We start from the raw sequence: 61,689 nt of genomic DNA, 5'->3' as shown, positions 1-61,689 counted from the left end.
GGGCTCACGGATGCATCTTCCATGGGAGGAAAATGCGCGGAGTCGCCACCAACGTTTATTCGAGGAAAACGTCGGAAAATCCGGAAAGGTATGGTCTACGAACTTTAAGTGTGAAAGGTTCAGGAGTTGTATTTACGCACGGGGAAGGTATTAGCACCCCACGCGTCCGTCACAAGGGACGACAACCTTTAATCAAGTGTGCAAACATGAATTTAATTTGTTTTATTTTCCCTTTTACATTTTTATGTCTTTTTATGCCTTTTTGTATTTTTTTTATCTTTTTGTGGTCGACAAGGGTGTTTCCCTTGCTCCTACGTATTCCTCAATTGTGATAAGGAAATCAGACCTACGTAGTTCTTTGAGAACTGAACGTTGGTTAAGTTGTTTTTATCTTTTTTGCAAGATATATTTTGACCAAACAAAAGTCGTTTAAGGTGTTGGACCATTTAAACAATCTTTTGATTCTTTTGAAAGGAGAGAATCGTTAAGGTGTTGGACCATTAACGATCTCTTTGTTTTTGAAAGGAGAGAAACGTTAAGGTGTTGGACCATTAACGATCTCTTTGTTTTTGAAAGGAGAGAAACGTTAAGGCGTTGGACCATTAACGATCTCTTGAGGAGGTCAACAAAAGCGGGGCTTTTGCTCCTACGTATCCTCAATTGCGATGAGGAAATTAGACCTACGTAGTTCTTGCAAAAGCGGTAAAGTTACATGTTGATTTTATGCTTTTGAACGGTCCATGTTAACCGATAAAAGAAAAAGGGACCGTTTAAGGCGTTGGACCTTAAAACGGTTTTTAGTGATTTTTGCGAACAAAGCTTGATTTGTGAGTTGATTTTAGCCTTAGTTTCACTTTGGTTATTAGTCAATTGATCCAAGAAAACTTCCAAAGAAAAACGTCCGATTGATTTTTTTGATTATTTTATTCAAAGATATTTTGATTATTTTATTATTATTTTTCAAAATATTTTGATTATTTTATTATTATTTTGCTTTTTTTGGTTTAACCGAGGTTACAGTGTGAACGATCGGTTAGATTTTATTTTAACAGTGATTAAACGAGATTACAACACAAATGATCGGTTGAAATTCATTTTATCATTTATTAGGCGAGAAAACGGCTTAAACGATCGGTTAAAGCTCGTTAAAAACGGAAGAAAAGAAAACTGAAAGTGAACAAAATAAAGATGAAAGCTAAAAAATAAGAAAATAATTGAAAGTCTCGGATTCGAAAACTTACCCGTTGAAGAACGAAGAACGAACGAAGAACGGTGAAGAACGACGGAATACCTTCACGGATTTGGTCACGGGAACATCTCGGAAGCGTTATGGAAGCACCTCAGCTTGGATTTTCTTCACAGAAACAATTTTTTTCACTAAAAACAGCTGAAATGCATAGCTAGGGGGATGAAGGTTGTTTAGAATAGCCCCCTTTCGCCTATTTATAGGAAATAGAGGGAGGAGCTTGCCGCCCAACTCGCCCAGGCGAGCTAGGTTGCTTCCTCCAGAAGCAACCCTGCCTCGAAAATACTCTGGAAGGCCCAAATTCAAAATTCCAAAATTGCTATTTGCACCCCCTCTATTTCGATAAATTCACCCCCTTCATTTGTAATTTACGGAAAAGTTACGGAAGCCTTACGGAAGCATATAGGACTTGATTTTCTTCTTTTTTCCTCTTCTCTCTCACCCATATTAAGTGAAATAGGCTTATTTAGGGTTATGGGAATTTTACGGAAGCATTACGAGAGTCAAGGAAGCCCCGGAAGCCATTTTTTAACAAAACGGGGGAGGTGGTTGCCGCCCAGCTCGCCTAAGCGAGCTAGGTTGCTTCCACCTTAAGCAAGGAAATGCCCAGAATCCTCTAGAAGGGCCCAGATTTGAAAATTGCTATTTGCACCCCACATTTTACTAAATACAACCCCTTTTGCTTTTTTTTATGATTCTTTTTCCGTAACGATACGGAACTTTACGAATTACGTAACGATACTTATTTTCTTTCCGTAATGTCATGAAACCTTACGGATTATGCAATCGTTCCCTCTTTGGCTTCTGGAATGTTACTGAACTTTACGGATTGCGCATTGACGCTTCCTTACGACTCCCGACATGTCGCGGAACTTCACGGATTGCCTAACAATGGATGTCAAGTACCTCGAAGTGGTCAAGCGAAGGTCACATCCCACCAAATAGATGGTCCCCGAACGAAATTAGGGTGTGACAGTTGCCCCTCTTTACTTGTCTTTTATTGGAGATAAAAGGGAAGTAAAGATAAGACACTAATTTAGTTCGAGCGGAACATCATTAGGCCGGTCAATATCCCTGCCAGCGGAACCTGTCATTTAGTAAGAAAAGAAAAGGCATAAAAAGCGTCAATAAACTTCAGTGTTTTGAAAACGACAAATTTGGACAACCACGACACTTCCCTTTGCCATTCCACCCAATCGTCTCTGCCCAGCAGAGAAGAATTCCGCACGTCTCTGGACTTGAATGTTTTTGGACGATGAGAGTGAAAAAACCTGCAAAATTTTTGAAAATGATCATCACCGAACGACCAACATCATCCTGATACTGCCGAATTCGTTCCTCTCGGTCGACGAAAGGCGCAAATGACCATAAGGTATCTCCGCCCACCACTCGACTCGCTGCCCCTGGAAGACAAAAGGTGCAGAAGACGACGTTAGTCTCTGCGCATTATCAGGCATCGAGTCCTACAGATAGCAAAAGCGTGCGGATGACCATAATTAGTCTCTGCGTGCCATCGGACTCGATCGTCTCCGGATGGCGAAAAGGTGCGGAATGACCATAATTTGTCTTCGCCTGTCATCAGGCTCGCCGCCTCTAGATGACAAAAGGCGCAGAATGACCATAATTTGTCTCTGCGTGCCATCGGACTCGATCATCTCCGGATGGCAAAAAGGTGTGGAATGACCATAATTTGTCTCCGCATGTCATCGGGCTCGCCGCCTCTGGATGACAAAAGGCGTAGAATGACCATAATTTATCTCTGCGTGCCATCGGACTCGATCGTCTCCGAATGGCGAAAAGGTGCGGAATGACTATAATTTGTCTCCGCATGTCATTGGGCTCGCCGCCTCTGGATGACAAAAGGTGCAGAATGACCATAATTTGTCTCTGCGTGCCATCGGACTCGATCGTCTCCGGATGGAAAAAAGGTGCGGAATGACCAATTTGTCTCCGCATGTCATCGGGCTTGCCACCTTTGGATGACAAAAGGCGCAGAATGACCATAATTTGTCTCTGCGTGCCATCGGACTCGATCGTCTCCGGATGGCAAAAATGTGCGGAATGACCATAATTTGTCTCCGCATGTCATTGGGCTCGCCGCCTCTGGAAGACAAAAGGCGTAGAATGACCATAATTTGTCTCTGCGTGCCATCGGACTCGATCGTCTCCAAATGGCGAAAAGGTGCGGAATGAGCATAATTTGTCTCCGCATGTCACATGACTCAGGGTCAGTATGACAGAGATTGTGGGGCGGCCGACAAAAGCGAGGCTCTTGCTCCTACGTATCCTCAATGAGGAACTCAGACCTATGTAGTTTTGGATAACTGGGAGACTAAAATAGTCTCAGTGTTTTCTTCACTAAAATGCGAACATGCTTTAGTAAAGAGACAAAACTTCCAACTGATCAGAGCAACATATGTTTTTTGGATGAAAAACAATGTGTCTATCGGGGAAGGAGAGTATGCTGATGAAATTTTCTCATAACCATAAATGAGATTTTGGATGTTAGCATTTCGTTTCTAAACGACCATTTAGAGGAAACACTGGGTCCAACAAAAATAGAAGAAAATCACTCAAAGTGTATCAACCTCACACAGGTAAGTGTTTTATCCTAATTTCGAACCATAGATATGTCATGACTTGATTTTGCAAATCATTTCCTATCAAATCAAAGATTACATGCATGATCATGGATCAATAGGACCTTTTCTTGGGAACGGTTTGTTTCTTTGTGGGGAATTTGACTCTGAGTGTTCTTGGCCTTTTCCTTTTCTGTTTTTGTTTAGTGTGAGGTGAACAAGCCACCGACGCACAGGATTTTGGTTGGCAATCAAAGGGAGAGGACCACTTTAGGTCGTGATTTCGTTTCCTTTTTTGTTTACTTGGTGACAATTCTGTGTTGTTCAGATATTGTCTGGTCCAAAGACCTTTCAGCATATTTTTTCTGTTTTCTTCCGATCTTTGATCGGGAATTTTCTTTCTTTCTTCTTTTCTTTTTTGCTTTCTCTCAATCTTTGATTGGGAATTTTCTCTTTTTGCTTTCTTCCGATTCTTTGATTGGGAATTTTTTTTTTCTTCCGAGGGCAAGGTTTATGGTAAGTTGGGATTTTGGCTCAAGGCTTGTAAAACGGCTGGACATGATATATGTCAGGGTGTTGGTTTGGCCAATGGTTCAGCGATAAAGGGGATGTCCCACATTATTTCCATGACACACATGCAACAATGATGATTAGGAAATTTTATGCAAAACTGGTAATGCATGCACCTATGTGGACACTCAAGCATCAAATTTTTATGGTCATGTGATACTAGGGCTCGAGATTCATTTTCTCTATTTTAGTCAACCCAGTGTTTCCAAAATATGTTCTTTTATCAATTCATGCATTCATCCGAGTCTATTTTGGGCGTTCGGGAAAGTTTTCACAACATTCACTCTTTAGGTGTATACACATTTTTTTCAAAAACTGGTTATGATCAGTGAATTTTTTCAAAGAAAAGCTAGAAGTTATCCCTTTTAAAAAGCATGTTGGTTTTTTAGCTAGACAACTTATTATTATTTTTTTTCTTTTTTCTCTCTCTTTTTTTTCCATGAGGTATTTTGCTACCTAAACATATGTATATTTTTGTGAGGTATTTTGCTATATACATGCGTGTCCAAGGTATCTTGCTACCTAAACATACATTATATGTTTTGTGAGATATTTTTGCTATATACATGCATATCCAAGGTATCTCGCTACCTATACATACATATATATATTTTGTGAGGTATGTTTTCTATATACATGCATATCCAAGGTATCTTGCTACCTAAACATACATACATATATATATATATATATATATATATATATATATATATATATATATATATATATTGTGAGGTATCTTTTTGCTACATACATGCATATCCAAGGTATCTTGCTACCTAAACACACATACATATATTTTGTGAGGTATGACTACCTTCCGAGCTTGTGCTTGTTTTATTTAAATTCCTAGGATCATGAGCAACTAGGTGTGTCCTACTATGACTTGAGAAACAAAGGTGATCAAATAACAAGCAGAAATTTAAAAGATACTAGGTTGCCTCCTAGTAGCGCTTCTTTAACGTCTTGAGCTGGACGCGTGATGACTTGCTGGTCACGGACCTAGTACTTTGCTTACCTTTGGCTTTGGACTTGGTCGCCTATTGGTCGGCCATGTGTCGTAGGCAACGCTCTAACCTTTTGGTGGATGAGCTGAGGTGCTCTGGAGGTGGCAGCATGGCGGCGGTGCGTCTGTTGCCCGCTGCCGGCCATCTTCAGGCTGTTGTGGTGTATCGCCCTGCGCCTGCCTAGGGCCGCAGTACTTCTCAATGAAAGCTCGTTTAGTAGGGGGCCTGATGACCTTGCTGGGGGAGGCAGGCACTCCGTAGAACTGACCGAGGCCCGTAATCAAAGCTGGAAACCCCAGGACCCTGTTGGACTTCTCCGGGTCCACTGGGTTTCTTGCGGGCGCGATCCCTGCAAACAATAAATGACATCAGAAATCAGTTGAGAGAAGTGCATACTTACCTATGTCACGATGGCATGACCTTGTTGGGGGGGACGGACACCCTGTAGGACTGACAGAGGCCCGTAACCAGAGCTGGAAACCCCAGGGCCCTGTTGGGCTCCTCCGGGTCCACTGGGTGTCTTGTGGGCGCGACCCCTGCAAATAATAGATGACATCAGTAATCAGTTGAGCGATGTGCATACATACCTATGTCGGGATGGCACAGACCAACCGATACTTTCGCAGGGGGAGATCGGCATTGCGGTCGCTGGGCAGAATGTTGCTATGTAGCAACGTCATCTATATATGTGTAAGAGTGGTCATGTTGGTGCGCATGATCCGCACTCGTCTCTTTGCAGCGGCACGGGTGGAATCTTACCCCGGTATGCATAGTAGCTACGTGATAGCCTCCCTCTCTGGTTGTGCTCGCACAGTTGGTCGCCCTCCATTATAAGGGAGTGGCCCAGGAACTGATAAAAGGAAACTACTGGTCCCTTAACCGGGAGTGCAAGTCTCAGTTAAGCATTTAAGGGTAGAGGACCTTAAATTCTCTTAAGGTACGGATGTGGAGCCCATTGAAGGTGAGAGCGTGTAGCCCTCTGAAGGCGGGAAGGTGTAGTCCTCTGAAGTGGAGGACGTGTAGTCCTCGGAAGGCGAGGACGTGCAGCCCTCTGAAGACGAGGACGAGTAGTCCTCTGAAGGCAAGGACGTGTAGCCCTCTGAAGGCGAGGATGTGTAGTCCTCTGAAGGTGAGGGCGTGTAGCCCTCTAAAGGTGAGGACGTGTAGTCCTCTAAAGATGAGTACGTGTAGTCCTCTGAAGATAAGGATGTTTGGTCCTCTGAAGGTGAGGACGTGCAGTCCTATGAAGGTGAGGGCGTGTAACCCTCTGAAGGTGAGGACGTGTATTCCTCTGAAGATGAGGATGTTTGGTCCTCTAAAGGTGAGGACGTGCAGTCCTCTGAAGGTGAGGGCGTGCAACCCTCTAATGGCGAGGACGTGTAGTCCTCTAAAGGCGAGGACGTGTAGTCCTCTAAAGGCGAGGACGTGTAGTCCTCTGAAGGTGAGGGCGTGCAGCCCTACGAAGGCGAGGATGTGCAGTCCTCTGATGGCGAGGGCGTGTAGCCCTCTGAAGGTGAAGACGTGCAGTCCTCTGAAGGTGAGGGCGTGCAGCCCTCTGATGGCAAGGACGTGTAGTCCTATGAAGGTGAGGACGTGAAGTCCTCTGAAGGTGAGGACATGTAGTCCTTTGTAGGCGAGGGCTTGTACTCCTCTTAAGGTGAGGACGTGTAGTCCTCTGATGGTGAGGGCGTGCAGCCCTCTAAAGGCGAGGACGTGTAGTCCTCTAACGGTGAGGGCGTGTAGCCCTATGATGGCGAGGGCGTGCAACCCTCTGAAGGCGAGGACGTCTAGTCCTCTGAAGGCGAGGACGTCTAGTCCTCTGAAGGCGAGGAAGTCTAGTCCTCTAAAGGTGAGGGCATATAGCCCTATGAAGGTGAGGATGTGTAGTCCTCTGAAGGCGAGGACGTGCAGCCCTTTGAAGGTGAGGGCGTGTAGTCCTACAAAGGCGACAGCGTGTAGCCCTCTGAAGGTGAGGGCGTGCAGCCCTCTAAAGGTGAGGACGTGAAGTCCTCTGAAGGCGAGGACGTGTAGTCCTCTGATGGTGAGGACATGTAGTTCTCTAAAGGCGAGGACATGTAGCCCTCTAAAGGTAAGGACGTGAAGTCCTCTGAAAGCGAGGACGTGTAGTCCTCTGATGGCGAGGGCGTGCAGCCCTCTGATGGCGAGGACGTGTAGTCCTCTAAAGGCGAGGACGTGTAGTCCTTTGATGGCGAGGATGTGTAGTCCTCTGAAGGTGAGGGCGTGAAGCCCTCTGATGGCGAGGACGTGTAGTCCTCTGATGGTGAGGGCGTGCAACCCTCTGATGGCGAGGACGTGTAGTCCTCTAAAGGCAATAGGTTCTAGTACCCAAGGGTCCACCCTTATGAGAAAGCATGAGATTGACTCATTGAGAGGGTTGGTCATCCCAAACTTAAAATTTCTGACATTAGAAGTTGGAAATCTATGCAGTTAACATGATTTTTAGGGATGCAAATGCATGCAACCTTTGTCGCGAAATTTGGTAAATGCGGACTTCATATGAAACAATGCAATGCAATGGAAAGTTGTACAATGTTCGTGACATTCTTTCCCTATTTTGTGATTTTGATTTAATTTTTTTTTGGAAAACACAGATTGATTGTCCTTTTGAAAAAGGTGATAATTCATGCAACCTCATCCTATCTTTTGCAAATCTCTCTAGGAACTCCCTTAGAGTGTTTGTTCTGTTTGATTTAGTCACTTGACCATTTTGGAGTGACGGCAATGGAGTCTTTTGATGTTTAATCAATCCATTGAAATTCTAGGGTTTGTCCCCCCCTTTTTTTGTTTAAAAAACATAGATGGATGAGAACTTTTGATCTGCCCCCTAGTTCGCTTGAGGCTCATGCATGGTGCCCCTCATTGCCCCAGTGTAAGGCTTTGAGGTACCAATCATTGTCTTTCGTCATGACCTTGTAGCAGGGAACCTACTGGGTGAGAACTTCTAATCTACCCCTAGGTTCGCTAGAGGCTTATGCATGGTGCCTTTCATTGCCCCAGTGTGGGGCTCTGAGGTATCCATCGTTGTTTTGTTTTCATAACCTTGTAGCAAGGAAGAATGAAAGAGGTGCTTTGATTCTCGCAAAAAGAATTTTTGAGGACGAGAAATAGTTGAAGTATTTTTTTTTAGTTGACGAGTTAAGTCAAATGACTCCTGTTCTTGATAATTTACTTCTCTCTAAAAAGGACAAACTTTCCAGAATGATAAAATGAGGTCACATGAACGTCTATATTTTACTTGAAAACACAGTCAATCAAATACTTTTTTCTTTTTGAACTTTTTTTTGCTTTACTCGTTGTTTTAGGCACCCCACCAACATGCAGGATGAGTAATCTCTGATTGCACGGTCTTGGAAGCCAACACTCAAGAGCGCAGGTCGCTTGAGCAAACAAACCAATGGCTTACACTCACATTCCGGTGAAAGTTGAATAAGCAAAGAAGTGTTCGTGAGAGGATGAGAGAGAGAAGGATGTCAAATTTATTATTTAGCATTGTAATTGTGGTTTACAATAATGGCATAAACTTAAAAATCCTAATTTGTCATTAGAGGTGATCGAGGCCGTACCCGAATCAAATAAACATGAAAATGCAGTAACTAGGAAGTGATCCTAGGTCGTTTCCCAACAAGCAGTGACAAACCAAATGTTCATAATATACTTGCAGTAACAGTAACAATTGGGGGGGGGGGGCGGGTTTGTTTGTTTTGTGATTAAAGAGCAGAACAAGTAAACTGGAATACGAAATTACTAATATTAAAAACGGGTTGTTTCCTTTGATTCAGAAGCCATTCTCTTATCCTGGGTTATGAAGAATTCGTCCCTAACAGTCAACCACTTAATCCAACCCTATTTCAATTTACTAAGCGAAAATCAAATTAGGGTTGTCAATACGTGATTAGGCACCACATACACCAGTTAGCCCTTCGTCCATTAAGCATGAACGCAAGTTAGGCTCAGAGGCAATTAATCGAACACGAAGCGTGCACTGATTAATATTCACGAATTTGGGATAACTGGTGAAGGGAAAACTGCCAGGGAACCACATTACAAGCGAAACCTCAAAGAGAGTTGGGCTTCGTCCTCAAAAGGAAACAACACCAGAAAATCTAGTCTTCCATGGATTCAAACAGAAAACGCAAATGAAACATGAAGCAGAAATGTAAATGAACAAAAACGTAAATGAACAGAAACGTAGATGAAACAGAAACGTAAATGAGAGTAGAAGAAGAAGCAAGAACGAAATTATAATTAGAAACAGAAAACGTAAAATTGCATTACGTGAACAATAGCATTAAGCAGAAAAACAAAAACCCTAAAACAAAAGCTCTGAATAATGAATAGCATAACAGAATGCCTTGCACGAATCCCAAGGCTGCTATTTAAAAAGAGTCACTCAAAGTCACTGGGCCCTATTACAATACTCTGGCCCAAAACGAAATAAACACTGAACAACATAAAATAAAATTGCGAAATTTCCTAATTAGAAATTAACTAAGGTAAGCGCTGCTTTATTTGCCCTCTTCAAGTCCATAACCAAAATCCAGAGTAAGCCCAATGTTTCATTAATTCCTGAAATTAGATTAAAAACATCAAATTAGCTAAATGAGCCCAAATAATAAAACTGCCTGATTAATTGACAATTAAGACCAATCAGTAATTAAAATGGTGCAAAAAGGGTTTAGAAAATAGAAGAAAATGATGGCACATCAAAACCCCCCATACTTAGCCTTTTGCACTCCTGGGCAAAATGAAACAAAGAACAAAATCCAAGGATATAAAAGAGAGACAGACAAAAACATTCACATATTTCTCAATGAACATCAAGGAATGAGTAACATCTAACATAAGGAGATCCAAAAAGTCAAGACATTCATGAAAATCATCCAAGCAACCCAATCATGGCAAAATAGTTAATCAGCTCAAGAATGAAAAGTGATAAAGTCTCACAAGATATACACTCTATCTCTCAAGTGTCTAGGCTACTATTTACCCTCAAAGCACCCATGAAAGCAAACACCACATAAACTTGGCAACATTTTAAAATTGACAATCAACCCACAAACACAAGCACATGAGGATCAAAAGGTCTTTTGAGGTTGTAATGGGGCCAAGGACAAGGTATGGAGAAATATGGAATAAGTGGCTAAATCCCAAAGGAATAGAGGAGCAATATGGAATAAGTGCATATTAAAAAAAAATAAGAAAATAAAAAGAAGTAAAGATAAAATTTAAACATGAAGAGTAGAACCAAGAGTTTCATCATTCTTGTGCCATTTAAGATCTTATTCACTCAACTTTATTGCTTTTCTTTTTCTTTTTTTCGAAATTTTTTTTCTCTCTTTTTTTTTGACTCTATAGCCTTTGAGAAACAACATTTCATTCAGCATGTCCAACATTTAACCAATATACAATGTACATCAAGTATGGCCCAAAATACATCATGAAGCATAGCCAACAAAACAAGTTGTCCAATGAAACAAAAACCCCCTACACTTATTCCCAAAACAATTCCAAAGCTCCAAAATTCCTTAAGGATATGGTGATATCATGGTTTTTCACTTAAGGCTTGTAGTGAGCTTCAAAACAAGGAAAGGGAAACAAGGCTCAAAAGGGCTATCAAAGGAATTAATTTAAGGTAAGTCCATTTGGCTAGAAGCTTATAAGAACAAAATTGCCTCAATCATTTCCAAATATGCATGTGAATTAGGACGCATCAAAAAGAATCAAGCCAAGGCTATTGTGCAAGCAATCAATGGGGCAAAACACACCAAATGATTATGATGATGGATGGCTCAAATTCTCACAAAGGTAAACTCATCACTTTCAAATTGAGCTTTCAAAACTGTCATGACATGTAGAGAAGAATCGAGGATTTCAAGTCACAAAATGTCAAGAACTTTTATTTTCAAAACAATTACCCATTTATTGAACATATCCTATAATTCAAAGAAAAACATGCAAATTCGTACGTGCACACAAAATTGACCCAAAATATTAAACTGAAAATCTGACGAAACTAACAACATTAACAAATTAACACAACTAACAAATTAACAAAACCAACAAAACTAGCAAAACCAAAGAACACCCCCCCATACTTAAACAACACATTGTCCTCAATGTAGCACAATTAAAAGATTAAAAACAATTAAATCATCAAAGAGAATCGGACAAGTGTAATAAAAGCAAAGAAGGAGATAGGAAAAGAAAAACTCCCTAAGTCATGGTGGAGGAAGAGTAGGGTGGAGTAAGGAAGTCTCTTCCACCACTACGTCCACTAAAGAAGGGTTCGTGAGGAATGGCTTAAGTCGATGTCCGTTGACCTTGAAGCTCTTGTTTGTGGAGTCGCTTTTGATCTCAACTGTACCATAAGGAAAAACATTAGTAACAACAAAAGGACCAATCCACTTAGACCTCAACTTACCACTCATGAGTCCAAGCCTAGAATTATACAATAACACTTTTTGCCCAACCACGAAGTCTTTTTTAACTATCATACTATCATGGAACTTCTTGGTCTTTTCTTTGTAGAACTTGGCATTCTCGTAGGCTTCTAGGCGGATTTCATCTAACTCACTCAGTTGCAACTTCCTTTCCTCGCCAGCTTGATCCATAGAGAAGTTGCAAGTCTTCACTGCCCAGTATGCTTTGTGCTCAATTTCCACTGGAAGATGACTTGGCATTCTCGTAGGCTTCTAGGCGGATTTCATCTAACTCACTCAGTTGCAACTTCCTTTCCTCGCCAGCTTGATCCATAGAGAAGTTGCAAGTCTTCACTGCCCAGTATGCTTTGTGCTCAATTTCCACTGGAAGATGACATGCCTTTCCAAAGACAACCCGATAAGGAGACATTCCTATGGTGTGGATACCCTGTGTACCACCCCGTACTTTTTAAGCAGGGCATGCATTGTCCTGTTGCAAAAATGGGTTCCTTGATCACTAACAATTGCTTTAGGTACTCCAAACCTGCAAAACAGATTAGACCTGACAAAGTATGCGACAACTTTAACATCATTAGTTCTAGTGGGCTTGGCTTCCACCCATTTTGAATCATAGTCAACTGCAAGGAGAATGTTAACATAACCAAAAGAGACAGGAAAAGGACCCATGAAATCTATACCCCAGACATCAAACACCTCACAGAATAGCATAGGTTGCTGAGGCATTTGTTGTCGCCATGTAAGTGTATTTCCTGCTCTTTGACACTGCTCACAAGTGCTGCAGATCTTCCACGCATCTTTAAAGATGGTGGGCCAATAAAAACCACAATCAAGCACTTTGCGAGCTGTCCATTGAACACCCAGATGACCTCCCGGTGCGGAAGAATGACAGAACTGCAGGATTGAGTCAGTCTCATGATCTGGAATGCACCGTCTAATGACCTGATCACTGCACAATTTCCACAAGTAGGGGTCATCCCAAATAAAATGCTTAGCATCACTTTTAATTTTATCTTTTTGGGCTTTAGATGCTAAGGGAGGAAAAATAGAAGCAACTAAATAATTGACAATATTAGCAAACCAGGGAGTAAAAAGAGAGTCAGAAATACTATACAGTATATACAAATGATCATCTGGGAAATCATCCCGAATAGGTGAATCTGCATCAGATACACGTTCGATCCGACTCAAATGATCAGAAACTAGATTTTGTGCTCCGCTCCTATCACGAATCTCCAAGTCAAACTCTTGGAGCCAGAGCATCCACCGGATCAACCTAGGCTTAGAATCAGCCTTCTTCAACAAGTACTTTAGAGCTGCATGGTCAGTGTAAACAATAATGCGGGTACCAAGCAAATAAGATCGAAATTTTTCAAGAGCAAAAACTATGGCTAGAAGCTCTTTCTCAGTAGTTGTATAATTCGCTTGCGCAACATCTAAAGTCCTAGAAGCATAATATATCACCCTGGGCAATTTATCAATTTTCTGAGCAAGGAAAGCCCCCAATGCATAATTTGATGCATCACACATAAGCTCAAAAGGGGCTGTCCAGTCGGGTGCCTGGATGATGGGGGTGGTAGTCAGCGCTCTTTTGAGGCAATCAAAAGCCTCTTTGCATCTGTCATTAAAGTCAAACTCCACCTCCTTTTGCAACAAGTTGGACAATGGAAGGGCTACTTTGCTAAAATCCCTTATAAAGCGCCTGTAGAATCCTGCATGACCAAGAAAAGATCGCACCTCTCGCACACAAGAGGGGTAAGGCAATTGTGAAATAACAGAAATTTTTGCAGGATCTACTTCAATACCCTTATTGGAAATAATGTGGCCTAAAACTATACCTTGCTCAACCATAAAATGACATTTTTCAAAATTTAGAACAAGGTTAGTTTCAATGCATCTATTCAAAACTTTTTCCAAACTATTCAAACAACCATCAAAAGAGGATCCATATACAGTGAAATCATCCATGAACACCTCTATGCAATTTTCTAAAAAATCACTGAAAATACTAATCATGCACCGCTGGAAGGTACCAGGGGCATTGCACAGGCCGAAAGGCATCCTCCTATAGGCAAAAGTGCCGAAGGGGCAGGTGAATGTGGTCTTTTCCTGATCCTCAGGAGCAATAGTAATTTGCATATAACCAGAAAAACCATCAAGGAAATAGTAGTGGGATTTACCTGCCAGGCGTTCAAGCATCTGGTCAATGAATGGCAGGGGAAAATGGTCCTTTTTGGTAACCTGGTTCAGCCTCCTATAGTCAATGCAGACTCTCCAACTGTTCTGCACCCGAGTAGGAATTAGCTCCTCCTTCTCGTTTTTTATCACTGTGAGGCCGATCTTCTTCGGGACTACCTGGACGGGACTCACCCATTGGCTGTCGGAGATAGGATAAATGATTCCAGCTTGCAAAAGCTTGGTTATCTCCTTCCTCACTACATCAAGAATCACCGGATTGAGTCTTCTCTGTGGTTATCTTACTGGTTTAGCTCCATCCTCTAAATTTATTCGATGCATACATGTGGATGGGCTAATACCAGGAATGTCCGCCAGGGTCCAGCCTATAGCCTTCTTATGCTTCTTGAGAACTGACAACTTCTCCTCTTGCTCATCAGCAAGGGAGGCAGATATAATCACTGGAAAACTCTTGCTATCATCCAAGTAAGCGTATTTTAAATTTGATGGCAGAGGCTTCAATTCTGGTGTGGTCGGCTGGACAATGGTAGAAGGGGATGGTTTCTCAGCCTTTACCTCATAAAGAAAGTCAGAGGTATGTGTACTTCCTGAAACATGGTTAGTCCTATCTGACTCTATAAAATCAATCTCAAGAGGTAAAACACCACCACCAGGCATGCAATCAATATCACTCTCAGATTCACTCTCAGCATCAAATTCAGACATATGATCAAGTACAATTTCAGACTCAATGCATGAAGAGTGAGAGGCATGCAGATTAGAATAAAGATCAGTCATGTATTCATCAACAACATGGTCAATTATTTTAGCACGAAATACAGAAAGATCTTCAGATGGGTATTTCATAGCATCCAGAATATTAAAATGAACAGTTATATCACCAAACTCCATGGACAGTGTGCCTGCATAAACATCTATCTTAGTTTTAGCAGTTTTCATAAAGGGTCTGCCTAGAATGATGGGAACTGATCCTTGAGAAAATCCATCTTCCATATTCAAAATATAAAAATCAACAGGGAAAATCAGTTCACCAACTCTAACTAAGACATCTTTTATGAAACCAACAGGGTAGGCAACACTTCTATTAGCTAAATGAATTACCACATCAGTTGACTGCAAGGGGCCTAGAGATAGAGAATTAAAAATAGACAGAGGCATAACACTAACAGAAGCTCCTAAATCTAGCATGGCATTGTCAAACTTACTATTCCCTATGATACAAGGTATGCTGAATGTACCTGGATCTTTGCATTTTTCAGGAATTTGAGGAACAGATTTACCAATCAATGCGGAGACATTTCTGCCCATGCTAATCCGTTCACTTCCTTTAAGCTTCCGCTTATTAGTGCACAGCTCCTTCAAGAATTTGGCATATCTTGGAATTTGCTTTATTGCATCCAACAGAGGTATGTTTACCTCTACTTTTCTAAACGTTTCCAAGATCTCTTTCTCTGCCTCTTCCATTTTTTTGTTGGAAACTGCTCTTGGAGGGAATGGAAGAGGGGGAATGTGCTGCTTTTGCAAATCAGAATTACCTGTGGAAGAAGATTCACCTGCATAGAAATTGTTAGGTAAATTTTTGTCATCACCTTTTTCTGGAGTAGAGTGAAGTTTGGCAGGTTCATTTGCAGATGAAGAAGGTGCTACGGGTTGAGGTCCTTGACACTGCTTTCCCGACCTCAATGAAATGGCACTGACATTTTTGGGATTTTGGACAGCTTGAGAAGGCAGCTTGTCAGAATTCTGGGACTGTTGTTGATTCAATTGGGTAGCCAATTGTCCCATCTGATTGGTTAAGCTCTGAATGGAGGCTCTGGTCTCTTGCTGAAACTGCATGTTCTGCATAGTCATTTGCCTCACAAGTTCTTCGAGGGAAGGTTGTGGAGGGGCCTCAACTGTTGGCTGTTTCTGGGGTTGTTGTTGTTGTTGGATTGGTGGAGGAATGTATGGTCTGCTTGGGCCAGCAGCATTTTGGAAGGAAGGAGCAGGCTGCTGTTGTTGTTGCTGAGGGCTGGACCATCTGAGGTTAGGGTGATTCCTCCATCCAGGGTTGTATCTGTTGCTGGAGAGGTCATAATTGTTTTGCTGTGGTTGATTTTGCTGCTGAGGTTGAGGAGGTCTATTGTAAATATTTGCAGCATAAGCTTCAGGCTGCTCAATTGCTCCAGGTTGCTGCATGGAAGGGCAAAGGTCTGTATGGTGGTCAACAGAGGAGCACAAACCACAAACCCTTGCAACAGGTACAGATTTCTGATTCAAAGCCAGCTGGGTTACCAAGTTAACCAATGCATCCAGTTTGCCTTCAAGCTTCTTAGTTTCAGATGATGCAGATGGGTTTGTAGCTACCTCATGCACTCCTCTAATGACTATGGCATCATTTCTGGCGCTAAACTGCTGGGAGTTGGAAGCCATCTTCTCAATTATATTTCTGGCTTCAGCAGGAGTCATGTCTCCAAGGGCTCCACCACTGGCAGCATCTATCATACTTCTCTCCATATTACTGAGTCCTTCATAAAAATATTGGAGAAGAAGCTGTTCTGAAATCTGATGGTGGGGGCAACTGGCACATAGTTTCTTAAATATCTCCCAATACTCATACAGGCTCTCTCCACTGAGTTGTCTAATACCTGAGATATCCTTCCTGATGGCTGTGGTCCTGGAAGCAGGGAAAAATTTCTCTAAGAATACTCTCTTAAGGTCATCCCAGCTCGTGATGGACCTTGGAGCAAGGTAATACAGCCAGTCCTTTGCCACTCCCTCTAATGAATGAGGAAAAGCCTTCAGAAATATGTGATCCTCTTGGACATCTGGGGGTTTCATGGTGGAGCAGACAATGTGAAATTCTTTCAAATGTTTGTGCGGGTCTTCACCTGCAAGGCCATGAAACTTTGGAAGCAAATGAATCAGTCCAGTTTTAAGAACATATGGGACATCCTCATCAGGGTATTGGATGCACAAGCTTTCGTAGGTGAAATCAGGTGCAGCCATTTCCCTTAGAGTCCTCTCACGGGGTGGAGGTTGTGCCATGTTCTCAGAATGTGCAAAATCAGAATGCTCAGAATCAGAATGCTCAAAATTATAATGCTCAAGATCAGGATGTTCAAAATCACCAATAACAGAATGCACAGATTCACCAGTAATGGAATGCTCAGAATGATCAAAAGGTATAAAATGATGCCTAACTAATCTATGAAATGTCCTATCTATCTCAGGATCAAAGGGTTGTAAGTCAGATGGATTGCCTCTAGTCATACACTACATTCAGCATGCACACAACTAGTTGCCTTATCATGTAAATAAAGGTGTAGGTTTGAACTACAGATACCCTCAAATGATATCCAAATGACTTGAAATTTTGTGAGCAACCTTATAAAATGATGAGAAGATAGCACAAAAAATTTCAGACAAAAATTCAAAGTCTAACTATGAAAGCTAAAAATGGTAAGTTAAGAAAAATAAGTGAATAAAACTTGAAAAATAAAAAACTTTTGACAGAATCGCATTTTTTGGACGATGGAGACCTCAGCCGGCCGGCTGTCACGGCGTAGGAAATTTTTTTCTACCCCAAATGCATATATAATAATTGCGATTCTGATAACCGGAGCAAAAGTTATGGCCGTTTGAAGTTTTGACAAACACAAAATTTGCTAGTTTTTTGGAACTTTCAAATCTGACCAAACTAAAGGCTCTAGCTATTTTTCCCACAAAATATGGATTAAAAGAAGTTACCACAAAAAAATTCAGCCAAAAATAACAACCCTAGCTACTAAAACAAAAAATCTCAAATAATTCAGCATGGGTGGTCGCTAAAATCCGTCTCTAATTGATTTCTACTACTACTCTGTTTTGCCGCAAGCACAATCTTCACAGCAAAACACCCAAGACTGAAACAGGGGAAACGATTAATGGGAAAACTGAAACAGAACACACATTAAACAAAATACCAGGACACTAAACAACACTAACACATATACTAACACAATACTAACAATTAATCATAAAACACGAAAGGATTAAACACACACACTAGCTAACTATTATGAACCTTTGGACACTGCTCCCCGGCAACGGCGCCAAATTTGATCGAGGCCGTACCCGAATCAAATAAACATGAAAATGCAGTAACTAGGAAGTGATCCTAGGTCGTTTCCCAACGAGCAGTGACAAACCAAATGTTCATAATATACTTGCAGTAACAGTAACGATTGGGGGGGGGGTTTGTTTGTTTTGTGACTAAAGAGCAGAACAAGTAAACTGGAATACGAAATTACTAATATTAAAAACGGGTTGTTTCCTTTGATTCAGAAGCCATTCTCTTATCCTGGGTTATGGAGAATTCGTCCCTAACAGTCAACCACTTAATCCAACCCTATTTCAATTTACTAAGCGAAAATCAACTTAGGGTTGTCAATACGTGATTAGGCACCACATACACCAGTTAGCCCTTCGTCCATTAAGCATGAACGCAAGTTAGGCTCAGAGGCAATTAATCGAACACGAAGCGTACACTGATTAATATTCACGAATTTGGGATAACTGGTGAAGGGAAAACTGCCAGGGAACCACATTACAAGCGAAACCTCAAAGAGAGTTGGGCTTCGTCCTCAAAAGGAAACAACACCAGAAAATCTAGCCTTCCATGGATTCAAACAGAAAACGCAAATGAAACATGAAGCAGAAATGTAAATGAACAAAAACGTAGATGAAACAAAAACGTAAATGAGAGTAGAAGAAGAAGTAAGAACGAAATTGTAATTAGAAACAGAAAGCGTAAAATTGCATTACGTGAACAGTAGCATTAAGCAGAAAAACGAAAACCCTAAAACAAAAGCTCTGAATAATGAATAGCATAACAGAATGCCTTGCACGAATCCCAAGGCTGCTATTTAAAAAGAGTCACTCAAAGTCACTGGGCCCTATTACAATACTCTGGCCCAAAACGAAATAAACACTGAACAACATAAAATAAAATTGCGAAATTTCCTAATTAGAAATTAACTAAGGTAAGCGCTGCTTTATTTGCCCTCTTCAAGTCCATAACCAAAATCCGGATTAAGCCCAATGTTTCATTAATTCCTGAAATTAGATTAAAAACATCAAATTAGCTAAATGAGCCCAAATAATAAAACTGCTTGATTAATTGACAATTAAGACCAATCAGTAATTAAAATGGTGCAAAAAGGGTTTAGAAAATAGAAGAAAATGATGGCACATCAGAGGCATCTCACAACAGCTTCCAAAATTGCCCCATGTGTGGTGTCGTTTGTCAATGTTAGGATTCACAAGCGATTCTCTTCAAATTTTAGCCAACCCGCATCAATTAGACTTCACACCTTACGCTTCGAGGTCATACAATGCTCAATGGAATGTCCCGGAACTCCTCCATGATATGCACATGTTGCGTTCGAGTCGTATCCTCGGAAAAATGGAGGTTGAGGAAACCTAGCAGGGGTTATGGCTACCATTGCATTATCAAGTAGATAAGGGAGCAAGTTAGTATAGGACACCATAATTGGGGTGAATTCTACAGGCTTTTTGTTGCATAATTCCTTCCTTGGTTGGTGTTTTTGTTGCATAATGCCATGAAGAGATGCTTATGTGATGCATGATATGAATGCATTTACGGACACGAGGGCCCGAAAAATTATCTCTTCTTACTTGCGCATTTGGGGGTGCAGTGCCCCATGTGTGCAGTTTAAGAAGGTGATATGGATCTTCTGGCTTCCCATGACAAAAGACGAGACCAACATACAACGCGTGCGTGACGACATGATGTAGACGCTCAAAAGCATAACACGGGGATGCACATAATACGACAATATCCACAAATAATTACAAGCAAAGGCGTACATGACATTTAGGACTACATGCATGGCAGTGTTTAAAACGGCACGCAGCGTGTTTGCTCCGTGCCCCTAATTTAGGGACCTACACGGGAGGAACCAAAAGGCCTTTTAATGATAATTCCCAAGGTGGTCATATCTCTCTTGATGGTCTCTAGAGGTATCATCCCCTTCGAAGAACATATTGCGGCAGTAAGGACTACTAGCAACAATATGTTATCAAAGAGAAAAACTCTAGATGAGGGTTCACTGTAATCAAGCAAGTCGGAGACCTAGCATGACCACAAATTCACCTCCACTCCTTATGTTCCCATGGACCCGGGTATAGGACCCCTTTTCAACTCACCGTGTGTGCAAATAGTGTTGGCGTTTGTGTGCATCAAATGAATAAATATTTACCTCATGCATACATTTTAAAACACACTAAAAGCATCAAAAGAGTTTATATATACAAGAACATAAGAAAAAAAGACAAAGAAAAAGAACAAAAGGGAAGTCATAGTAAGGAAAGCACACTGATTGATTGGCCTAACTCTCTAACAATAGTTCCCAGTGGAGTCGCCAACTGTCGCAACCTACCCTTCGGTGGGAGGGCGATGCGGGGCTCACGGGTGCGTCTTCCATGGGAGGAAAATGCGCGGAGTCGCCACCAACGTTTATTCGAGGAAAACGTCGAAAAAACTGGAAAGGTGTGGTCTACGAACTTTAAGTGTGAAAGGTTCGGGAGTTGTATTTACGCACGGGGAAGATATTAGCACCCCACGCGTCCATCACAAGGGACGACAGCCTTTAATCAAGTGTGCAAACATGACTTCAATTTGTTTTATTTTCCCTTTTACGTTTTTATGTCTTTTTATGCCTTTTTGTATTTTTTTTTATCTTTTTGTGGTCGACAAGGGTGTTTCCCTTGCTCCTACGTATTCCTCAATTGTGATAAGGAAATCAGACCTACGTAGTTCTTTGAGAACTGAATGTTGGTTAAGTTGTTTTTATCTTTTTTGCATGATATATTTTGACCAAACAAAAGTCATTTAAGGTGTTGGACCATTTAAACGATCTTTTCATTCTTTTGAAAGGAGAGAAACGTTAAGGTGTTGGACCATTAACGATCTCTTTGTTTTTGAAAGGAGAGAAACGTTAAGGTGTTGGACCATTAATGATCTCTTTGTTTTTGAAAGGAGAGAAACGTTAAGGCGTTGGACCATTAACGATCTCTTGAGGTGGTCGACAAAAGTGGGGCTTTTGCTCCTACGTATCCTCAATTGCAATGAGGAAATCAGACCTACGTAGTTCTTGCAAAAGTGGTAAAGTTACATGTTGATTTTATGCTTTTGAACGGTCCATGTTAACCGATAAAAGCAAAAGGGACCCTTTAAAGTGTTGGACCTTAAAACGGTTTTTAGTGATTTTTGCGGACAAAGCTTGATTTGAGTTAATTTTAGCCTTAGTTTCACTTTGGTTATTAGTCAATTGATCCAAGAAAACTTCCAAAGAAAAGCGTCCGATTGATTTTTTAGATTATTTTATTCAAAGATATTTTGATTATTTTATTATTATTTTTCAAGATATTTTGATTATTTTATTATTATTTTCCTTTTTTTTGTTTAACCGAGGTTATAGTGTGAACGATCGGTTAGATTTTATTTTAACAGTGATTAAACGAGATTACAACACAAATGATCGGTTAAAATTCATTTTATCATTTATTAGGTGAGAAAACGGCTTAAAGGATCGGTTAAAGCTCGTTAAAAACGGAAGAAAAGAAAACCGAAAGTGAACGAAATAAAGATGAAAGCTAAAAAACAAGAAAATAATTGAAAGTCTCAGATTTGAAGACTTACCCGTTGAAGAATGAAGAACGACGGAAAACCTTCACGGATTTGCTCATGGAAACATCTCGGAAGCGTTACGGAAGTACCTCAGCTTGGATTTTCTTCATGGAAACAATTTTTTCACCCAAAACAGCTGAAATGCATAGCCAGGAGGATGAGGGATGTTTAGAACAACCCCTCCAGAAGAAACCATGCTTCGAAAATACTCTGGAAAGCCCAAATTAAAAATTTCAAAAATTTCTATTTGCACCCCCTATTTTGATAAATTCACCACTTCTTTCGTAAATTACGGAAAAGTTACGGAAGCCTTACGGAAGCATATAGGACTTGATTTTCTTCTTTTTTCTTCTTCCCTATCACCCATATTAAGTGAAATATGCTTATTTAGGGTTATGGGAATTTTACGGAAGCATTACGGGAGTCCCGAAAGCCATTTTTTAACAAAACGGGAGAGGTGGTTGCCGCCCAACTCGCCCAGGCGAGCTAGGTTGCTTCCACCTTAAGCAAGGAAATGCCCAGAATCCTCTAGGAGGGCCAGATTAGAAAATTGCTATTTGCACCCCCCATTTTACTAAATACACCCCCTTTTGCTTTTTTGTTGATTCTTTTTCCATAATGTTACGGAACCTTACGGATTATGCAATCGTTCCTTTCGACTCCCGACATGTCGCGGAACTTCACGGATTGCCTAACAATGGATGTCAAGTACCTCGAAGTGGTCAAGCAAAGGTCGCATCCCACCAAATAGATGGTCCCCAAACGAAATTAGGGTATGACAGGTGAGGCCTCCGCAGCTCAGGAGCCTCAGCTAGATCCAGAGACTACACCTGCTGCTCAAGAGGATGATTTAAAGGTCACTCCCCTAGAGTCATTTGTACCAGAAACTGATCCAGTGATTGCGGAGGCCAGTCCACAGGCATCACCAGTATCTATACTCGTGCTGGAGCTGAGCACCCCGCAAGGATCACCAGCAGGCATGCCTATACTGCACTTGACCGATGATGAGGCCATAGATAAGGACCCACCGCAGAACTAGTGACAGGATTTCTACTTTCTTGTCTTTTGAGCACTTTTATTATTATTTTGTTTTTAGTACACTTTTAATTTGGTTTTATATTTATGTTTCAGTTTTTAAAATTCAATTTATAGTTTTACTTTATTTTTTGGATTGCATGGTAGCTTGCTTTAAGCTAGTTTGAATAGTATATTTCATTTTATCTAGTGGTTTGATGTTTGATTTTGAAAAATTCAGTGTTTGTTGGTTTGAATTGATCGATTACATGATTTGAGTGAATTGGAATGTGTAAATCATATGTTTTGAATAAGCATGCAATGATTAGAAGAGAAAGAACATGGACTAGGATCATGAATGAAAATGTTAGTTAGTTTAACAGTTTGATTGTGAAGGTACTCATTAACCACAACCCGGTGAGTGTGTGATCTTGAATTGTGAGAGAACGACCAACATTAAGTAATGATTTTTGCATGAATCTCTGATTATGGAATGAATGCATGAGTTTGAAGATGATGAAGGCCATGTTTTGTGTGAATTAACCGCTTAGCCAAAAAGCTTACCTTGTGAATGAATGACATATCCTTTGCACCCATGATTGAGCTAAAAATATGATTGTTTGATTGAACGTTGAACCTATGGATTACATCTCCATCTACCTTGTCTTAGGTTGTAGGAGAGCATTATGGTTCAAAGCAAATTTGTCCCAAATTCAGGGGAGTTTATTGGGTGATAGCTTCTAATGGTAAGAAAATATCAGCACACACAGTAAGTCAATAAGCAGCAAGTAAAGAGTTGTTGTATCGAAAAAAAAACTATAAGTTTTCAAAATAAAAGTGTGTGTGCTGTTATCTAAGAAGAAGTGAAGCTAAGTGCTTTAAGGAAAGTAATTGAAGCTGGAAATAAAAAGATAAAAAAAGTTTATCTAAGGACGGATGCTCTCCTAGAACTTTAACCTTTGCATCCTAGAAAAACCATGATTTATTTGCAGCCCAGCCTCATTACAAGCCTATTAAAGTCCTTCGGATTCAGTTTGTGTGTTTTTGACTATATGGCATGAGATGAAGTGCAAAGATTGAGACTTATGTTGGTTGTTGATTGATGGAAAGCCTAAACACTTGTGCTTGAGTGAAACAATGACCGTGAGACTTTGGTTGATGATCCTTCCTTGATACCTGTCATTCTTGCTAGCTTATTTCAGCTGTGATGCTTGATAATCATGTTCATATCTTTGAAAAGTTGCATGTCTTGTGAAAAGCTGTTGATTGAAACATTATATGCCATTCATGTCATGTGATTGAATTCCTTGGAACAAACACCTTGTGAATAACCATTGTGAGTTTGCCACTTGAGGACAAGTGAACTGTTCTTTCTTTGCTTGAGGACAAGCAAAAATGTAAATTTGGGGGAGTTTGTTAGTCATCTTTTACGACTAACATTTGTATAGAAAAGTTTTCAAAAATGTATATATTTCTCCCAATTTATGGTTCTTTTTGGTAGGATTGTAAATATTTCTTGTTTAGTTTTTATATTTTCTTAGTAGAAGCTTTCCATATGAATTTAATGTAAATTTCACTTCAATTTCAGGTAAAAAGGAGAAAAATTTGAAGGTGCAAAAGCTATTGTCTCGCTAAGCCTGGACCGTGCGCTTAGCAAGACTCAACCGCTAAGTGAGACATCAACCGCTTAGCGAGTGAGATGAATATTGAAGAGAATTTTCCATGTCATCACGCGCTCAATGCGTCAGTAGCTCGTTCAGCGAGAAGATTGTCTCTTCAGCGCTTAGCGCGAGAAAGGCGCCAAGCCAAATCTCACTTACTCGCGCTAAGCCCGAAGTTGGCGCTAAGTGCGTCTTCACGGAAAAAAAGCCCTTTTTAAGCCTGAAAATCAGAGAATGAAAAGGAGAGGTCTGAATAGACTGCGTGAGCCTAGTGCTGAATAAGGAACAGAGGAAAAGCTGAGCAAGGAAGAAAAAGGCCCTAACTTTTAGGTAGATTTTAGGTTTAGGAGTGATTCCTAGGTTCCTAGAGGGGGAGGAGACATCCCCATTACTTTGTAATCTGGTATTCTCTCTGAAACCCTTCTCCTATTTGTGAAAGGTACTCCCTTGTAATGGAGGGCTAAAATCCTTTGTTGGGAAACTCTGCAGAGTACTTGATGTAAATATTATTACTATATATTTGAAGTTGTTTTTATGTGTTCAATGTTTCTATCTGTGCTTATGTTATACATGCTTGTGGCTTGATCACCCATTTGTGTGTAAGGTTAGGAGCTTTAGCATTGGAAAATGTACTGCATCCTTAGAATTGGATAGGACAGGGCTAGTGTCGGACACGGAGTGCAGTAATTTAGTTTTTATCATGTTGTAATTGTAATGTTGTTCGGTTAGGCTAAGTTCAACAAGAGACATCTGCGAACGAAGTTTAATTTGAATTAAGTCAAACTCGCGAGATATCGGTGTTTGGTATTTGTGCCTTCAACATAGAACACATAAATAATTTCAAGTAGAGAAAAACCCTAATTGCATCAAGTATCTCAATAGAAGGACCCAACGCTTTTACATATCTGTTTTTACACTCACTTGCTCGCAATTACTGCTTTTACTTAGAATAGAATTACTTATGTTCTAACTTCATGATAATCAATTCTTTATGCAAATTCCTATTTACTGAATGATGCTTTGCCAAGTAAAACATGTTCCCTGAGTTCAATACTCGGTTCACACCGTTTTAATTATTTACTTGATGACCCGGTGCACTTGCCGGTTAGATTTCACATCCACAAAAATAAGTAGTACCAGGATGCGAACACAGGTCAACCAAAGCAATGTTTTATTTTTACATCCTTGGCCCTTCAAAGAAAAATTGCCCCTATCGTGTAGGCTTAAGCCAAAAAAGTTAAATTTATGTCATATTCTTTGTATTTTAAAAATTTTGTTGTATTGTTTCAAATTTAAATATTTTGGTCTATTGTTGGTAGTTTAAAAATATTTTGTAATTTAAATATTTTAGTTCAATTCAACTTGTTGCCATATTTTTTTATCTTCTTTTGCTCATTTAGTTTTCCAACTAAAACAAAATAAAATTAATATTTCAATATAAAATAAAATATATTTTATCATTGTTGTAGATTCAAATGTTATCCTAAATCTACTAAGAAAGTTAAAGCAAAGAGAAAAATATAAATATGATAAGTGATATCATTTGCTAGGAACAAATATGTAATGAACATTCACAATGTTATTATTAGATATCTAGGGATAGAGAAAAAAAATAATTATAAAAATATAAGTTTGATAGGATTTATGATATGATAAGAAAAGAAACACATACAAAAATTAAATATGTTAATTAATGTAAAAAATGTTTGGATTGAGTTTGGTCTATTATCTATTATCTGTTATAAATTTTATTTTTAGGTTTGATTTAATCTATTTAAAAGTTGAATTTGGTCCATTAATCTATTTAAAGATTTTTTTTATATTAAAGTTTTTATATAATTCTAATTTTTTTTATATTGGAAGATAGACTCATAAATCATTGAGAAAAATCTATGTAAAATAAACTATAATCTATAAAAATCAAAATTATGTACTAGAAGTATCATCTTAAAATTGTTGTTTAACAACACTTTCTTTTAAATCAACTTTATTTCATTTTAGTAAATTATTTTAAAATAAATCTATTTAATAATTGGAATATGAAAAAAATAAAAACACACATTATGAAATCGGTTCCCCAGAAACTCATTTCATAATGTGAGTGTTTTAAAAAAAAGTTTAGTTTAAAAATCAGTTCTTAGGAAACTGATTTCTTGACGTGAATAGTAAAATGTAACATGAACGTAAATAATTATTTTGTTGTATTTTTTGCATAAATAATTATTCTTTTTGTATTATTTATGTGAAAAAATCCCATTGAGGACTTCATATTTTCTCTCTATGCATATATAAGTTAACATACCGTTAATATATGTTTAAAACATATGCTTTTTGCTAATAAGTGATAACAAAAGATATAAATAGAATAAAAAAATCAGTAATGACTTAAAATAAAATGAATGGCAACATTCAAAATTCTATTGTAAAAAATTTTCTTGTTTACTATGAAAGCCAAAAATTTGAAATAATAAAGTCAGTATATAAAAGATATTGTTTATGATACATTAAAATAAAAAAGGAAAAATAGTTAAAGTGATAAATTTTGGTTAGCACTCAATGAGGAGACAAATCAAGTTAATTAGGACAAATAATGTGATAGTCAATAATTATAATTCTTAGTTGTTGATTGTATTTCAACCATTGATATTGAAAATTTCTATGTAAGTCATATAATAAAAATTTTAAATGAAACAATTTCGGATAAGAAATAGTGTTATTTTGGATAAGTGATAAAATAGTTGAAACAGTCAAAAAATTAAATTATAGTGGATGAACATGGATGAAGTATGATTTGGATGTTAATTTAGATTTTATAGTATAAATACCTGTTTTAGAAATGTGTGTAAGGAATCCTTAACAAAAAAAACAACCAATTAATGCTGAATTTATTGCTTTCTTTCGAATTCAAGTTTTTATCTCAGTTTTTTATTCATATTCCCATTAGATTCACTTCCAACCAAGTGTTTTCTTTAGTAACTTGAGAACCCACATAAGGTCAAGAGACAGATTTCCCTTCTTGGCAATCAAATTGTTTGATTCAAAACATTCAAATTTTGGAGTAGTCGTAGCCAAATTCTATTCAACTAATTGTTAATTACTCTCACTACAACAAAATTGGAATGCCTAGTGAGACCAGTGTAGGTGAATTGATCAAATAGTTTGAATCACGAACAGAGTTTTATCAGCTTATGCATTTGCATTCTGGTAAGACTACTACACGTGAATTGGATCAGCAAATCAAAAAAGAAGAACGGGTCAAAATAAGGGAAGAGTTAATTGGGAATGCCTGTTTCATTAATGATGAGTCTCGTAGAACCCATCTTGCTTATTCATTCGATTGGCACTACATCAACTGTGGTGCCTATTGTTGCTAGCACACCTAAAGAAACGCCTACTATGATGACTACTTCATCAATTCGAGAACAAATAGATCTGAGGATACATGATATAATGCATCAACTGTCTGGATAGCTAGTTGAAATAGTCAAACCTATGGTTCTAAACAAAATGCAACAATCCAAGGAATTCAAGGCAAGAATTCTACTTCGTCAATGCCTAAAAAACAAGAAGTATTGAATCACGTATTTAATCTTGATTCTCCATATTTGACTAGGCCAACTCGGGTAGGATCAATACCATTGGTCCAACAAAATATTGCTTTAATGTCTACATGGCGAGCAACTCAACCAAATACAACATTAACATGAATGTTTAATGTAGTCCAACCGATTGGCGGCCAAATGGGGTCTATCCCTAGACTCTTGATAGCCAATATGAGTTATATGCCCATAAATGTTAGTAATTTGTTTGCCTCTACCCTTGGGGGGCAAGTAGGTGCAAATGATTATACTAATTGAGTTTTTCTAGCACATGTGGCTTTGGCTAGAAGACCTCCAAATGTTGGCCAAATCAGATTGTCGAATGTAACTCCTTTTATGCTTCCTCCTAGGGGAATCAATTAGGTTTTGAACGAAGGTGTTACTAGTGGAGATTCTTCATATGTCAATCATGATGTTGGTTTGGGGCCAACTGTTGTTAGTCAGATTGGTTATCAACCATGAAGGACTACCATAGGGCTTTTGATTGACTCAAAATTGTTAGCCGAAACCATGAGGAAGTATTTTGGCATTCAGTTGAAACCAATGGAGACACCTATGTACAAGAAACCATATCAAGAATGGGTGGATCATATGATGATGCCTTTGCCGAAGGGGTATAAAACACTAGATTTTTCCACTTTTTCAGGTGAGGACAACAAATCGACTATGGAATGTATTAGACAATTTACTACTTAGAGTGGTGGAGCTAGTCATAATGAGTTTCATAAGTTACAACTCTTTCCTCTTTTCTTTAACAGGAGTAGTCTTTACCTAATAGTCAAATATACCACTTAATTCAATATAGAATTAGGCAAACATGAAGAGATGCTTTCATGATAGATTCTACAAGGCCCAACTTTAAGTAACTATAGTCGATTTGATGAACATGAGGAAAATGGTTGACAAATTGACAATAGACTTCATAGAAAGGTTTAGAAAGGCCAAAAGTCGTTGTTTAGTGCAATTACTAGAAGTGGAGTGTGCGGCTATGGCAGCCATGGCTATCAAAATCTCAAGTTATCTTGCTAACTCTTACGAGTTTACGAGTCCACTTATCCTCTGCGAGTTGACTCTTGAGTAAACTCTTTTTTTAGTAGACTCTGGGTAAACTCTATAAAATCTAAGTAAAGTCGGTAAACTCTCGAGTTTACTACCGAGTCAACGAGTTAGCAAGTTTAAAAAATTAGACCAAAATGTAAGTCATTTTTTATTGTTTTTTGTTTAGCATTCAACATACCTTCATTTAGCGTGTTATTATCAAATACAAAATTCTTACCTTTAATAATATCAAACCCTTGTTCTATAATAATATCAAACCCTCGATGAGAATGATCTACCACTACTATAACCTCTACAAGTTATTGTCTAATAGTGATGTATTATTACTAGACTTGATTATTTAAATATTTTGAACTTTATGATTTACTCTTTTGCTTTATTATATTGTTGAAATATTTAAATAGTATGTTATTTATAGATATTTTTTATATTTTTTTTATATGAAGTAGACTCTTACGAGTCTACGAGTCAAGTCTATAAAACTCTCACAAGTTTGCGTAAACTCTCGAGTTTGATAACCTTGATGGCAGCTGATAATATGCATCCTCAGTTGAAAGAAAAACTAGTGGCTCAAGAGTATGGTTACCTTAGTTAGCTAGCCTTTAAGGCTAACCGAATAGAGTAGTTTATACATGAGAAAGGAATTGAGGAGGGCTAACAAAGGATGAGGATCCCATTTAATCTCATTAGTTAATGTTGATGAGGAGAATGTGGAGGCCTTTGAAGAGGAAGCCAAAATCATAGTTGCTGAGATATTATGGGGGAAGCCTTATTCATGTCCAATTTTTAAGCCAGGGAAAAACTAAGGTGTTATTGGAGATGGAAAATTAGATTATGATTTTGATATATCAAAAGCATACCAAATTTTTTATCATTTAATAGAGGATTGACAAATTTGGCTAAAGGATGAACACAAGATACCATCCCCTGACGAGTTAAAAGGAAGGAAATACTACAAGTGCCATGATTCATAGAAGGCTTTGAAAGAAGGCCACTTTAAGCTAGTTGGTAAAGGCGCAACCGAAATGGTAGTAGATACAGGTCCTTCCCCAAAGTTAGATATTAATATGGTTTTCTATAAACAACCTCCTAATAAAAGGAAGAAGATGAAGTAAGTCTGACAACCAAAAACAAAAGGGAAGCAGGAAACCAAAGGATCCATCACAAGGACTTCCGTATTTGAAAGGTTGTAGTCCCCAAAACCAACAAGAGGTATATGAATGCCTCACCAGATTTGCCAAAGTGTATTTGATAGATTGGAGCCCCATGTAGAAGGAACATCTAGTGGGTCAACATATCGAATTATTGGTCCCAAGCTAGTTGGTATGTGACAAACCATGAGAAGGAAGGAAGAATCCATGTAGTTTAAGAAATCAAGATAACAAATCCATGGCGATATGGAAGTAGTTTAGGTGCCAGAGATTGATGATAATCCAATCCCACATAGTAAAAGAAAGGTGGTTGAGTTCAATGTCAAGAATGGAATAAAAACCTTACGAAACACTATTAACAATGAGGGAAACAACCCATCTAGAATGATTAAGCCATCTACAAAAATAGAGGTAGGGAAATGGTGCTTAAACAAAAAGATGGTCCAAGGCAAAATAGATATGGAACCTGGAGGATTAACACATACTTAGAATAGAAGGCTATAAAGGAACAAGGTTGTGAATAAAATGAAGTAGACCTTAGCTAAGATTGCAGATATGAAAGCTAGTGTCAAGTAGAATCCTCAGTAAGTCAAGTAGCTCTTGCACTAGATCATGCTTTTGACAAGGATACATCAATTACAACAGAGAAATCAATCATTTTGGCAGATTCAACTGAACATACTCCAACCAAATTAATGGAAACAAAGAAAGGTGAAAAGGGATTTGAGAAAGCTGACATGGTTTTAGAAGATAAAGGAGAGAAAAGTATTGCCCAAGAAGAACCAACAGATAGAAGATTCATTGTTGGAGGCTTGGTTGGATGATGATGAGTTACTAGGTTCTGAAATTAATGTCATAAGTCTTACCCCTAGTGATTTCTGGGCGAGTTCTAGTCAGAATGAGAGATTAGATGGAGATGTTTTTTATGAGGAAATTGAAGGGGCCACCATTGGAGATTCAGAGGCCAATAAAAGAATTGTCATTACTTTCAATCAACCTACACTAGAGATGACCAAGCTCTTGAAACCTTTGTATGTTAAAGCCTACATAAATGTTGTCTAGAGTATTTATAAATGGTGATGCCATTCTTAACATCATGCCTCTAACCACATTAAAGAAACTAAGTAAAAGACAAGATGATCTAATTCCCACAAACATGAAAATGACTAATTTTAGTAGAGGATTTACTCCAACATTAGGAGTTTTGGTAGCCAAAATTACCAATGGACCAAAAACCATGTATTAAGTGTTCTTTATAGTGGATGCCAAACTAGCTTACTTGGTCTTCTTGGAAAGAGATTGGATTCATTCAAGCCAATGTGTACCTTCTATGTTGCATCAACAATTGATGTTCTACGAAAGGGACCAAGTAAGTAGCATTTCAGCTTATGAGTGTCAATTTTCGGCTAATGTAAGAATAGCAGAAGCTTTATTTTATTCTCCTTACTTATCCCCCATACAAGTTTTTGGAAATTAGGAGGAATGGACTTGGGAATCTTGTAGTTTGACAAAGAAATGGCTCATTATAAATTGGCAAGTTGAAGCATGGGTCTCAATAAAATTTATAGATGGATACATAAAATAAAGTCTTAAAGGATTTGCTTGATTGACTAGCATCATTTGTCACTGAAGGTAGGATAGCTAGATCAGCTATGGTGGATGCACAAGATGAATTAAAACATGAAGAAAGGGTGTTACCTATCAAGAAGAAATCCCTTAGTTTTGAAGCACAAGATTCCTTGAAAGAGATCAACCTAGGAACCAACGATAGGCCGAGAACGACCAAAGCGAGTGGGTTGTTAGTCGAGAAAGATAAAAATCACATTGTCAAGATAATTACGAAGTATAATGATTTTTTTGCTTGGGATTACCATGAAATGCTAGGATTATCAAGAGATTTGGTAGAGCATGAATTTTCAATTAGAGAAGGATTTAAGCCACATCGATAGCCTCCAAAATGATGTAATCCATAACTTTTGCCTCAAATCAAAGGAGAAATTGAGAGAGTGCTAGGAGCTGGTTTTATTAGAAAAACAAAATACACTAAGTTGTTGTCAAATATTGTCCCAGTTATAAAGAAAAATGGGTAAGTATGGGTGTGCACTGATATAGGGATTTAAATCTAGGGACCCCTAAAGATGAGTATGTTATGCCCATAGCCGATATGTTGGTTGATGTAGTAGCCAAACATGGTGTCCTTACCATCATGGATGGCCATCTTGGCTATAACTAGATTTTTATGGTTGTTGAGGACGTGCATAAGATGACATTTGATGTCTTGGAGCTCTTGAGATATACCAATAGTTAGTAATGTTGTTTGGATTGAAGAATGTTGGTGTTACCTATCAAAGGGCCAGGAACCTCATTTTCCATTATACCATTGGTAAAAGCATGAAAGTATATATTGATAATGTAGTAGTCAATTAAGCTAATATAAACCAACACTTGGTTGATTTGGAGCAAATAAGGTTTCATGGGCTGAAGATGAACCTAGCTTAGTGCATATTCAGAGTATCGATAGGTAATTTCTTGGGATTCTTGGTGCATTAGAAGGGAATTGAAATTGATAAAAATAAGGCAAAGCAATTTTTGGAGATCAGACCACTTCGAAGTAAGAAAGAGCTACAGAGTCTCATTGGTAAGATTAATTTCTTACAAAGATTTATAGCTAATTCAACTGCTAAAGTGAAGGACTTCCTGCCTATGCTAAGGGTGAAAGATCAAAAGGAATTTGGCTGCTTATTTGTTTTGTGCAAATTTGACATTGTTAAACATTTGTTAACTTGGCCAGTTTTGCAAGGATGTTTGATGAAATGGGCGATTAAGTTAAATTCTTACGCTTTGACCTATATAGCATGTTCTAGTTGACTTTGTTATCTAACATCCATGCATACTAGTGGATGATGTATCTGAATTGGCTGACAATTATGTTAGCCTACAACCTTTGATTTTGAGTTTCAATGGCTCACGAACACATGATGGTGTAGGAATCAACGTAGCCATCATTATCCCAATAGGAAGGGTGTAGAGGTACTCTAGGCCAATTGATCCAGAGTATTCTAATAATCAGGCATAATACAAAGCATTGATATGGGGTTTATGAATACTGTTGCAGAAAGAAGTAGAATGTGCAAGTAGAATTCTGCAATTCAGCTAAACAATTACTTAACTATTTTGAGGATGTAATAATAGAACATCTATACAAAGGAGAGAATTATGAAGCTAATCAATTAGCTCAACATGCTTATGGGTACAAAAATTTAAAAGAGGAGGCCTTGGGTCTTGTTGAAATGTGTAAACCAAGTTGAATCAATGCGGCTTATAGAAGAAAGACTTGAAGGATTGTGTGGTGCTCACAGGACTGGACTGACAATGAAATGGTTGATAATTAGGCATGAATACTATTGGCCAATGATTACATCTGCTTGCTATCGTTATGCTAAAAGATGTGAAGAATGTCAAAGATTTGGACCTTTACAAAACACTCCAGTCGAAGAAATGCATGTAGTGGTCAAGCCTTGGCCATTTAGGGGGTAGGCTATGGATGTTATCGACAAGATTTATCTAGCTTCATCTAAAAGATATAGTTTCATCTAAAATGGGTGGAGGCTGAACCATTGATTGTTGTGACTCAAGAAGCTATAATCAAATTCATTAAACATAGTATTATTTACAGATTCGGCATACCTGAGTCAATTATTACTAATCAAGGAACTATGTTACTGAAGATAAAATGGGCTCATTCATATGAGAATTCAACATTAAGCTTGTACATTCAACATCATCCTATGCACAAGTAAATGGATAGGTAGAAGCTACTAACAAGATCTTGATTGATATAATCAAGAATTTAGAGTAAATAGGTGGGACAAGACATTGCAAGAAGCATTATGGGATTGCCGAAATACACCAACCAAAGCAATTGGTTATACCCCACTTCGGCTGACTATGGACAGGATGCAATTTTTCCTTTAGAGATGAATGCACAATCTTAAAGAGTAGCAAAGCATAATATGTTAAGTTTGGATAAATATCAACAATCCATGCTAGATGAGTTAAATGGGGATCGATTCATCGCACTCATCAAATTCTACTTAACAAAAAGAAGGTAGAAAGAGCATACAATAAACATGTTAAGCATAAACATTTTAGTGAAGGGGATATTGTTTGGAAGTCAATTTTGCCTTTGGGGGCAAAAGATTTGGAGCTTGACAAGTGGTCTCCGAAATGGGAAGGACCATTTATATTTAGTCATATTTTACTCAATGGTGCATATTGGCTAGTTAATTAGGATGGAAAAAAACTTGATAGAAGCATAAATGCCAAATATTTTAAAAGTTTCCATCCTTCTATATGGAAAGAAGGAGAGAAGCAAAAAAATAAATTTTAGCAGTGACCACAAGTTGGTCACATGGCTAATCCCAAAGTGATCCAAAATCAAACTTATTCAAAGAAAATGCATAAGTTTAGAAGGATTTTTCAAGGATTGGCCGCCAAATCAATTACCATGCCAGTCAACTCAGTAGAAGAAGTACCAACATTTCCTAGATCCCCTTTAGGTGGTTCGATAGGTCCAACATCAACACTTGGGGAAACAATAGAAGTATTCTAAGCAAGCGTGACAACATTAGCACTAGAGACTTTGGCAAAAATTTCTACGATACAATCCATGATTCCTATTGGTGGAATAATTGCAGATGGAGCAATCAAAGTAGGGGGAACAAAAGGAGGTGCGAACATGGCTTGCATGGCATGATCAAACTTTTGCTACAAGTCATCTCCTTCTTTCCTATCTTCAGTGATACTTGTTTCACTTGCATTAAGATCTTTCCACAACCCTTTTTGTTGATGAAGTATATGGTTGTTGTTGAGATCAAGAGAGTTTACCAAAGCATAAAGTTGAACAAGTTGATGTAAACTGCCCTTGAGTTTGGAGTTTAGAAGGGTAATCTTGGGATTCAACTCGGCTAGTTCTTTCTTGATACGCCCAAGTTCAGTTATCAGATCTACAACTCTTTTGTTGAGATGTTCATGTTCAACTAAGTCAGCTAGTTGTTCCACTTCAACAACATGAAAGTTGGTGGTAAATTTGGATTTTTGAGTTTGCAATTGCCTTAGCAATGCCAAGTTGGTCGAGAAGAACAATATCAATGTTGGTGCATAATATGATTGAAAATCAATTTTCCAATTTCCATACTGATATGATTCAAGAGTTGGCGGCTAGTGTCAAAAACAGTGGGGTCTCTGGCTAATTTGGCCAAAGATAGCCAAACTGACATCAACATAGCAGGGTCAAAAGGAATGTCTCCTAACATGAATTGTTCCATGTGTAAAAAATGGTTGTCAATAAGATATATGTTTGAAACCTCTGGAGTAGAGAAAGAAGGAGATTGGAAGTATTCGGCTAAAGCATCCTCAGTAACATTCGACAAGATGGGGGAAAGACAAAAGATTTGAATGGGACATTAGAAGGTTTTTCAATAGAAGTAGTGTCTTGAGAGTGAAAACAAAAGTGAGTCAATAAGATCATATTAAGAAGAAGTAGAAATTCCATGACGATTAAGAGGCTTACATGAAGAGGTGAAGAAACATATCCAATTTTCAGTCTCTTGCGGCTTTGACTAGAAGCAACAAATGATTTTTGTAGAAAAGCTTTGAGTTAGAAATTTGACAATGAAGAGGTAAGGAGAAATGGTAAATTAGATATTGGTACCTGAACTGAAGGATGATTAGGAATACAAGGCTTCTTAGTAGCAATAGATCTGGTAGTTCTTCTAAAAGTCAAAGGAACTAGCTTTGGAGAAGTGTTTTCTTCTTTGTTCTCTGAGTCGATTGTCTTAATTTGATGTTTGAATGGAAAGGAAAAAGATATGCTATTCAAATAAAAATGGGTGAAAGAGAAAATGAAAAGGTAAAGTTATGAGGAAAATATTTTTTACAAGATATTTAAGGATTAATGGTAATCCCAACTAATAAGCTTTTCTTTTTCTTAGTCAAAGTTGAAGTTGGATAAGGAGAAGGTTGGGTTTAACTTGGAATCTTAGTGACAAGTTTTGTTTGAGTTTGGCCATTGGCTTGCATGAGGTAAAAAGTAAGACCTTTTTTAAAAATGGCATCTTTTACATTAGACCACCAAATGAGGAAACTAGTGGTTATCTTAGGATCAGGCAAAAATAGGTGGAATTTAAAAAGGTTAAGCATTGAATCAGGTTGGTAATTCTCTTTACCTTTTCGGTAGACAATGAAGGATGAGAAGTAGGAGAAATCATAGTCAAGAATGTCATTGCAAGATGTTGAGTAAGACCAGAGTGCCGAGAGTGGTGGTTATAGGGTTCCACAAAAATCTTGTTATGTCTGAATGCAGGTTTGACCCTACCAAGCAAATTCCTAGCCAATAAGATGTTATCCTAATTTGCTGATTGCACTTCTTTTGTTTCCAAATCAACAAGAGGATCCATTTTCATCCAATTAGGAATTGCATGATCGACAATTGGGGGATTCCAAAGAGCAACTACATAATCCAATATGCCAAAAATAACTTCTATGAAGAAGTGAGAAAAGCCTGGGGTGGAGGATTTGGTCCGAAGAGATTCACCCAGAGTAGGATCTTTGGCATGAAAATCTAGTGCTTTAGTCGATTTTGGTTTTTTGGTAGCAAACATGGGAAAATACATGGCAATCCAAAGTTGCAGAAACCAAAGAGGAGCAAAAGCACTGGATATGTTCTGCTTAGTCCTTATTCTTGTTAGAAATAATGGTGCATGAAAACACAAGCCAAGATGGGGGAGAATTAGTTTCAAATTGATTTTAAACCCTATTGATTTTTTTTTGCAATTTGCTTCCTTTTAATCTATTTGAAACAAGAGATTTAGGTGAGTTGCAAATGCTCTTTGATTTCTTAAATACAATTAAACACTTACCCAATGATACAAAACAATTATCAATGCACAAATGTTAATAAACTTAAGCAAGAAGCTATATAAGAGTTTAAAGGTTAGATGAAATGATGCACACACAATTTATACTGGTTCAATTTCTTCAATTTCTAGGATCTTTCCACTATAATCTTTGAGTTATAACCAAACTCACAGGCAAATGCACACCACAAATGCAGTAACTCTTCAAAACCTATCAAGAATAAAAACCTACATGCAGAAAACCCACTACATGAACACCATTGAGAAATCTACTCAATGAAAATGAAAATCAAATCACAGATTAAGGAAAGATTTCTCTTTATATGTGAAAGATGCGAAAGTTTGAAAACAATACATATGTAGTATCAATTTCTCATCAGTTACATAATCTTCATATGCTCTTCATGTTTACAATTCTCTCCAAGAGTAGAAAAATTGATTTGTAAAGAGAAGATAGAAGTAGTATTCCTACGACTTTAGGACTAGCTGATTTAAGCAAAGCAACATGGGAGGCATACTAAAAAACAATAGCCTTTGAAGAAGAGAAAATGAAGTACTTTCAAAACCAGAATAAAAGAAAGGTGTTGTGTTATGCATCAAAGACAATAATTGTTGTCTTCATATAAGCTGTGATGAAATGGGGATAGCCATTTGTAGATTGATAAAAAGAAAACCCTAGGTCTTCATGTGGTTTGTCGAACAAAGAAAGGATCTCATTGCCAATGTTAGGGAGACCTGAGAATGGTCATGAAGCCGAAAGCGAATACGAAAGTATACGTAGCAGTTGAACAAAATCTCAAGAAGCAGATCAGAGGGAAATAAATCATTTTTAGTTTATTAATTTCCTATTCTTCTTAGCTTATTTTACCTTTCTTTGACTCTTATTTTCTCACCTTAATTCAGTTTTGGTCTTAGGCAAATAATTGGGCTTGATGGACAATTGTTGCTTATTTTCGGACTTTGTGCTTAATTGACCTATCTTCCTTGTGCAGAACCTATAGGATGCTACAAAATGCAAAATGGAGCATATGAGTAGTCCCTGGAAAGCTAAGGAAAAGAGCTACAAATTTTTTACATATGGGATTGGGCCAATTCTACTATTTTGAGGGTCATTTTATTGTTGTCACCATAAGTCACATGTCCACTATTCTTGGGAGAAATATGAGTAAACTTTGATGCGTCTCCCGTCATGTGTTTAGAGCATCCGCTATCAATGTACCAACTCTTCTTCAAAGAATCATCTTCATTGCTTTCATAATTTTTGGCCATAAGACTTAGATTCACGACTTCATTTTCTGAGTCTTCGGATGAATCCATATCGTTATCTTCCGAAGTGATGTAAGCTTTCTTTGCTTTCTTATCATTAAAGGTTTTCCTTTCAGATCTTTCCATTCTTTTCTTGAAACTCTGGCAATCAACTCTTAGATGTCCTGGTTGATTACATTAAAAAAAAATTGAATAGAAGATGAATCTTCTCCTTTTTTCTTTGGTTTGAAGTTTGATCTTCTTTGATTTCCTTTATTTCTTAGGAATTTGTTGAATCTCTTTACGAAGAAACTGAAATCATCATGTTCTTCTATATCATTCAAGTCTTCTTTATCACTTCCTTCTTGAATTGAAGATGAAGCTTTCAGTGTGATTCCTTTCTTTTTGTTGTCATTTTCTTCATGTTGATTTAGTCTCATAAGTTCCATTTCGTGTTCCTGAAGCTTTCCAAACAGAGTTGCAAGAGACATGTTAGTAAGATCTCTTGATTCTGTAATTGATGTTACCTTTGGTTGTCATTTCCTGCTTAAACATCTTAGAACTTTGTTAATAAGATCTTCATTGGGAAATATCTTTCCTAATGATGCAAGATGATTTACTATATGTGTGAATTCTCTTTTGCATATCCTGTATAGTTTCATTTTGATTCATTCTAAACAATTCATATTCATGGGTTAGGGTATTTATTCTAGATCTTTTTACATCAGTTGTTGCTTCATGGGTTACTTGTAAGGTATCCCACATTTCTTTTGCATTCTTGCTGTTTGATACTCTAAAATATTCATCCATGCCTAATGCACATGTAATTATATTTTTGGCTTTTAAGTTATATTGTACCATTTTCCTTTCTTCTTCATCCCATTGTTCCCTGGGTTTATCTATAGTTGCATTTATTGCTACCATAGTAGGGATGTAAGGACCAATTTCAATGGCTTCCCAAATGTTTAAATCTATAGTCTCTATGGAGATTTGCATACGGGTTTTCCAGTAATGATATCCCACACCATCGAATATAGGAGACCTATTAATAGAGTTCCCTTCGGGAAATAGAAAGTTTGATGAGGCCATAACTATTCTTGAAGTTTCTAAACCTTATACAAGAATTAAGCTCTGTTAAACAAGTGGCCTTAATAACTTAAAAGGGAAGGGGTGAATTAAGTTTCAAAATTTTCCCCTAACAAATTTTAACTCTCTCTTTAAAACATATATGCAAACTTAATATGCAGCAAAAGAAGCAATAAACAATTTATTTGATGTTCTTTAAATTTGCAAAATAAAATTAAACTGTAATAATGTAAATGAGATTAGGGAAGAGAGAATTGCAAACTTAATTTATACTGGTTCGACAACTTCCTGTGCCTACGTCCAGTCCTCAAGCAATCCACTTGAGATTTCTACTATCCTTGTAAATTCCTTTACAACTTCTGAACCACCCAGGGATACCTTTCCCTTGTGTTCAGAAAAACTTACAAATCAAGAGACTCACTGCCTCTTGATTAACAATAGTTTGCTTTTGAAGTACAGAAGATTTTTTCTCTCTTTAAGAGAAGAATAATACAACTTGAAGAACTTATAAGAATCCTTAATTGGTTTGCAAGTGTTTGGCCAAAGGTGTTTTTTGAGAGAGTAAGACAATGAAGTTCTGAAAAACTCTGAAGATTTTCGAACACAAGTCACATATTTATAGGCCTTTGGTGGCTTTTCAAAAACTTATGAAGGGTTGTGACTTTTCAGAGTTATTTTTGAAATTTCCTCACTGGTAATCGATTACAGATATTTGGTAATCAATTACATAGTTAATTTTTGAGGAGTCATGTCTTTTGAGTTTGAATTTCAAAACATTCCATTATTGGTAATCGATTACACAAAGGTGGTAATCGATTACAGCCTTTAAAAATTTAAATTCAAACTTTCTGAAAGCTTTGCAAAATCATTTTTGCTTCTGGTAATCGATTACAACTTTTGGTAATTGATTACCAGAGAGAAATATATATTTTTCAAAGATGTAAAAACCACATAAAAAATTTATAAGAGATTTTGAAAATTTAAGCTTTTAAGGCCAAACCTTTGCTATCTTTTAAGAGATTCTTTTAACAAATAATGGACTATTGTGAATCGTTTCTCTTGATCTCTTGATCTTGACTTGAATCTTGTAGTAAACTTTGAATTGCTTCAATCTTTTGGCATCATCAAAATCTTCATACAGAATATGCACTCACAAAGCTAAGATCATGTAGTGGTCGATAAGATCAGTTGCATATGTGAGCATGGAAGAACCCCATGATCGAGGAGCAATTCTTAAAAAAATGGAACGTGGGATATGTGTTGCACTTCTGCCAAACCGAAATACGAGTAAAATAATCAAAACAATTGAAAAATGAATTTGTAGTGGATGAATATGGATGAACCATAATTTGGATAGGTTATTTTAGATTTTGCAATATAAATATTTATTTCAGAAATGTTTGTAAGGACCTTCAGTGAAAACCAACAAATTAATGCAATTATTTTCCAATTATTCTTATCAAATTTATTGTTGTTTAGTCAAAAGACATTTGTGTCTTAAGATGAATCAGGAATCCTATTTATTTTGATAAGATGTAAATAAATACAAACATTAAAAGCTGCATCTTATGGGATATCAGAACATGTTTCCCGAGTCTAATTTTGAAGCATCAAAGGATAACAAGCTAAAACCATGATCTGATACAACTTTTAAGATTTCATTTAATACTTTGGGTTTGAGATTTGTCTTGCAGAAACATTCTCCTAGAATTTGATGAATCCCATGAAGAATTACTGAAGCCCAAAATCTGAAAGTTGCGAAGCTCCATCAAAAGGCATGCTCTATTGTGCAGGCCTACTCTGACCAACGAGAAATGGTTTTCTACTAAAGTGTTTTACACAAAAACAATTAAGAGTGGTTTCCTTGCATGAGAAAGGACATACATTTAATGCAAGCATTAAATGCTCCAATGACTAAAATCATAGGATGATGCTTAAGTGAAGAAATTAATTTGTCGTGAGACAACAAACACTTGAAGATGAAGGCCTATAAATACTAGAAGCTTTGAAGAAATGAAACATGAACCCGATGCACATTCATTCAAATTCTTTCTGTAAAAAAGATATCTATAAATTATTGTAAAGTTTAGAAAAGCTCTCTCAAAACACTTTGATTATCTTGAGAAAATAAACTTAGTGCTGAGATTCCATATTTGTCTGTAAGATGCTCAAACAGTTAGTCATTGTGTAGACACAAACAACAAATCTTTCTTACTTGTATAGAGCCACTAGTGGCTTGGTAGAACAAAGAATACTAGGTTGATTTAAGCTTGGTGTCAGACCCTAATTTAGTTTGGGAACTATCATTTGCTAACATTTTGATTCTCGCTAGCCGAATTGAGCTGTTCGACACCAGTTTCCGTGCAAGACGAAAGATTATTCGACATTTCAGTAAAGAATGTGGAAAATACCCAAGAGGGAGAAAAAGGGTCATTTTAAGTTTTTTTGACCCCTAACACGCCCAGGCTAGCCTCTAGCTCGCCTGGGCCCCCAAATAGCTTAGGGGTGAAGTAACTAGCTCGCCTGAGCGAGCAAGGTTACTTTAGGTTGAAGCAACAGCTCGCCTGGGCGAGCTCTAGATCCACCAAATCCCCTCATTTCCTATAAATAGGCATGAGGGGAGGGGAGGGGGGTCTGAAGAAAGGGTTCAGCTTTCAAACATTGAAAGGTTTCGGTGAAATTTGAAGAGAAGAAGAAGAAAGAAGAGAAAAATGAGGCCGAGGCGCTACCGAATTGTGATCGTAATCGACTTCTACATCGTTCTTCGTTCGGTGTTCTTCGTTCGTCATCCGGTTAGTATTTATTTTAAGGATTTGGATACAATCTATGCACCCTTAGGGGTCCTCTTTGTTGCTTTGCACATCTTCATCTCATTCTTCTACCATCAGTAATCTCTTTTCTTCTTGTGAAGTGAGTTTTGACCAATCATTTACATCACAAATCCTCTTTCTTTGAGATTGAAAGTAAATAACTGAAACCAAGATAAAATAAACATGAATTGAGTTTTTATCCAAAAAATTCGCTTGAATCCGTTCAAGGTCCAACGCCTTAACGGTCTCTTTTATTTTTGTTGGTTAAAATGAACCTTTCAAAAGTTTAAAATCAACTCGACACACAACTTTTTTTCGCTTGTAAATGACTACATAGATCTGAGTTCCTCATCACACTTGAGGATATGTAGGAGCAAGGGAAACGCTCTTGTTGACCCCAAAAAAGTAAAAACATGAAAAAGAGAAAAATAAATAAATATTGAGGTCATGATTTTGCACACTCGATTAAAGGTTTCCGTCCCTTGTGACGGACGCGTGGGGTGCTAATACCTTCCCCGCGTGTAAACAACTCATGAACCCTTATTCTTAAAATTCGCAGACCCCTTTTTGGTTTTTCTAACGTTTTCCTCAAATAAACATTGGTGGCGACTCCCACGCGTCTTTCTTTTTTGGAAGACGCACCCTCGAATCTCACCTCGCCCTCCCACCAAAGGGTAGGTTGCGACAGTTGGCGACTCCACTGGGGACGCTCATTAGAGAGTTAAGCCATTTAATCTGTGCGTAATATTTATCGTGACCTTTTTTCCATTTTTTGTTTCCCTTTCTTTCTTTTATGTTCTTATGTTCATATAACTCTTTTTCTGTGCTTTGGTATTTGGTGTGGCTGTTTTCCTTTTACATGTATATTTAGAAATGTTTGTTTGTCCTATACACACATGGCACCTACACCTTCGCACACACCGTGAGTTATTGGGCCCTATACCCGGGTCTGTGGAGATGTAAGAAGTGGAGGTTGATCTGTGGTCATGCTGGGTCTCCGACTCGCTTGATGACAACAAAGCCTCATCTAGAGTTTTTCTCTTTGATGGTACGTTGTCACTAGTAGTCCCTACTGGCACAATGTTTGATATCAAAGAGGATGATATCTCTAGAAACCTTTGAAAGTTATGTGCGACCACCTTTGGGAGTTGTCACTAAATAGCAAACCTTTAGCTCTTTCCATTAGGTTCCTATTTTAGGGACACAGAACAAACACATTGTGTTGTTTCCTTGATCTGTCCATGCATATTTTTTATGACATCGTGATTGTGTGCGTCATTCCTGTGTTTGCCATGTTGTTATGTCATTTTGGCATTAATTTATTGTGTTATCATGCTTGTTCATCTAGTATGTTTGTCTTTGTGCTACCAACCACATGCTCTCATGCATGCATACTCATACTGTGTCATCACTCATGCATCGCATTAGTCTCGTTATCTTTGTCACGGGAAGCCGAAAGGTCCGCATCACCTTCTTTATTGCATGCATTGGGCACCATGGTAATGTCTGCGAACGAACCATGATACCCAATGCATTGTGGGTAATAAGGGATGGTCTTTCGGACTCTTATGTCCGTAGGTAAACACGTTTTGTCATGCATAGCATAAACATTCCCTGATGCATTCATCATACATCCTTTATGATAAGGTGTTCAAATATTGCTCGTCAAAATTTTCATTCTAGCAAATATGGGGTCGAACCAAGCGCCCTCTTTTAAAAAAAGGTTCTATTGTGTCAAAGTCAAGAACCTAGAACTAGCCAGCTTGTGAAAGCTAGGGCAGCAGATGGATCAAGTTCAACATCAAGCCTTCCGCAAGGCATATGGGAAAATATGGGATTTGGCCTTGATAGAAGTGTCTGTTGAAGCCATCGCATCCCTCACTCAATATTACGACCAGTCGCTAAGATGCTTCACATTTGGGAACTTTTAGTTGGTACCAACCATAGAAGAGTTTGAAGGGATCTTGGGATGCCCACTAGGAAGAATAAAGCTGTATCTATTTTTTGGATGCCACCCTTCCATGGCAAGAGTAGCAAAAGTGATCAAGATCTGAGCACAAGAGTTAGACCGAGTGAAGCAAAACAGGAATGGGGTGGTAGGGATACCAAGGCAGTGCTTGGAGGAAAGTGTCGAAGCTTTGGCAGATCAAGGAAAGTGGACTTCATTCATTGATATATTAGCATTGTTGGTGTTTGGGATTGTACTCTTTCCAAATGTAGACGGGCTAGTGGATTTAGCAGCGATCAATGCTTTTCTTGCTTATCACCACAGCAGGGAAAGCCCGATCATTGCTGTTTTGGCCGATGCATATGACACATTCGACCTGAGATGCAAAAAGAGCAGTGCATAAATTGTCTGTTGTACACCCGCTCTTTATGTATGGTTGGTCTGCCACGTCTTTCGTCGTGAAGGAAGACCTGTATGTCCCCTACAAGGTCATCGCATGTGTGTCGAAAAGGGAAAAGCAAATTGGGAGGAACTCTTGGCAGGTATGGTAGGAGCGTCTGTTAGTTGGTTCCCCCGATGGAAGGAAGAAGGGGCCGGAGTTTTGTGCTCGGATGAAGGATTCCCAAACATCCCCTTGATGGGAACAAGGGGTTGTATTAATTATAATCCCATATTGGCCATAGGACAACTAGGCTACCCTATGAAGGCAATGCAAAAATGCTTCAGAGAATCCGAAAAGCGTGGAATACATTGGAAAGAAAAGATAAGGTGCTTAGGGGAAGCAGCAACGATATCATCGGCGGCTATCTTAAGTGGTTGAAGGCTCAGACGCAAGGGATAACTTGGCTCCCAAAGCTAAAGAGTCCAAGTGGGGAAGAAGCTAAAGTCCCTAAGGAAAGCGAAGAAGTGCAAGCCTTGAAAGCAGAGCTTGAAAGGACAAGAGTGGTCAAGGAAAAACTAAAGACGACAGTCACCAGGGTCAGGAAAGAGTGTGACGAGCTAAGGGATGTTAACATGACCACGATCGAAGCGTTAGAGCGGGAAACAAAGAGGGCCTAAAAAGAAGAATGGGACAGAAACAAGTTCTGAGAGGCTCTATGAGGTAGCAACAATAAGCTCAAGCTTCAAAGGGCCAAAAAGGACGAGTCAAGGGTGGAAAGTATGATATTAGAGGATAAATTGAAGGCTTGTCAAAGGTCAAAGATAAGTTTGACCGAACAACTAAGTAGGACGAAAGAGAATATGTTGTCAATCATTGACCAATTTAAAGAGAAGCTAAACCTAGCTGCTAGCCATGGGCAGAGACTAGAGGATGAGCATGCAATGGTATCAGCTCTACAAGTGGAAAGGGAAGCGAGAGAGAGGGTGATAGAATCATTGCACGGGGAAGCTATGAAATGGATGGATAGATTCACTCTCATTCTGAATGGGAGTCAAGAGCTTCCAAGGCTGTTAGTCAGAGCCAAGGCAATGGCAGATGTATACTCAGCTCCTGAGGAAGTTCATGGGCTTTTCGATTATTGCCAACACATGGTCGAGTTGATGTCCCACATAATTAGGAACCACTAAGGCATTTGTATTTATGCTTTGGCTTTGGCAAGATAAACAATGTTGTTTCTTAATTAAAATGAGTTTTGATTCAACCCTATGTGTTTGCTGAAATTTCTGTGTGGGTTCAATACTTTGACAACTTACCATTATCATGCATTCATGTTTATTTTGTTGTCGCGTTACTCATTGCATTTTGTTCTTTTTAGTAGTCATAGTCAAAAAGTAAACACAATAACCAAAAAGAACGAACGTGCTTTATGGCACCCCTACCAAACATGTGCCAAAACCAAAATCATGAGTGAAATAGAGGAAGTGTAAGAGCTAATGAAGGTCAACATGGAGGCCATGAAGGACCAAATGACCTCCATGATGGAGGCCATGTTGAGTATGAAGGATGATGGAGGACAGCGCGGTCGCGGTTGCCACCACCAGTGCCGCCACTGAGGCGGATCCGACTCACCCATCCAACATAAACCAAACAAGTTGTCCAGCCCTAGACATGATAGGTTAGGGAGGAGAAGTGTTGGGCAGTATGGGCGGTCCCTATATGGTGCAAAGTAAGAATTCTTTTCCACCGTACGGCTTGCCACCTAACTATACACTACCCAATGTGGTGCATGTGCCTAGCGAGAACGCCAACCACTTCGTTCTCATTCTCCTTGAAGGCCAGCAACCCCAGTTGGGGCATGCACCCTTTGCTCAACCTATGGGAGAAGCCCGTGAAGAGCCCCGGGATCACGCTTTGGGCGAGTTACCCCAAAGTCTTCAAGTTGTTGTTTCAGCCAGAGACTTTGAGCACCATAACTTTCAGCTGCAATATATTTTTCTTTTGTAGTGGATAGTGCTACACAAGCTTGTATTTTGCAATTCCAAGATACAAGTGAACTTCCAAAGAAGTGACATTCCCACTTGTGCTTTTCCTATCTAGCTTATATCTTGCGAAGTCAGAATTTGAAAAGCCAATTAGACTCAAGAAGATACCCTTGGGATATCACAAACCAACATTGGTTGTGCCCCTAAGGTACTTAATAATCCTTTTGACAACAATTAAATGTGATTCCTTGGGATTTTCTTGATACCTTGCACAAAAGCAAACACTAAGCATAATATCGGGTGGACTTGTAGTCAAATAAAGGAGTGAACCAATCATACCTCTGTACTTTGGCTCATCTAACAATTTACCTTTTTCGTCCAAGTCAAGATAAATGGATGCTTCCATTGGTGTTGATGCTTCTTTTCACTTTTCCATATTGAATTTCTTAATCAATTTTGTACAGTACTTTGTTTGACATAGGAAAGTTCCATGCTTCATAAGCTTGACTTGAAGTCCAAGGAAGAAAGTTAATTCTCCTATCATAGAAATTTCAAATTCTTCCTGCATAGAACTAAAAATTCCTTGCATAAGGCTTCTTTAGAAGTACTAAAAACCATGTCATCTACATAAATTTGCACAAGCAATAACTCATTGTTTGATCTCTTGATAAACAATGTTTTGTTAACTTGACCTCTTACAAAAGATTTCCCAATTAGAAAATTGCTCAATCTTTCATACCAAGATCTAGGTGCTTGTTTTAAACCATACAATGCCTTTTCGACTTGTAAACATGATTAGGATGTTCGAAGTCTACAAAACTTGGAGGCTGCTCCACATATATCTCTTCTTCAATGAATCCATTGAGAAAAAAACTTTTGACATCCATTTGATATAACCTGAAATCCATAATACAAGCAAAAGCAAGCAGTAACCTAGTAGCTTCCAACCTTGCAACAAGGTTATAGGTCTCATCATAGTTAATGCCTTCCTCTTGGTTGTATCCTTTAGCAACCAATCTAGCCTTGTTCCTAACTATGATATCTGATCCATCAAGCTTGTTTCAAAACACCTATTTGGTTCCAATTGGCTTATGAGAGACAAGTTGAGAGACTAAATCCCACACTTCATTCCTTTTAAACTGATTTAGTTCATCATGCATAACCCATAACCAATGCTAATCATGCAATGCTTCATCCATGTTTTTAGGTTCAATCTAAGAAACAAAAGCCATGTTATTGCCATAAAATTCTAAGTCTAGAGCGAGAGATACTCCCTTAGATATTTCACAAATTATATTGTCCAGGGAAAGGTCTTTTTGAGTTCTCAATTCCTTTGGGAGGTCTTTAGGATGTGTGGTAGTGATTTCCTTACTTTGTTCAAGATCCTTAACCTTGGTTTCATCTTCAAGTGCAATGTCCTTATGCTGAAAGCCTGCATTTTCATCTTCATAAAAAACAACATGTACAGATTCTTCCTCACATGATGTTCTCCTATTAAACACTCTTTATGCCTTGCTTTGTAATGAATAACCAAGAAAGATTGCCTTGTTGGCTTTTGCATCAAATTTGCCAAGAGATTCCTTTCCATTATTTAAAACAAAACATTTACACCCAAAAACCCTTAAATGAGAAACATTTAGTTTTGTTCCTTTGTAAAGTTCATAGGGAGTTTTCTTTAAAATAGGTCTTATTAGGAGTCTCTTAAGAGTATAACCAACAATACTCACAGCATCAACCCAAAAGTACTTTGGTAGATTTGTTTCATTTAGAAGAGTTCTAGCTCTTGATGCAATCCTCCCTAGGAAGGGACCAGTCACTAGAGCCATGAGCAAGAGGCTCCAAGAGGAATGGGCTAGAGTTACTGAAGAAGGCCCTAGGGTTCTCATGAACCTCAGGGTAGATTTCTGATCCCATGGGCCAAGGTTGGATCCAATTATCTTTGTACCTATTAGATTAGGATGTCATTATATTTGGTCCTTGTATTTAGGGCTCCATAATGTAGGTAGGGTACCCTAAAAATATAAGATTTTTCAGCCCTTGTATTTTAGGACACCTAGACTAGTTTTTGTATTAGGGGTAGTTTTGTAATTTCACATGAACTAAGTGAATATTTGATGTGTGCGTTGGGAAATAAATTTAATTGAATTGGTAGAAGCCCAATCCAATTAAATTTTAGAGGGGGAGGTGAACATTTGCTTACTGCACCCCATTGCCACATCATATAGTCACACTTTGTGCATGTCCTTCATGCTTTACATGCCTCATGACACCTAAGCACACTTAGTGGAGAATCTTGGAATTGATCTTGGATTAGTGGGCTGAACCATAACTGAAATTCACTAATCATAATTAGTGAAATTTTGGCTCCAAAATTTGGCTCCACAAATTCAATTTCAAATTCAAGTAAAATTTGAATTGAAATTCAAATTTCCCTCCAATTTTGTGTGACACTTAGGCTATAAATAGAGGTCATGTGTGTGCATTTTTTCAACTTTGATCATTTGAAAATTAAACTTCAGATTTCAGAGCTCTTTTAGAGCACAAAATTTCATGCTCTTCTCTTCCTCTCCCTTCATTCATATCCTTCTTCCTCCAAGCTTTTATCCATGGCCTCCTATGGTGGTGAGCTTCTTCTAGACTCATCTTCTCCTTGAAGTGGCATCTCCTCTCTCTCTTCCTTCTCCATTCCGCTGCCATTCATCTTCCAAGAAGCAAAGGAATCCATTGATGAAGAAGATCCTAGGCCTACAAGCTCCAATGGAGCTTACATCAACTCCTTCAAGAGCTTTATTTTTCCTCTCCACAACACCATTTTGTTGAGGTGCTCTTGGGGCGGGAAAACTATGGTGAATTCCATTTTCTTCACAAAAATTTTCAAAATACTCATTTTGAAATTCAAGTCCACGATCACTTATAATTGAAACAATATTTAGACTTTTCTCATTTTGAATAACTTTGGCAAGTTTGCGAAAGGCATCATTTTTTGGTTTTCGAAAATGAAGTCCAAGTGTACCTGGAATAATCATCAGCAATTACTAGGTCATAGTAGTTACCACCTAAACTCATAGTTCTTGATGGTCCAAATAAATTCATATGAAGTAGTTCCAGGGGTTTTGAAGTAGACAACGTTTTTGCTTTGAAAAGGGTTTTTAACTTGTTTCCCCTTTTGACATGCTTCACACAATTTATTTTTCTCAAACTTAAGTTTTGGAATACAATTACTAAGTCTTTTTTAACTAGATGATTGAGATTATGCATGTTTACATGTGAAGTGCTACAATGTCATAGCCAAGAATCATTAATCTTATTTACCAAGCCACTAAGTTCATGAAAATATGCATGTTCAATATTCAGCATATAGATATTACCTATGTGAACAACCTCATCAGTTTTTGCTTCACAAATGAGACATCAATTCTTATTGAATTCAATCTTGAAGCCTTTGTCACATAGTTGACTTATGCTCAAGAGATTGTGCTTAAGTCCATCAACATACAAAACATTTTTTATTTGTGTCTTGTGTTGATTTCCAATATTTCCTTCTCCCATAATTCTTCCCTTATTGTTGTCTCCAAAAGTGACATATCCACCTTCCCTTAACACAGGTGATGCAATCCTACCCCCCAAGGGTATTGGATAGAAGACTCCAAGAGGCTTGGGCTAGAGCTACTAAAGAAGGCCCTAGGGTTCTCATGAACCTTAGGATAGATTTTTGAGCCCATGGGTCAAGGTTGGATCCACTCTTCTTTGTAAATATTAGAATAGGTTTTTCCTTCTTTTGGGCTTTGTATTTTGGCCATTCTAGTAGTATAGGGTTTTAGCCTTGTATTTCAGGGCATTTTGAGTAGTCTTTGTAGTAGGGATTTTTTTTTTGTATTTTCATGTATTTTGTCAAGGAGGGTGAGCTTAGTTTTTAGATGGGTGTGTGTAGCTAAGCTCTAGCTTCTCAAGGAAGCTTCTCAAGGAGGTGAGCTTAGTTTTTAGATGGGTGTGTGTAGCTAAGCTCTAGCTTCTCAAGGAAGTTTTCTCAAAGAAGCTTCTCAAGGAAGTTTTCTCAAGAAAGCTTCTCAAGGAAGCTACCTACTCTATAAATAGAAGCATGTGTAACACTTGTTGTAACTTTGATGAATGAGAGTCTTGTGAGACACAACTCAAAGTTCAACTTCTCTCCCTTTTTCTTCCTTCAATTTCGTGCTCCCCCCTCTCTTTTTCTCTCCCTCTTTCTTTTCCTCCATTGAAGCATCCTCTCCAAGCTTCTTATCCAAGGCTCATCTTGGTGGTGAAGCTCCTTCTTCCATGGCTTATTCCCTAGTGGATGGCGCCTCCTCTCACCTCTTCTCCTTTGTCTTCCGCTGCATCTCCATGGTGGAAAATCACCATTAAAGGACCTCATTGAAGCTCAAAGATCCAGCCTCTATAGAAGCCCCACAAGCAAGCTTCCATCAAGTGGTAATCAGAGCACAAGAGCTTCAAGTAAGCGCTCCTTAAACCTCCATTAATTTTTTGCTTTACCTTCTCTTCCATTTTTGTTTTTTGTGGCTGAAACCTAAACCATAAAATTCTTACAAAAATATTAAAGTAGAAGAAAACCTCAAAAATGTAGAGTGACTTGTTCACCTATTGTAGTTTTGTCATAGAAGTCATGTCTAGTCATGAAACTTGTCACATAAGATTTCTTATGTTGTGCTGAATTTTTTTTTCTTGTTTCTTTGCCTAATTCATTTGTTCATGAGTGTATGAAATAAATTTATCCTATTATTTGATTTGAGTCAAATCTTTCATGTTAATTAGTCCTTAACATGTTCATGCAAAATTCTTAGAGAGTCTTTGATTGTGAACCTTTTCTTGAACTTTTAGGTTTCCTTTTGATTGTGTCTATTGTGAATTTGAGTTTTGGTGATTGAATTGCTGGCTTAAATGTTTATCCTAAGTGAATATTGAACTCCTAAAACTGTGGTAAACAATCCTAGTGAGTTCAACATACATAGGAAGGTTGAAAGTAAGCCCAAGGCAATCAATATACCATGCTTAAAAAAAATCGCTGGTGCTGACAGCTTGGACATACAAAATTGTAAAAATTACTGAGAATTGGTTACTTCGAATTTTGAGCTGAAATATTTACTGAATTTTCTAGACATCTGGGAAAAAGTTATAAAAAAAGAACCAAGTGATTTGGATAAAATTAAAAAATACTAAAAATCACACAAGTTGGAAGAAAAATCAGTATCCAGGAAAAAAAAGTGAAAGGGAAGTGTGCTTGTTGTTTTGGCTCAAAATTGATTCTATAATTGGTGCCTATGTTATACCAATCTTAGTTCCGAAATTTAAATTGAAAATTACTGTGAAAACAAGTGCCAAAGCTAGAGGTTTGTTGAGTATTTTTTTTATAGTTTTTTTTACTCTACTCTAGAGCCATTCTAAGTTTCTCTTTGAGTCCTAACTTTCTCTTTTCATTGCTTTAATTGTTGAATAATCCTTGAAAAGTTGTCTTGTTAAAAATCCATTGGTTTAGCTTTCATTTCATTTTTTTTGGTCTTTGGTTATTGCTTGTCTCTTTGTTTCCTTGTTTGTGGGTTGCCATATAGGGAATTGGAAGGAGGATTGGTGCCATCCCTTGAAGAATTTGAGTCAAGAAGAAAGTGGCCAACCACCTTAAGAGCTATTGGACTAAGAAGCATTCCAAATTGAGTGAATCACCAAAGAGAGAACAACCCCCAAAATTGAGGACCGTTTTGTAATTTTTTAATTTTCAATTTACTTACCTTCATTGCTTTCAAGTTTTGTAACAAAAAGGCCTTTCATTGGAAGTGTGTTGGGAGCCTCCAATAGGTTACCAAAATTCCATTTTTGTGTAATAATTTTAGGCAATTTTTCCTTAGGATAGTGAGTGTTTTGTTGGGAAACTTGAATGTGGTCATCCAAACACTCTTAGGATTCACCTAGTTTACATTTCTTGCTTACTTTCATAGCTTATTCCCTTTACCTTGCATTGTCAAACCGCCTAGATAACTTTCCTTTTACCAATTAGTTTTTTTTTACCTTATCTTTCACACCTCTTTTAGTGTTTATCTTGACTAGTTTCAACCATAGTTTCTTTTACCTTTTGTTTTCAAACCTCCAACAAGAAAGAACCACAACTTAGGAACCAACATGAGTCATCATTCATCTAGTGTTAATGGCGAGGGTACTAGTCATAAAGACCCTTTATCTAGAATCTTGGATGAGTTGAGTTCCCTCAAGTTATGGAAAGAAAAACAAGAGAGAAAAGAAAAAGGAAAAAAAAGAGTGGAATAAATAAGCCAAGATGAAAGAAAGAAAATAAGAGAGGAAGAAAGAAGAAAAATAATGAAAGAAATGAAAAGAGAAAAACATGCCTCCTATAGTAGTCATAACTCTTGCAAGAGCCTAAGTGAAGAACTTCGTGACTATTACGAAGGAAGGCATAGGTCACATCTTAGACCTCACTCCCATAGAAGAGAAAAGGAAAGAAAGCCTCAAGAGGCTAACTTTAACCTCCCATACTTTCATGGGAAGGAAAATGTAGAGGCTAACTTAGTTTGGGAAATAAGGGTAGAGCAACAACTTAAAAAGAAGTCTACATCAAAATCTTATGGCTCTCACTCTTATCCAAAGAAATACCAAGGGCAAGGCATCTTAGGGGTGACACCTTCTAAGCCCAAAGATGGTAAGGGGAATACAATATAAAAGCAAGCCCCTAAGGCTAGTATGCAAGAGAAAACTAGCTCTATAAAGTGCTTTAAATGTCTTGGAAGAGGACACATTACTTCTCAATGCCCCACCACAAAAACCATGATTTTGAGGGGCCAAGACATTTATAGTAGCCAAGATAAGGCTACTACTTCACCTTCCTCTAGTGAAAGTGAAGAAGCAAAAGGGGAAGAATCTAGTGAAGAAATCTACCCCCAAGAAGAAGGACAATCATTAGTGGTTAAAGAGAAGTGTAAGGAGGTAAGTGTCTCCTCCAAGAGGTTAGCTAAGAAGGAAACTCATTTTACAATAAAGACAAACATTAAAGAAATTTTTCCTCTTAGACAACTTCCATATTTTCTCTTTTGTAAAAAGACACTTGCTAGCATTGCCACACCTCTTGGGCTTGAGTTTATTCCTCAAGTAAAGAAGTTGTTGGATGAGGGTTTGGTTCGCAAGAGTTTAAATCCTTGTGCTTTGTTGGTGCCCAAAATAAGTATTATTAGGCACCAAGTCCCTAAAATAGGTTTGTTCTTATGGTGTGTGTACATAGGGACTCATTAGGTAGGTTTGTTCTTATTTTTGGTTTTAATACAAACTTAGGTGCTCATATGGGACACCTTAGGTTTGTCGTATTTTTTTGTAGGAATAATCAACATAAAAATACAGAAAAAGGTATGCTTTATTGCATTACTTTCCTTAATTTTTTAAATAGTGATCAAGGGGTTCCCACAGACCCTAAGAGAATAAAGTTCATTCCTGATTGGCCCACTCCACCAAGTATAAGGGAAATCTGGGGCTGCCATGACTTAACAAACTTTTACAAAAGGTTTGTCCCATATTTTTCTATACTTGTAGCACCACTCATTGAGTTGGTGAGGAACCATGTTCCCTCATGGGAAGATGTCTATGAAAGGGGTTTTCAGACCTTACCCTACTCTAACATACCCAACACCACTAATACATATGTTTTTATTCTTTTTACAGGTGTCGAGGGAAGGAGCCCAGAGTATGAAGAACCTCAGGATTTGAGGTCAAATCTTTCCAAGGTGGAGGGGATGATGCAATCCTACCCCCCAAGGGTATTGGATAGAAGACTCCAAGAGGCTTGGGCTAGAGCTACTAAAGAAGGCCCTAGGGTTCTCATGAACCTTAGGGTAGATTTTTGAGCCCATGGGTCAAGGTTGGATCCACTCTTCTTTGTAAATATTAGAATAGGTTTTTCCTTCTTTTGGGCTTTGTATTTTGGCCATTCTAGTAGTATAGGGTTTTAGTCTTGTATTTCAGGGCATTTTGAGTAGTCTTTGTAGTAGGGACTTTTTTTTGTATTTTCATGTATTTTGTCAAGGAGGGTGAGCTTAGTTTTTAGATGGGTGTGTGTAGCTAAGCTCTAGCTTCTCAAGGAGGTGAGCTTAGTTTTTAGATGGGTGTGTGTAGCTAAGCTCTAGCTTCTCAAGGAAGTTTTCTCAAAGAAGCTTCTCAAGGAAGTTTTCTCAAGAAAGCTTCTCAAGGAAGCTACCTACTCTATAAATAGAAGCATGTGTAACACTTGTTGTAACTTTGATGAATGAGAGTCTTGTAAGACACAACTCAAAGTTCAACTTCTCTCCCTTTTTCTTCCATCAATTTCATGCTCCGCCATCTCTTTTTCTCTCCCTCTTTCTTTTCCTCCATTGAAGCATCCTCTCCAAGCTTCTTATCCAAGGCTCATCTTGGTGGTGAAGCTCCTTCTTCCATGGCTTATTCCCTAGTGGATGGAGCCTCCTCTCACCTCTTCTCCTTTGTCTTCTGCTGCATCTCCATGGTGGAAAATCACCATTAAAGGACCTCATTGAAGCTCAAAGATTCAGCCTCCATAGAAGCCCCACAAGCAAGCTTCCATCAACAGGATTAGTAAGTCTGGACTTGTCACCAGTCATGTGCCTAGTGCAGCCATTATCCAAGTACCATAGTGAGTCTCTTGCTTTTAGGCACACCTACAAGACAAAATCAATTAGAGAGAGGTGGTACCCAATTGAGATTAGGTCCAATAGGGTTAATTTCCACAATTAATTCTCCGGGAATCCAAACTCTAGTATAATCAACCTTTCTAAAAATCCTATACAACATTCAAAGGCTAAACATATTGAAATAAGATATCATTCATGATTATGCATAAAAAGGTGTTTTTTATATAAAGTTTGTAAACAAAAATCATCAATGGGTTCATATGTTTACTAAGCCTTTGTCAGTAGATTGTTTTGTCTATATTAGAGAGAACTTAAATATGATTAGTATGTTCGATTGATGATGTATATCATATTGTCTCAGACAATAGTATCATCTTATGTATGTTTAAGTGCATAGACAGAAGGGGAACTGTGTTTACAAAGGTAAAAACCTTTCAGAGTCTATGGTAGAGCACACAATGGGCACTCAAGAGAAATCTATTGATCTTGAGTCTAGCTATGCATCTTAGCAGACACAGGGGGAGTAAGCTCAAACTAAACATAAACCTAAAGCTACCCCTCAGACCAAACCTAGCCATCCTAGATCGAAACTCACTACTATAACAAAAGAACCACCTTCACCACCATCTGACCCACCTTCAGACACAACCAAGAAACCCAAGAAACAACCTTCATATGATCCCAAACCTTCAAACCCTAGAACATCCAAAAAGAGGAAGGATCCAGATTCTAAGTCTGCACCTAAATCCTAACCTCCGTCAAAAGCACCAACCATTAAGATCAAATATCCTCAACCCAACCTCAATCTGCACCCATCTCACCACCCATGCCAGCCTCTTCACCTAAGGCTCAAGAATCTAATGTTGAGATTCTTGATACTTCTACCCCCCCTCCAACCTTCACCCTTTATGGTCCTTCCACCTCATACTTCTAAACCCTCACCAAGAAGAAGAAGAGAAGAAGAAGAAGAAGAAGAAGAAGACATCATTGCCTCAATGGAAGCTCTGTCTATTGAGGAGCATAAGAAGAAAATTGTTGAAGATGCTAGGCTGGTTGCCCTGACAGGGAAGGTATCTTAAGAAATTCATTAAGAGGTTATTCTAGAGTCTCTGAAGACCTTATCTATTGAGGAAGTGTAGAGGAAAACATCTAAGGAAGCCACCATGGTAAAGACAGATGGTGAGCTAGTGCTTGGAGATGTGATTGTTGAGTTAATCCAATCTAGACACAATTTGAACAAGAGCTGAAAATAGAAGTGGGACATGGTACTATACCTTTGTCTCTAGATACTATATAAAGACAAACAAAAATAGAAGTGGCCATGGTCTCTGAAGACTTAGACCCAACAAAGAATGATGCTTTTAAAGAAGCTATGGTTTAGTATGTTATTGAAACATCTCTTCATGGTCTTGTAGGTGATATTATTGAAACAAACTTAGGAGTTGAAACAGTTAAACCAAGGCCAATGTTTGAAGCTAATGCACAAGCACCAGATGTTGAATCAAGTGGCCTCGGAATAATTAAGAAGGGGGGGTTGAATTAATTATGAACGTGTCTTGACTAATTAAAAATTTATCCTTCTAAATGTTACTAGATTCAATTAGGCTTTACTACTAAGTAATGAGAAAGTAAAGAACAGAAATAATAACTTAGACAAAAGTAAAGCTAAAATAAAAAGTGCACAGCGGAAAAGTAAAGAGTGTAGGGAAGAAGAAAGCAAACATAATATTTATACTGGTTCGGCCACAACCCGTGCCTACGTCCAGTCCCCAAGCAACCACTGGTTCTTGAGATTTCCAATAACCTTGTAAAATCCTTTAAAAGCAAAGATCCACAAGGGATGTACCCTTCCTTGTTCTCTTTGAACAACCAAGTGGATGTACGCTCCACTTGAACTGATCCACAAGAGATGTAGCCTCTCTTGTTCTCAGTATTACAACCCAAGTAGATGTACGCTCTACTTTTACCACAAAGGATGTACGCTCCAATGTGTTAAGACAAAGAATTCTTAGGCAGTTAGTCCCTTGAATCTTTGTAAGGGGAAACAAAAGATATCTCACGCAGTTAGTCCTTCGAAATATTTTTTTCAAAGGGAAGAGGGAGAATCAAAAGAATTCTCAGGCGGTTAGTCCTTTGAATCTTTTTGCAAGAGGAAGAAGGAAGAATCAAAATAATTTTCAGGTGGTTAGTCCTTTGAATTCTTTTGGCAAGAGAGAGAAGGAAGAAAAGATAGCACACTTTAGTTTTCTGCAGAATTTCCACTTGCAGAAAAACAAAGTTTTGAAACCGAAGTTTAGAAAGCTTTTTGGCAAGAGTTTTTGCAAAGAAAGACAATGGGCAATGGTCAGAAAATATTTGAAAGAGATATGTGTTTTTGGATGCTTGTAAAATGGATGATTGTAAAATGCGTGCCAAGGTCTTGCTTTTATAGACTCTTCATGTCTGGTAAAAAAAACCATTGGAAGAGTTATGAATTTTGAGAAAATCATGTTAAGAGTTATAACTCTTAACTTTTTCTTCAAAAATGTTCACTGGTAATCGATTACCACAATGGTGTAATCGATTACACAATGCATTTTATGAAAAGTTGTGACTCTTCACAATTGGATTTGAATTCCAACATTCAGATTCACTTGTAATCGATTACTAATATAGTGTAATTGATTACACTATTTGAAAATCATTTTGGAACATTACAAATCATTTGAAAATATTTTGAAAACCAATTTGGTCACTGGTAATCGATTACTGCTAACTGGTAATCGATTACCAGAGAGTAATCACTCTGTTAACTTAGAAAATTTGAAAAAATTCTTTTGTAAAACAAAAATGTGTTATTTGGTTTTTGAAAAATTCTTTTAATACTTATCCTATATGAAGTCTTGACTTGTTGCTTCTTGATTTCTTCTCTTGAATCTTGAATCTTGGATTGGATTCTTGATGCTTGATCTTGAAGTCTTGAATCAATCTTGAATCAATCACTAAGGCTTTTGGCATCATCAAAATTGCTTGGTTCATCATCATGAAGCTTGCTTCTACACCAGATGTAGTTTTGTCTAAAGAAATGGGTGAAGACAGGATCAAACACTTTGAAAGTTGTCACACCCTAATTTCATCTGGGAACAATTATTGTCGGCATGTGGACCTTGGTTGATCACTTTGATATGCTTAACATGCATCACCGCATAATCCGTAAAGTTTCGCGACATTTCAGAAAGAAATCAGCCAAAAAACAAAAATGGTGGGTGAACTTATCAAACTGAGGGGTGTAACTAGTGTCATACCCTAATTTCGTCTGGGGACTATTGCTTGATGGCATGCAACCTTTGATTGACCATGTGACGGAAACCAAAAGAAAGTATTGTTACGCAATCCGTGAGTTTCCGTAACTTTTTTGAAAGCTAAAAAGAGTAAATACATGATCCGTAAGGTTCCGTAACCTTACAGAAAGAAAATAAGTGTCATTACGAAATTCGTAAAGTTTCGTAACGTTACGGAAAAAGAATCACCAAAAAAGGTAAAGGGGGGTGTATTTAGTAAAAAAAAAGGGTGCAAATAGCAACCAGGCCCACTTGGGCCTTCCAGATTCTTCCTCCAGAAGGCGGTTGCTTCTGGAGGAAGCAACCTGGCTCGCCTGGGCGAGTTGAGCTCGCCTGGGCGAGCTGGGTGGCAAGCTCCTCCCCTATTTTGCTATAAATAGGGGGAGGAGTGAAGAAGGAAGGGGTTCAGCCTTATTGGCACTTCGTATTTACTTGAAATTGCTGAGGAAAATTGTTTTCGTGAAAAAAATCCAAGCCGAGGCGCTTCCGTAACGTTTCCGTGGGTAATTACGCGAAGATTTTCAACCGTTCTTCAACATTCATCGTTCGTTCTTCATTGTTCATCAATCTTCAACCGGTAAGTACCCCAAATCGAGCTTTTTCAATTCATTCTATGTACCCGTGGTGGTCCCCATTTGTTTCGTGTACTTTTATTTTCGTTTCATTTACTTTTCGTACCCCCTCTTGACGTGCTTCAGTCATTTATTTAAGTCATTTCTCGCCTAATCAAAAAATAAAATAAATTTCCACCGATCATTTGATTTGTAATATCCGTTAATTTCTGTTAAAATGAAATCCGACCGTTCGGTCGTGCCGTAACCACGTTGGAAATCAAAAAAGAGGTAAAATAATAATATAATAATCAAAAAATACCTTTTAGTAAAATAAAGTGGAAAAATCAATCAAACGTTTCTCTTTGGGATTTCTCGTTCTTAATTGAATTGACTAATAACTAAAGTGAAACTAAGGCTAAAATCAACCCGGAAAGTCAAACTCGTCCACAAAAAAGTCACTAAAAAAGGATTTGAAAAGTTCAATATCTCAGTTTTTATTACCAAGTAAATGGATCATTTTTAAGGTCCAACGCCTTAAAATGATCACCTTCCGAGTAAAAAGAATCGCTTGATTCACCCTTAAAAAAGAACTACGTAGGTCTGATTTCCTCTTCGATGGAGGGTACGTAGGAGCAAGAGCCCCGCTTTTGTCGACCTCAAAAATAAAAAAGAAATAAAAGTTAAGGTAACACAATTTCCACAATTCAAAAAAATAAGGCTGTTGTCCTTTAAGACAAATGTGAGAGGTGCTAATACCTTCCTCAAACGTAAATACGACTCCCGAACTTGGAGCATTCTTTATGACCGGTTTCCTTTGATTTTTTTGACGTTTTCCACAAATAAACGTTGGTGGCGACTCCGCGCATCTTTCCTCCTTTGGAAAGCGCACCCATGAGCCTCGCCTCGCTCGCCCGCAAAAGGGCATGTTACGACAGTTGGCGACTCCATTGGGGACTATTTTTGTGAGTTAGGCCTATTTTAGGAAATTGTGGAATTGTGAAACTTTGTGTGTGCATTTTTGAACTGTGTAAATATAATAAATGCTGTCTTTTCCACATTTTTACACCGCATTCTAAGCACCCACGGGTTTGAGTAAAAAAGGGGCCCTATACCCGGGTCCATGGGAATTTAAGGAGTGGAGGTGAATCTATGATCATGCTAGGTCTCCGACTTGCTTGATAATAGTGAAACCTCATCTAGAGCTTTCTCTCTTTATAATGTGTTGTCGCTGGTATTCCATACCGTCGCAATATTATTATCTTGAGTGATGATACCTCTAGAAAACAGCCATGTGAGATATGGATCGTTGGGAGTAGTTATTAGAGACCCCTAGATATTATCCTGTAGGTCCCTAAAATAGGGGCACGAAGCGAACACGCTGCATGCCTTTTAAACACTATCATGCATATAACCTAAATGTCATGTACGCCTTTGGTGTATGATTATTTGAGGATATTGCCATGCTGTCTGCATCTTGCCGTCACACATGCGTTGTATGTGGGTCTTGTCTTTTGTCGTGGGAAGTCGGATGATCCATATCGTCTTCTTAACTGCACACATGGGGCACTGCGCCCCCAAATGCGCAAGTAAGGAGAGATGATTTTCCGGGCTCTCGTGTCCGTAAATGCATTCATATCATGCATCGCATAAACATCTCTTCAGCATCATAATGAACATATCGTTCCTGCATTTGTCCGTTATCACATTCCAGTCTCACATTTTGCATGAGTCATTGCATCATCATGCATATGCGTTCAACATACTTTTTGTTCTACATGTTTGCTCATACATGATCCTTGTGTTTTCCTCTACAAAACAAAAAAAAAAAGGAAGCATGAAAATTCATGATGCATTCTTAGTTGCATGTGTTAGGTACCATGAGCCAACCATGTTAGGGATCATAAACCCATTTCTAAAATAAATAAATAAAACACAAACAACATAACAAAATGATTGAGCATGGTACCTAATGTGTGGTTAACTAAGAAAGGATGTCTCTTCGGGCATCTCAATCTCATAATTACATTTTCCATGCATAGCATGCGTATTCCTGAGTCTTTCATCCCTATGAAATGTTGTTGAAGTATTGGCGATCAAAATTGCCATTCCCTGGGTTACGGGGTTGAACCAAGCTCGTGCTTTTACGAAAAGGTTCATCGAGTCAAGTTGAAGTAAGTAAGTAACCATCTTGCAAAATTGGGGCAAAAGATGGATCGTGTTACATCATTGCTTCGTCTACTGCCAAACACGTTTAGGATTGTTGATATCCTTGTTACTTCCAGCTTCACCTTGACAAAGATGTCATGGACCATGTTGAAAATCTAAATTGATTAAACCCCATGTCCTGCGTAAAAATTCGCAATACTTCAACTATGCATCATTCGCATACATCCATGCTTTTCATTGGTTGCATTGCTCATTACATTCTTTCCTTGAAAAATAAAATAAAATAAAATGAACTTAATCATTGTTATAAAAAAAAGAAAAAAAAACATGATTTACGGTGCCCTCACCGAACCTGTGCTAGAGCTAGAATAATGGGTGAAGTAGAGGAGGTACAAGAGAAGATGAAGGCC

The 61,689-nt window shown here is 38.1% G+C and overlaps 1 protein-coding gene and 1 non-coding gene across 2 annotated transcripts; one reads left to right on the top strand and one right to left on the bottom strand.

Moving 5' to 3' along the window:
- Window positions 1-2,277: 2,277 nt before the first annotated feature.
- On the bottom strand, window positions 2,278-16,969 carry LOC113001202 (uncharacterized; the record flags this gene model as incomplete). The annotated part of the gene is made up of 4 exons (XM_026128009.1): window positions 2,278-2,333; window positions 2,571-2,685; window positions 14,876-15,859; window positions 16,079-16,969. Coding segments are annotated over 4 exons (2,046 nt in total), but the record flags the coding sequence as incomplete, so codon positions are not given.
- Window positions 16,599-16,705, top strand: LOC113001286 (small nucleolar RNA R71). Its single transcript, XR_003266605.1, has one exon. It is a non-coding gene; the product is annotated as a small nucleolar RNA R71 (small nucleolar RNA).
- Window positions 16,970-61,689: the final 44,720 nt, after the last annotated feature.

This window comes from Glycine max, chromosome 3 (assembly GCF_000004515.6).
Source record: "Glycine max cultivar Williams 82 chromosome 3, Glycine_max_v4.0, whole genome shotgun sequence".
Classification (NCBI taxonomy): domain Eukaryota; kingdom Viridiplantae; phylum Streptophyta; class Magnoliopsida; order Fabales; family Fabaceae; genus Glycine; species Glycine max.
The sequence above is the reverse complement of the archived record's forward strand: the minus strand, read 5'-3'. Positions and strand labels throughout refer to the sequence as shown.